The 55,347-nt window shown below is 37.1% G+C and overlaps 2 protein-coding genes and 1 long non-coding RNA gene across 3 annotated transcripts; 1 reads left to right on the top strand and 2 right to left on the bottom strand.

Annotated features, from left to right (window-relative positions):
• Positions 1–8,304: 8,304 nt before the first annotated feature.
• On the bottom strand, positions 8,305–12,471 carry LOC125220394 (uncharacterized). Its single transcript, XM_048122565.2, has 2 exons — positions 12,301–12,471; positions 8,305–9,846 (listed from the first exon to the last, which is right to left on the bottom strand). The coding sequence occupies exons 1-2, from the start codon at positions 12,469–12,471 to the stop codon at positions 8,305–8,307; spliced, it is 1,713 nt and encodes a 570-aa protein (XP_047978522.1).
• Positions 12,472–25,418: 12,947 nt separating this feature from the next.
• Positions 25,419–27,674, bottom strand: LOC148934115 (uncharacterized). The gene is made up of 2 exons (XR_016135588.1): positions 27,510–27,674; positions 25,419–26,032 (listed from the first exon to the last, which is right to left on the bottom strand). It is a non-coding gene; the product is annotated as an uncharacterized LOC148934115 (long non-coding RNA).
• Positions 27,675–41,874: 14,200 nt separating this feature from the next.
• LOC148934114 (uncharacterized) lies at positions 41,875–44,716 on the top strand. The gene is made up of 3 exons (XM_089062193.1): positions 41,875–42,585; positions 44,293–44,424; positions 44,702–44,716. The coding sequence occupies exons 1-3, from the start codon at positions 41,875–41,877 to the stop codon at positions 44,714–44,716; spliced, it is 858 nt and encodes a 285-aa protein (XP_088918319.1).
• Positions 44,717–55,347: the final 10,631 nt, after the last annotated feature.

Below are 55,347 nucleotides of genomic sequence, written 5' to 3'. Positions count from 1 at the left end.
GGAGGTAGTTGACTTCCTCTTATCTCTGTCATTAGCATAGTTGGAATCCACAAAACCAGTTAGTAAAACACCATCATCACATTTAGAGTAACACAGCCCATACTTGGTAGTGTGCTTAAGATATCTTAGAAGCCACTTCAAAGCCTCCCAATGAACAGAACCAGGATTTGCCATATATCTACTAAGGCAAGACACAGCATAGACAATGTCAGGCCTAGTGCTAACCATCAAGTACATTACTGATCCAATAGCATTAGCATAAGGGACTTTCTTCATGGCATCAATATCAAGCTGAGACTTAGGGCACATATCTTTACTCAACATAAAATGAGCAGCAAGGGGAACAGAAGCAGGCTTAGCATCAAACATGTTAAATTTCTTCAACACTTTATACACATAAGGTTCCTGATGCAGAACAAGAGAACACTGTTTCCTATCTCTCACAATGCATATGCCAAGAATTTTCTGAGCATCTCCCAAGTCTTTCATATCAAAGTTATCACTCAAAGAAGATTGCACAGCCTTAATAGTTTTCAAACAAGGTCCCATAATAAGCATATCATCCACATATAGCAAGAGAAACACAGGAACTGAAGCAAGATCTTTAATATACAAGCATGCATCAAAGGTACTTCTAACAAAGCCTAACTTATGCATACAATTATTGAACTTGATGTTCCACTGCCTGGGAGATTGCTTCAAACCATACAGGGCCTTCTTCAATAAACACACATGATTAGGAAACTTGGGGTCAACAAAGCCTTCAGGTTGTTTCATGTAAATAGGTTTATCTAACTCACCAGAAGGCAGTCTTCACATCTATCTGCTTTAATTCCCAATTAAAATGAGCACATAAGGCAAGCATTAATCTCACAGTGGTAAATTTAACAACAGGGGCAAAAATCTTTGTATAATCTACCCCCTCTTGTTGGGTAAAGCCTTTTGCCACTAGTCTAGCCTTGTACCTAAGGCCCTCCACCTCATTTTTCAATTTATAAAGCCACCTGCAGTCAACCACAGATGCACCAGGGGGCAAAGGTACAAGAACCCAAGTAAGGTTAATTTTTAAAGAGTGCATTTCCTCCACCATGGCTTTATGCCACTGACTCCAAAATTTAGATTTAGTAGCTTGCTTGTAAGTTTGGGGTTCATCCCCATCTGACTCGTGAACATTGAAAGCTAAGTTTATAAGAGAAACTAAACCAACAAAGCCATCAAACTTAACAGGTTTCTTAACATTAGTTCTTCTAGCTCTATCTCTAGCAAGCACATAATCCTGTAAGTTAGGAACCTCAATGGCGTTCTGAATACCGGCAGGGCTATTAATCACATTTTGAACAGGGGCAGGAGGAAAATTTCTAGCAGGACTATCATGCATATCAACCAGGTTGTCACAAACATTTTGAGCATTCACATCATTTTGAACACCATTTGGGTGTCCTTCATTAGGTGTCTCATCAGACATATAGGCTGGATAGGTGTTCCAGAGGGATTGCTCCACCTCACTTGAAGCATCATTGAGAGGCTCCACAGCAGTGAGTGAGTCTGTGGACTCCACCTCACTAAGAGGCTCATTGTCCACATCTATGGGATCTGGGGTACTTGTCAATCTTAAGTAGGGGAATTCATCTTCATTGAAGACTACATCTCTGCTTATGATGACCTTAAACCCAGGTTCATCCCTAAGCCAGACCATATAACCTTTAACACCCTCAGGGTACCCTAGGAAAACACCTTTCCTAGACCTAGGCTCAAGTTTATCAGACTTGTGATGCACAAAAGCAGAGCAACCAAAGACCCTTAGGTGAGAAAAATTAAGAGGTTTTCCATAGAACACATATTCAGGATACTGAAGGCACAGAAGGAGACATATTCACCAAATAAGTAGCAGTTAATAAAGCCTCACCCCATAATTTTTTAGACAAACCAGACTTAGATAGCATGCATCTCACTTTTTCAAGAAGAGTCCTGTTCATTCTTTCAGCAACCCCATTTTGCTGGGGAGAGTATATGGCACAGTTTTATGTCTTTTAATTCCAAAACCATCACATAAGTCATCCATCTGATTATTGCAGAACTGCAGACCATTATCAGTTCTAATAGCCTTAATTTTCTTACCAGATTGAGTTTCTATCAAGATTTTCCAAGTTTTAAGCTTTTCAAAAACATCAGACTTGTGTCTCATCAAAAAACACAAAACTTTTCTTAAAAAATCATCAATCATAGATAAGAAATATACACAACCAGAGTGAGAAGAAACAGAAGCAGGACCCCAAACATCCATATGCAAGTATTCCAGAATGCATTTACTCACATTAGCAGGTGCAGGAGTAGTAGGGAAAGAAACCCTATGCTGTTTACCCAGCACACAAGAATCACAGAAGGGCAACTCACTTTGGACATCATTATCAGACAGGATGGCATGCTTTTTCAGAATACTCAGACCTTTAGCACTCATGTGACCAAGCTTATTGTGCCACAGCATGGTTCTATCATTTTTAACAACATTGGCATAAGCTTTTTCACATGAAAGGGGCACAGCAGTACAGACATATAAACCACATTTTTTGTTAGCTTTGAACAGACACATAGACCCTTTGCAGATTTTCATGCAGCCTTCTCCCCACTTTCCCCCCAAACCCTCATTTTCAAGAGCAGTACAAGACATAAGGTTATAACACAGATCTGGAACATATCTCACATCCTTCAAGTTAAGCACATAACCATTTTCAAACTTCAAACACACAGTGCCAATACCAAGAATTTCACATTTCTTGTCATCAGCCATTGACACAAAGGTTTTAGTTACAAGTTTTAGCTCAGAAAACACTTCCTTGAAAGGACTCACATGATAAGTACACCCAGAGTCACATAACCAATCATTAGTAGTAAAGGGGCAGGCAGGGGAAGCATTCACAAGAGGCAGATTATGCACCATGAACACAGAATCATTCATGTTATCATAAGTAGCCACATTGACAAGAGGTTCAACCTGGGAATTATTATTCTGGAATTTATTATTTTTAGGTTTAGTGCACTCCTTTTTATAGTGCCCAACATCCCCACAGTTAAAACACTTCCTATAGGTCTTAGGATCCTTACTTCTGGACCTAGATCTATATTTTTTCTTGCCATTATTACCTGAGTTAGAGCCACTTCCTGATTCATTTCCCCCTCTAGTTTTAGACCTACCTCTAACATTAAGGACTTTGTTATAGGCATTCTTATCAGCAGCTCTTTCCCTAAGTTCAAGTTCCTTAGATTTTAGGGTGCTAACAATTAAATCCAGAGGAGCAGAGTCTCTGCCATACTTAATGGCAGCTTTAACATCACTATAAGAGTCAGGAATGGCATTCATTAGGGCAATACTAGTATAAGCATCTATGGTGGTGTCACCAGATCTTTTAATATCCTGAACAAGCTTCTGAAACCTATCAACATTATCATCTATGTCCTTAGTAAGATCAATCTTAAACTTAAACAATTTTTCAAGCAAATACATCCTTGAGGACATAGAGGTTTCAGTAAACAAAGTATCAAGCAATTTCCACATTTCAGAAGCAGATTCAACATGATCAACTTTTCTAATCACAGAATCAAACAAATTTAGCACAATAGTGGCCTTAGCCAACTCATTCATTTCATTTTTCCTATCCTGAGCAGTATCCTCAGGTAAGGAGTCATCAACAACTTTGAAAACTTTTTGTTGAATCAAAACACACTTCATTTTCTGTTTCCAAATAGCAAAATCATTTTTACCATTATAAGGAACCACACTGACAGGCTGAGACATTTTTACAACAAGTTTTGCAAGAACACAGGAGGCAAGGCTAAAACACTCAAACTTACACACCTGAGAACACACAGACATCCACCAGCAAGCACAAGAACAGGTACTAAGCTTTCACACAACAGAAAGGACCTCAAATCCTTGACTGTCACGAGCAACACTGGCCAAGGCTATCCCAGCTCGCAATCACTCACTTGTGGAGGACGCAGGGGGTCACTTGGGCAGTATAGGTGCTTGGTGGTCAAGTAAAATGAGATCACAAGATCACAGAGCACAAAAAACCAGCGGAAGCAACATAGAAAACGCAGAAAGCACAGAGAGACCTAAGTCTTTGCCAGAGACTATCTACCAGAAAACAAGATCCCAAGCCTATAGTGGCACTAAACAGAAAAAGGTAAAGAAACCAGGAGATAAAGCCAATTTACCAGAGCGAACCCTCACTCGAAGGAGGATTCCACTTGCCCACCTCCTTATGCGACTTGGCGTGCCGCCCTAATCCCCCCGTGGCTCTGATACCACTGTAGGGATCAGATTAGGGTTGGATTCACTAATTACCAAGACCTCTTTGTTCTTCATTAAGGGAGCTCAGTCAAACTCCAACCACGCGACTGATATGTATACAAGTTATAAAGAAGAAGCCCTCACAACTATTACAATTACCGTAACAATTTCTATCTAGGGTTCTTGAGCAACCTTGACTTCTTGGAGTACCTGCACGCTCAAGAAACTTGTTAGATTCACAATACAAGATCCTTTCGGATCAAATACAAGTAAATCACACAAAGAGCGAGACAATATAGAATAGATCACAACATATGGCTCAGAGCCCACCACATAGCCAAGATCTATTCTACTAGAAACCAAATCCAAGGGAGCAACGGTGAATCAACTGGAGTCTACCCTCACACCGTCGATACCTTCACCACACCACTCCTTTCCACCGGATTAGATCACTGGAAACGCCTTAGAACCAAAACCCTAGTTCTCACACAACAAGCAACCGAAGTAGTTGCCTTCCCACACCACAACACTTGTATATTCACTCAAGAAATGGTGAAGATCCTCAAGGAATCAATCGGCAAAGCAATCGAAGATCAAAGAGAGAAAGTCAGAGAGTTTCAGAGATTAGAGAGAGAGTGTGAAGAATAATGAGAGAAGACAAACCGGCTACTCTCACATAACACACAAACACACCAAACCCTCAATCCAACGGCCAGCAGACACAATCCGGGGGGAGGAGACACGTGGCAGCAATCCAGCGGTCCTCAATAAGTGATTGGGCTTCTGGGCTAAGTCCAATAAGAATAACAGCCCAGGCATCAATAAACCAAGCCCAAAGAATAGAGGCCACATTAATTCAACAGAAGTAGCATATGTAAACCATGATTTACCCAACAATATACCCACCAATACAGTCTCTACCCAAAGAGTAACCGATGGAATTTGCTGAAGATTAGTAGAAAATTTCCTACTAAGACCACCAATAAATGTGGAGGGAACCACTGAACTGACATGAGCCCGTCGCTGATATATTTTCCCATTTGTACTCATGATGCAATTTGTGATTACGAAACCACTCCTAGCATTTGGATCCTCTGTTTCATGTGCATCCGCAAAATCGTTACCGTGTTGTGCATGACCATGTGTCTGAATTGCCGCTGTATTCGATCTAATCAAAAGCTTCAATCCTCTTCCCATTACAATCAAAGCTAGGTGAGGTACTCTCTCTTGGATCGAACGCACAAGATCATTGCTTTGCACACAACCAACTAATCGAATGCAAAGCAACATTTCACAGGGAAGTGTCGTCCACCTTTTGGCCATCAATAAATCCAATATAAGTCCAAATCCAGTGATGTTTTGCTACAACATTGATAGCATCTTCATCTACTTCTTGTATGCTTATGATCCCAAGATTTATTAGTCGTCGACAATAAATCACAACTGCTACATCATAACTGTAGATCTTTTCATAGACATCTAGCCCAATTTGGATGCACCCTAATACCTCATTGTGAGCTCGAAAATAAAGGTTCTGAATACTCCTACACATTGAAGACAGTGATGAAGCTTTCAGAAATCCATCACTCTCTCATCGTCTAACAAAACCTCAACTCCAACTTGATCTCGGTTATGCAATCGATCAATTGCAGTACTCTAACAATATTTTACTGATTCATTTCTATCATCGGCAATTAATTCCATTGAATCATACCTAATATTGGAGTGACACGACAGAGTCATCATGGTTGGTGGAGGCGGGTCATCGTCTAACAATTGAACCTCATCTCCAATGATATTGGGGCTGCACGGAGCAGCTGGCGAGGGTTGATTCAAGGAATCTGCATAGCCTAGGGGACGTTCTTTTGCATCCACCCGGGATACCAATCGCTCGACATCAGTGGTTAAGCGCTCAAGCTGTGAAACCAAGGCAGCCATCGATAGGTTTGGTTCCTAATCCGGCATGTATCGTAGCGGTGGTGGCGGCAGGTGATCAAATTCTGAGTACTCGTGTAAATCACTCTGGGTGTAGGGCTGGTATGGATGCTTCCAATCTAGGGGGTCAAGTGGTTGATTGGGAGGTTGCTGACACGTGTGATAGCCAAATTGGTTTGTGTGCGGATGTCTGTATGACTCCGGGCTAACATAATTGGGCTGTTGCGGCTGTTGAGTCGGGCTGTTGGGCAGAGTGGGATTGATATAGCTGCTGCCACTCTACGTAATCGAGTGTGTGGGTGGTGTTGGAAATTTGACACACAAAATATAGAAACACTCAACAAAGATGAATATGGAGGATAAATATTTATAGACTTCTCACAAAAGGATTACAAAATACACACAAGTGCTTCAGCACTACAAAGCTTTCTTCTCTCTTTCTCACTTGAGCTACGGCTCTTTTAATTCTCACTCACAACTCTAACTTGATTGATTTTACAACAAACAACTACACCTCTATTTATAGGTGTATAAAGTCGGTTAAGCACCGATTCCTAAAACTAGAGACCTTCTAGTTAGCACTAATTAATTAAATAATACAAGTTGATAATCTGCAAACTAGATTATACATATATGCTATGTCTCCTAGCTGTCACTTTATACTTAATGAGGAAGTCTTCAAATGCCACCCACAAAATACTACCGCCTGATGTAGTGCAAATGTGGCTACCTTCTTAGCCATGAATTACTCACAAATTTACACCACCAAGCTAAGGTGGTGATGCAGCACCTTCATCACCACTTCTTAATTGTGAAGTAATTGAGTTAATAATTTCAACATCCTCCCTTAAGCTCAATTCTTCACGAGCATAAATTCCAATCTTCTGATTGTATCCTTTTGCCACCAACCTGGTCTTGTACCTTTGCACTTCACAATTGACATTTTTCTTTGTTTTGTACATACATTTCACACCAATTTCTTTTCGGCCTTCTGGTAGCATTGTTAACGACCAAGTATCATTTTTTCCGATTGCATTGATTTCTTCATTCATTGCATTCTTCCATTTCTTGTCTTGTGCAGCATCTGCATAAGTAATAGGATCAGCATTGATATGAAAACAAACAAGATTAACATTTTCTTCTTCAGCTCCATCAGCTTCTTCAGTAGCTTCATATATATCATTCAGGTTGCGCATTCTTCTTGGCCTTCCGACTGGACCTTGAGACGATGTTGGTGAATCCGGTTCTTCAATTTCACGTGCATCTTCTTGCTGATCAAGTACAATTCCTGGTGTGCTTTCAACTTTCTTATCCTCCCAGTTCCATGCTTGTTCTTCTTCAAACACCACATCGCGACTTATGATCACCTTCTTCGTGAGTGGATTATACAATTTGTAACCCATTACTCGATCTCCATAGCCCACGAAGATACATTTTTCACCTTTGTCATCAAACTTGATTCGTCGAGCTTCAGGAATTTTGGCATAAGCAATGCAACCAAAAACTCTCAGGTGCGCAATACTGGGCTTGAACGAACTCCATGCTTCTTCAGGCGTCATGTTGCGAACACTTTTGGTTGGACATCGATTCAAGAGATACACTGCTGTTGCGACAGCTTCAGCACAGAATTCTCGAGGTAAGTCTTTCCCTTTCATCATACTTCTCGCCATATCAAGAATTGTTCGGTTCTTCCTTTCAGCAACACCATTCAGTTGAGGAGTATATGGAGGAGTAAGCTGGTGAATGATTCCATGCTCCTTGCAAAACTTTTCGAACAGATCGGATGTGAACTCGCCACCTTGGTCGGATCTGAGAACTTTAATATAGTGCCCACTTTGTCTTTCAACAAGAATTTTGAACTCTTTGAAAATATCAAACACCTCAGATTTCCTTTTCAAGAAATATACCCAAGTCTTTCTGGAATAATCATCGATGAAAGTCAAAAAATACTGATTACCTCCGGTAGAAATAGGCTTCAGAGGACCACATACGTCTGTATGAACGATCTCCAACGGGCGTGATGCTCTCCATCTCATTTCTTTAGAAAAACTCGGTCTGCAATGTTTTCCCAATATGCATCATTCGCAAACTTCTTCATGATGATCAATATGCGGCAAGCCTTTCACCATATTCTTTGTAGACAACAGCTTCAAACCACCAAAATTCAGATGTCCAAGACGCAGATGCCATAACCATGACTCATCTTTAACAATGGCATTCATGCACTTCAACGTATCATGTTTCATATTCAATGGAAATAATCTGTTTTTGGACATCTTCACACCGGCAACCATATTACCCGTAGCATCATTGATAGCAAGATAAGAATTCTTGATACTAACATCAAATCCTTTCTCCAGCAATTGACCAAGACTCAAAATATTGCTTTTCATGGCAGGCACATAATAGACGTCATATATAAAACCATGATTTCCATTCTTCAGCTTAATCAAGATATTACCTTTTCCTTGCACCGCAACTTTTGAGGAATCTCCAAAGGTCACGTCCCCATAGGATGTCTCCTTTAGCTCCACGAAGAGTTCCTTGTTCCCGCACATGTGGTTACTCGCTCCAGTATCCAAGTACCACGTGCTACACTGATCACCTTCAAGTCCTTTGTGAATAAAAAGAGAGGTTGAAGTTACCTGCTCATTATCATCTCCACCATCAGCATAATTGACTTGTTGATTGGTCCTGGTATTTTCGGCTATTGGACACTCATAACTGTAATGCCCGAATTCGTGACAAGTATAGCACTCGATATTTGCTTTATCAAACCCTTGTCGATTGTAGGTTTGAGAATAACCACCTCTATACTGACCTCTTCCTCGTCCTCGTTGTCCATAAAAATTTCGACCTCTGCCTCGATAGGTGAAATTCTGTCGTCCTCCCTTGTTTTGATAATTCTGGCCTCGTCCTCCTTGGCTATGGTAATTCTGTCCACGTCCTCCGTCATACTGGTAATTTTGGCCGCGTCCTCCTCGACCACGATAACCTCGACCTCGGCCTCGGTTGTATCCACCACGTGATGTCCCAGGCGCAGACTTCTTATCTTCTTGGATTGACATCTTCGCTTGTAGCATATGCTCAAGTGCCGGAGTGGTCTTTTTCTTCATGCGTTGCTCGTGGACTTCCAAGCTGCTCTGCAACTGGTCGATGGACATGGTGTTGAGATCTTTTGATTCTTCAATAGCAGCAACAACGTGCTCAAATTTCGACGTCAAGGAACGAAGAATTTTCTCTATGACACGAACATCTTCAATGTTCTCCCCTTGCCTTTTCATTTGATTTACAATAACTAATGTTCTTGTGAAGTAGTCTGAAATGCTCTCCGTTTCAGACATGGCCAAACTTTCAAACTCACCACGTAGGATCTGCAGTCGAACTCGTATCGCCTTATCAACACCGGTGAAAGCATTCTTCAGAATCTCCCAGGCTTGTTTCGACGTGGTGGCTGCACTTACTTTCTCAAACGTTGTTTCATCAATACCTTGATAGATATTGAATAATGCCTTCTTGTCTCGTTTCCTTGCATCTCTGAGGGCGTTCTTCTGGTTGTTCGTCAGTGCATCTTCGGCTTCTTGGGAGGCAGGTTCGGTGTAGCCGTCTTGAACAATATCCTACAACTCTTGTGATTGCAACAAGACTCGCATCTGAATACTCCAATTTCCATAATTGTGTTTCTCCAATTTAGGAATCTGTGGTTGAATCATGTTCAACGTTGCTGCCATAGGTAGGATCGAGTGGCTCTAGATACCAGATTTGTTGGAAATTTGACACACAAAATATAGAAACACTCAACAAAGATGAATATGGAGGATAAATATTTATAGACTTCTCACAAAAGGATTACAAAATACACACAAACAAAAGTGTTTCAGCACTACAAAGCTTTCTTCTCTCTTTCTCACTTGAGCTACGGCTCTTTTAATTCTCACTCACAACTCTAACTTGATTGATTTTACAACAAACAACTACACCTCTATTTATAGGTGTATAAAGTCGGTTAAGCACCGATTCCTAAAACTAGAGACCTTCTAGTTAGCACTAATTAATTAAATAATACAAGTTGATAATCTGCAAACTAGATTATACATATATGCTACGTCTCCTAGCTGTCACTTTATACTTAATGAGGAAGTCTTCAAATGCCACCCACAAAATACTACCGCCTGATGTAGTGCAAATGTGGCTACCTTCTTAGCCATGAATTACTCACAAATTTACACCACCAAGATAAGGTGGTGATGCAGCACCTTCATCACCACTTCTTAATTGTGAAGTAATTGAGTTAATAATTTCAACAGGTGGTTGGTTGCTGCCAATCTGTATTAATGGGCTGGCTGAACTGTTGATTGGCATAGTTGCTTGACATCATGATGGTAATTGAAGGACGAGAACACGATGAAAGCACCAGATGATACGAGTCGGAGAATAATGGCGAAAAACTCGCCGGATAAAAGAGGTCTGTTCGCGGAAGGAATTCCTCAAGTAACAAACGGTAAAAGATAATTATATTTCTTCAATGAATGATTCCAAGTATAACAAAGACTCCTATTTTTAATACTAATCTAACTTAGTGATCAAGAAACAAATATATGGAAAGAGATGCAAAATCAATACTAAACTAAACAATAGGGCATGAGGAATATTCATAGAGATATGCTCGTATCAACCTGCACCATGCATGATAATGTTATGCCCTCTCTCCTATCTGTTCACATGAATGTAAGATGAGTTCTAAGTTAATTTTTTCCTCCCCGTCTAAAACATTGTTGAGCCATCTAAGATCAATAACTAATTTGAATTGAATATAACTATTGTTCGAACTTCGAAACTGAGAATCACCAAATGAAGAATTTTGGAACCATAAACGGTCACTCATATTCATAATCACAAAAGTTAATAGTAATCATAAAAGTAGTTATTAGACTGGCAAGAATTTATCCAAATTATATTACTCCCTCCATCCCACTCAAAATATTCACATTTTCTTTTTAGTTTGCCCACTCGAGATGTCAACTTTCTAGATTTGGAAACAAATCTCTCTCTTCTCTCCTTTTTTCTCTCTACTTACTTCACCTAACAATTTTTCCTAAAATCTCGTGTCACTTAAGAATATGTATATCATGAATGGGACGAGTACTTAAATTACTATTCCTAATCATATATCACATAAAGATTAATCGTCCAAATCAAATTTATCATAGCACATTAGAGTCTCTACTTCCTCATGCATTGAAATAGTAGCAACAACTAATCCACGTAATTTAAAAAACAAGCTATTCAAATCATCTGACTCCTAATATAGAACCTTCCACGTCCTCTATAAACTGTAGTTCAATTGTAATAAATATTACTCCAACTTGTCCTTTAAAATGAGAACTATTTTTATTTTAGTATGTTCTTTAAAAATAAGAAACTTTTCTTCTCTTTAACGAAATTGGACATAATAATCTACATTAACAATATTCCAATCGTATTTTAAATATTTCTCTATCTTACTTTACCATTTGTACATTAAATTCTGTGCCCCTTCAAAAGTTTATATTTTTAAGGGACGGGGGGAGTACAAAAAACCCACAAACCTTTATAAACCAAAACAATACCTAAAACTCAAATATTAGCAAGTTCAATGCTTTAACAAAAATGCTTATCATGTTTGTGGTCTTTCTCAGCCATGCGAGATAACCAGCTTCTCAAGGCGAAGAATGGCTTCAGCCACCTCGGCATTAGGCATCCGTTTTGCTTTTTTTTTTTTTTTTTGCGGTTGCAGACTTGATGACTTTGTATCCGTATGGTCTAGCTAGGTTGCTGCTAGAGATCAACTTCTTTTATTTTTCCTGCTCCGGGTTGCCTGGATTGAGGCCGTTTGAGATGACAGGACATGACACTTCTTCTAGTCTCTATGATGAAAACCAAATAACAATTAGATTGAAAACCTAAAAATACCAAAATATATTACTAATATCTTTTCGCGGATCGTTTTGTTGTTTATTTTCCCATACTCCTCTTAGTTTCCAATTACTTCGGGGCTGGGGATTAACAGTGAGCTATAGAAATCAGATACATACCTCGACATAGAAATCATATAATTGACAAATTTTATTTTCCAACACGTTGTTGAAACTGTGTTTGTGTTTCTTTCCCGCAGCCCGTGATTTAACCATTTCAGCAACTTCTTGTTTCATCTTCTGGATTTGATCATACTTCTCTTGTTTAGCGGATAATCCCGCATTAGTCATGGCTCGAAGATTTCTTTGCCAATAAATATGCTTAATGAATCAGTAATCAGCGAGGTAATACCACTTGAGAACACATTATATTCGAAGCTAATAACGCCAAACAATAATAATAAAAACAACAATAAATGTAACATAATCAAGAAGCACAAAAAGGTTGAAAGTATTTACTGAAAAAGAGGTTGTAATTGTTACTCCATAGCATATCAAAGAAGGTAATAAAACTATATTGAGAAAAAGTAAAACACACAAACATCATAAAAAGAACGGAGAAAGGAGATAAAGAATGGCACATTTGGGGATGGAGTGTTGGAAAATTTGTATTTCGACGGAAACAAGGGACGACAAATTACCATTAAGAGGTTTGGTTTGATGAGAAAAAGGAGCAAGAATAATGATAAAAATAAAGATATTGGAAATATATGCCCCTAAATAACCAGGCTTATACTAAAGTAGCCTCATCAAGGTATCACCTTCTTTTCCGTAAATGATTTTATGTTATTGTTCAGATGATGGTCTTAAATATGTTAGGTATATCGCCACAAATTTTTGCAAATAGACTAGCACAATTATGCGTCAAAGCAAATAAAGCACCCTGTATAGTCCACCACATGTCGCATTGAATAGCGCTTCAGAGGCAAAAAAATGTAGAATCCTACTCAATTTGGGCGATTCCACATTAAATGGTACCCCAGTGACGTAAATTCCATAAATTACCATATATTTATTTTTCACATATGTATACCGGCTTACAACTATTGACTTACACATATACCCATGTAGGTGTGTGATCAAATACTAACTATTTTATAGTAATAACTAATAACTAATATCAATATTGTATGTTAAAAATATCAAGACATAAATTTATCAATATTCCTGTGTTGATAAACTTATGTCTTTGTGTTGATATTTATATTTACATGTTGTGTTGATATAATTATGTCTTTGTGTTGATAATTTTAATACCCAGAATTAAAAGTTATTAGTTATTACACTAAATTAGTTAGCACACTAACGCAACCCCGTGTAATCTAAAGCATATAAAATATATAGCCAGTCCATCACGTGTGACATGGAATAGGCCTTCCGATGTCAAAAAAGATGTGAACATGCTAGAATCTTAGCCGTGATCGCTACAACTCACTTTTAGAATTCTTTAGGGCAAGTTTTAATATTACATATCTTAGATACAAAAGTTGTTTACAAAAGCTGTAGAAACTGCTTTGATAAACCTACCAACTTAGGCATCTTAGAAACTTAACAATGAGAGTGGGAAACTAATAAAAGTTTATTGTTATGTTCTAGGTATGTACAGATATAAAGAGTGAACAGAGTGAACAGACAACTTACTTCCCTAACCATACTTGGATATATATCTCCAATGTAGTTTTCCATTATAGAATTGTTTTCCTTTTCGAACATTCTACGTAGTACTGATGCTTGACAATATTCTATTACTCAACATGAGATTCCTGATTTTATTAACATAGTACTAAATTAATGTATAAATGTTTTAACATCTATCTGACAGTAGCATGGATGGATAAAGAAAAACGTTAATCAGATTTCAATGGATGATTTTGATCCCCAAAGGCTTGAAAAAAGAGAATGAATTTCACACTACAGAAAACAATATTTCGCAAAACTCCATCAGGTTGATCTTTCAAGATTGCTTAAATAAAGTCTTCAACCCGCAAACATAGACATCTGACTTTAGATAGACCATTATTAACTTCACAATTCTCTTCGTTTGTTACTTGAGGAATTAGTCTATGCTGATAAGAAAACGTACCTTTAGATAACGATATAAATTTAAGGTTTGGGAAAAAATTATTACCAAAGTTAAAGTGCTTCAATTGTTGTTACTAAAGAAGATAGTTACACAACAAATATCTTTTTCTAAGCCATGTAACTCAGACGAGGAGTTCATTTGGAATGCATGTGTTTAGCATTTTGGATTTGTCTCAGCCAATAGCGCCCCACCTCGACATACTTATGTAATGTCATCACACAAAAAAAAGTTATCGATAGCCAAATATCCAAATGGAGTATAATAAAATGAGGTGACAGGTCCAAAACCATCCGACAAGTAAAGACAACTAGCAACAAAATGAAAGACGATTTTCATGTTGTTGGTGTAATCGTTCGGAGCAATTGAGCGACGAGGTGAAGAAACGCGAATAAGAGAATGTAGGTGAAAGAGGAATCTTGTTTATTGCTGGGAAAACATTTCTCAATAGTGCTGGATACAATGAATATTGAATTAGGGATTCAAACCCCTTTTTCTATTCACTTAGCGTAAATCAGCTAAGAAGAGGGAAAAACAATTAACAGTTGTGATCTAATCTATCTTACTTGCATAGATCTAACGGCTAACAATTAGCCTACACATTTGAACTAAAATCGCATTTTATAGTAGCAACTTTACCCTGCTTGAGTCAGCCTCTTCCTCAGCTCAAAACTGAGCTCAAACCAGCAGTCAACAAAGTCCACAAATCTCCACCTTGACTGCTTGGCTTCAAGTTCAGTAACCTTTCTTTCTCATGCCGATTAACTCTCTGCACAACTCAAACTTCTCTCTGGTCAGCGGCTTGGTGAGCATGTCGGCCGGATTGTCTGCTGTGTTCACCTTGAACACAACTATGTTCCCCTTTTCAATCTCCTCCCTCACAAAGTGGTAACGCACATCAATGTGCTTACTTCGTTCATGAAAAACTTGGTGCTTAGCCAAACTAATTGCACCACTGTTGTCACAACCAATTGGAATAGTCCTCTGCTCCACCCCAAACTCTCCAGCAATGCCCCTCAACCAAAAACTTTCTTTCACCGCAGCAGTGATGCCCCTCAGTGGTGGACAAGGCCACCACACTCTGCAATGTCGATTTCCAGCTAATAGCTCCACCAAACAGAGTGAACACATATCCGGTTTGTGACTTTCTATTGTCATGTTACCTGCATAATCACTGTCACAGTAACCCTTTAAAGCCTCACCTTTTAGCTCCTCATCTCCCTTGTACAAGATGCCATACTCCTTAGCACCCTTCAAGTATCTTAGAGTCCATTTGAGTGCCAGCCAATGTTGCTTGCCATGGGCTCCCATAAACCGACTTGTCACACTAATAGCTAGTGCTACATCAGGCCTTGTGCTAATCATGGCATACATAATGCTGCCAACAATATTAGCATAGGGAATCAACTGCATTTCTTCCCTCTCTCTTTCACCTTCTGGTGCTTGTTGTTTTGAGAGTCTAAAGTGTTGGGCCATTGGAGTCCCAACTCCTTTAATTTCCTCCATCTTGAATCTTTCAATCACCCTGCTTACATAGTCAGTTTGATTGAGCCAGACCTCCTTCTTCTATTTCTCACAATGTTCATGCCAGGAATTCTTCTAGCAGAGCCTAAGTCTTTCATATCAAAAGCCCTGCTCAGATCATTTTTCACTATCTGAACGTCCTTCTTGCAATTCTCCTGCCACTAGCATATCGTCCACATAAAGTAACAAGTATGCAACCACAGCTCCACCTCTCTTCTTGATATACACACATTCATCATATCTAGATCTTTTGAAACCATTTCTGAGATTATGCTCATCAAACCTTTTATGCCACTGCCGACTAGCTTGTTTGAGCACATAAATGCTCTTCTTGAGCAGACACGCCTTATTCTCATCACCTGGTTTGACAAAACCGGGTGGCTGTTGCATATAAATTGTTTCTTCCAGATCCCCATGCAAGAAGGCAGTTTTGACATCCAACTGCTCTAGCTCCCAGTCCTTCTTAGCCACAACCGCAAGTAAAATCCTTATTGATGTGTGCTTCACAACAGGAGAGAGGACTTCATTGTAGTCAACACCTTCTTCCTGTGTAAAACCCCTTGCCACCAATCTTGCCTTGAACCTAACTGATTCATTTTCTGCAGATTCCAATTTTCTTCTTAAAAATCCACTTGCAGCTAGCAACTTTTTTGCCCTCAATCCTGTCAACAAGAATCCATGTTTTATTCTTGATAAGTGAATCAACTTCTTCTATCATAGCTTGCAACCACTTATCCTTCTCTATGCAACTGATTGCTAACTGATAGCTTTCTAGTTCTGAGAATACCACCTGCTCAGCTACACAAAGTGCAAAATATAACATCTTTGAGTCAACATATCTAGCTGGAGGCCTCATATTTGTTCTCCTGACTTTGTCTCTTGCTAGCTGGTAGTTCCTTAAGTCTGCTTGAGGATCTGCCAGAGAATCTGCCTGTTGAGAATCATCATCAATTGTCTGAGAACCTGATTGAGTGTCATTTTCATCCTCGCTACTACTCAGTTCAATGATCTCAAAATCCTTTCCTCCACCAAATTCTGTCTGTTTCTCCACCTCAACTCCAGAGTCATCATAAGCCAGCAATTTCTCTTTACTGACTTGAGTCTCAGTTGCAGGTTTAAAATACATCTATGACTCAGAGAAAACCACATCTCTGCTGAAATTATCTTGTGGTTTCCAGGCTCAACACACCAGAGCCTATAGCCCTTTACTCTAGGCTGGTATCCCAGCATAACACATCTCAAAGCTCTTGCATCAAGTTTGGATTTCTTTAGGTGTGAATATGCTTTGCAGCCAAAAATTCTGAGGTGAGAGTAATTTCCAAACTCCCCATACCATTTAAAATATGGAGTATCACCTCCTATGCTGGAAGAAGGGCACATAGTCATCAATTTGCAGCAGTAGTAGCAGCCTCTGCCAATAATTTCTTTTCCATTCCTGATGCAAGAAGCATGGATCTGACTCTTTCAAGGATTGTTCTATTTGCTCTCTCAGCAACTCCATTCTGTTGGGGGTTCAAGGGCACTATTCTATGCCTCTTGATCCCTTTCTCCAGACAAAAAGCATCAAAATCTCTTGAGCAAAACTCCAAACCATTGTCCGTTCTCAGGCACTTAGACAACATCCTTTCTCAGTCTCCATCAACTTACACCAATCTTTGAATTTTGTAAAAGCTTCACTTTTCTCTTTCAAGATATAAAGCCAGATTTTCCTTGAGTAATCATCTATGATACTCATGTAATACCTCCCTCCTCCCACTGAATTCACTGGAGCTGGTCCCCATAAATCAGAATGAGCATATTCTAGAAGAGCAGAGGAAGTATGTCTACCTTAGGGATAGGGTAATTTCTCTGATTTTGCCAGAATGCAATCCTCACAGGTCTGGTCATCCTTTTCACCATCACTAGCAATACTTGTTTCTTTATCAGCTGGTTGATGCTCCCAAAAGGAGGATGCCCGAGCCTTTCATGCCATAATCTAACTGACTCAGCTTTTGTGGAGTTCACCTCTCCATGCTTGACTACTTTGGCACTCAGATAGTACAAGCTGTCTTTTTTCTCAGCCTTCAATATGGTTTCTCCACCATTTCCCACCACCATCACACCAGCAGAGCGGCAAAAAGAATAGCCCTTCCTTTCTAGAAAACTGAGTGAGATCAAATTTCTCTTCACCTCTGGAATAAACCTGACCTCATACCTCAGTTAGGATCTTGACTGATTCATCAGCCAATCTCAGTCGAATGCTGCCAATTCCTTCAACTTTGCAGACCTGGTTGTTGCCAGAACTACTGATCCTGATGCCTCTGAGATAGAATCAAACCAGTGCAACCTAGATCATATATGAAAAATACAGCCTGAGTGCAAGATCCATGAACTTTCCTCCACCTGTTCCATTATGTTCAGTGCATGAGCATCTTCCAATTCTTGCACACAATCAGTGGTCTGTTTGTTGCCAACAGCTTCCTCAGCCTGCTTCATCTTCCATGCGAAGCAGTCTTTCTTCAAGTGTCCAGGCTTCTTGCACCAGTGGCAAGACCTGGTTTCCTTTTGATCTTTCGAATTTGGCTTAGTGGCCTCCTTTTTTCCTCCCTTCTTAGCCTTGAACCTTTTAATGTTCAAGCTCTCAGGGACCGACCTGAGAATCTTGGTTCCTTGAATCTTGATGCCTGCCCATTCCCTTTTGTAACTCCTTTGCCATCAAGGCTGAATGCACCTCTGCAAAAGTAATCTCCTTATCACGGCCATACAAGATCACATCTCTAAGCTGATCATAGGAATCAGGCAGCACATTGAGGGCCAAAATAGCTCTATCCTCATCGCTTACCCTAACATCACAGGCAACCAGATCATCTACAGCCTTATTAAATCCCTCCAGTTGCTCAAGAATTGATTTATCACTAGAGAAACAATAGGAATATACCCTTCTTTTCATGTATAATCGGTTAGCTAGAGACTTACTACAATAGATCTCATCTAACCTCTCAAGAATCTCAGCAGAGGTCTTTTGTTCTTGAATTTCTCTCAAAACCTTATCGCCAAGGTTCAAGATTACTGCACCATAGGCCTTGAGTTGCATCTCCACAAGTCTCGCTTGTGCCTTTTCATCAAGAGCAGGTGCCTTCCCCTTATCCTCGGGATTAGGCTTCTCCAAGACTGTTGCGCACCCTTTCTCAATCAGAATCGCCTTAATCTTCATCTTCCATAGGCCGTAATCGTTTTTGCCATTGAACTTGTCTGATTCAAGACGCATCGCCATTATCGATCAAAAAACTCGGCGCCCCTATGTGTTAGGTTAGGTATACTGAAATGCATGTTTCGAGCAAGTTTCGCTCGAATAGAATCTTGATTGTATACGTAAAACTCTATAATCCACTTTTAACCCGATTCAGTATTATTCGAGCACTTTCGCACGAATAGAATCAGTATATTATTACATTGTGTTTGCTTGTGTATTTATAAGATGTTTTATAAACATTTAAATGTATAAGAAGCAAACAAAGTCTAAGTCTTTTGCTTAGTAGACTAGTTGTGGGCGTCGTTCACTTTAAGGTAACACAGTCGGTTCTATGCAATGCTTTGCAAAAGAAAAAGAAGAATTTCACAACCCATATAGGCTTAGACTACCTATCGTGAAAGGTTGCAATGTCAGTATGATTATTTCTAAGCCTTACTGGAATAAGATGACGTTGGTATGGTATAACACTGAATGGATCTAATAGCAAGACCTGTCTTTATGCTATCTACTGAAAGACTAGGTCTTAATAAATAACTATTTCTTAATCTACATACGTTAGCATTGAGCATACGGTATTGATTATGCACTACTTTGACTTATCAAATGGTGCGGGTTTTTCGCAACCCAATAATCCTGATATATTGGGTAGTGGTGATTAATATCTAGCGGTGCTAGGATTGCTATTATGTTGAATCGTGCGCGAGGTGAGTCTCGTTTGATAATGTCCTCAAGAGGAGCTCGAACAAGGTTTTATTATTAAGAAAACTGGTCAGTTGGAGTTTTATCAATCTATGAATAATAAATAAGTATTTCTTGCTAAGTCCACTCTTGGAATTAATAAGATGTTAATTAATTAAGTCCATAGCAGACATTAATTAATTAATGGACATTTATATCTTAAGCGCGAGAAATAAATAATATAAATAACGGAATCCCGGATTACTTGTAATTTCGGATTTGGATGGGGAGTGCAATATTACTTCTGTAGTGGCTGCTCGTAATATTCCAATATAAGCTTATATTAAATTGGGGTTCAATTTAATTAGTAAAAAGCTAATTGGAGGAGCCCATATCCAAACCTTCCATAGATCTCTGACTGGGCCCAATATGAACTAAATATAAATAGGAGAATAAATAAGATAGAAATCACTTTTCCAAAAAGATGAAAAATAGCGTAAACTCCATATATGAGAGAGGAACGATTTTTTTTATGAATTTCTCCTCCGTGAGATTTTCAGCTCCTCTGTGAGGAATTTTCTGTTTTCTTTATTCGAGTCCCAGTATTTTGTTAAGATCAGCCCACCCTGATATCGAGATAAAGTTCGGGAACAAGTCAAAAGATCCGTGGTCTAGTATTGAAGATCATCATCGTGGAGAAGGCGCGAGCAATCGTCGATTCTTTGGAGAATCAAAATCGGTAACCCAAAACTGTAGAAATTCATGTTTTAGGATTTATATTCTTTGAGCATGAATTATTTGCATTCTAGCATGCAATTATCTGTTTAACATGTGAATTGATTAATAGCATAATCGGTCAAATAGATTTGTGTCTGATTTATTTGTTTTGGACAAGTCTTTCGCTGTTTAAGGGGCACCAAACCCCAGCAATTGGTATCAGAGCCAAGTTTTGGCTCTGATAATGTGGATTAATTTCATGTTATGTGAATTGCTTGAATGCATGATCATTGTTTATATGTTTTGTACGTGTAAACAAAGTTTGAATATGTGACGAAGTCCTTGTTTTGACCATTCCCATTGGCGTGTTTTTGATGGCGTGTGGCTTTGCAATCTGGTTCCAATTTTGCAATGATTTCTTGTCATGATTACATGATAGTTCATACTTTTCAATTACTAGCTTAATTGGGAATCGTATTGCATGTTTTGTTATAAAACGTGAGTTAGGATACACATATTAAGGGATCAATACGTGATTTGCTTCTCAATTTGTATTGATTGTTCGTGAACTGAATCAAATCGTGATTCATTCATGGCGGCGGACCCAACAAATTTGAATCAATTCGCGGTGCGTGAATTTTGAATTTGTCCGCTGTGTTGGCGCGCTGGAGGAAAATCGCGACAGTAGCAGCGATCCGGCAAGGCGGCGTTGCTGTTGGCAAAGCAGCGATAGGTGCGGCGACGCAGAGACAACAACGTCGGCATCGTGCAGTGCAGCGCCGGCAGCGCAACGTCGACCATGCAGCAGCGGCGAGCGGGCAGCGGTGGGTGCGGCGACTCTGCGACAGTAGCAACGGCATCCCACAGCGCAACGCCGGTGGAGTTACGGACAGCAGCGGTTGCGTTTCAGTGGGAGTACGACGACGCAAGATTAGGGTTTCCCTATGTGTGACGTCGCGACGCCTTGTCCCGTGACTTCGCTTTCCAAAATTGAATTAGGGTTTCTAACCCTTGGAATTAATTTTGGAAATAATTCAATATTAATTTAGAATTAAGATTTGAATATATCTTGTGGATTTTTTATATTATACTATAAGATTTGATTTTGTATTAAATCATGGATTAATTATAGATTTTATCCTTATTTTATGGATTTGTAGGGATATAATTTCTAGATGAATCCTAGTTAAATTTGGATAATGACAATCTAATTTTTATCTTTATCCTATGGATTAATATGGATTTATCCTAGAAAAATCTTAGTTGGATATAGATAATGATAATATTATTTTATTCTTATCCTATGAATTTATATGAATTTATTCATAGATAAATTCTGGAGATGGATTTGGATAGTGGTAATATAGTATTTTATTCTTATCTTATAGATTTATATGGATTTGTTCCTAGATAAATTTTGGATAGATTTGAATAATTATAATATAATATTATCTTATTCTATGGATTTATATGGATTTATTCCAAGATAAATCCTAGATGAATTAGGATAAACAATTATATTAATTTATTTTATCCTATGGAATTGAATATATTTAATTCTATTAAGACAAATCTTAGATGAATTAAAATAATTATTAATCCAAGTTATCCTTATCTTTTGGATTTATGTCCTAGATAGATTAGGATGTTAACGATACATAAGAAAATCCTTATGTAGTTGGATTTGGATAAATTTATTTATCTAAGAATCCTAAGTAATGTTTGATATATTCTGGATGTCTATTCTAAATATAATTAAGATTTGTATAAATCTTGGTTGATAGGATTTTATATTTATCTTATGGATTATGATGGAACTGTTTCTATCTAGTAATATCCTAGTACGATTTAAATAATGATAATCCTAGATCAACGTTATCTTGAATTGTATGATTTGATTTTATCGAAATAAAATCTAGAATAATCCTAAGTGGATTTAGATAGTTGATTCTATCTTGATAAATCCTAATAAATGTATTTGGATAATTATTATCCAAGATAAAACTTAATTATTTAATTGATTCTCCCTTGACTAGATTAAATAATTTTCGATAATTATCCTGTGTGTTTAAATGTCTTGCATTAAATGGATTTATCTATTTATTTGGTGTTTATCTATTTTAAGTGGATTATCTGTTTTATCTGCTTATGTGATAATTATGCAGAAACCATATAAAAAATATCTAAGTGATGATTACAACAAGTCCATTGTATATGGTCTCAGTCGGTTGGTTTGCAAATTTATGAAGCTAGTTTCTAATATTATCGTCATCTATGCTGTGGGGACAATAATCCTAAGAATTAGCAAGTTCATAAGGGCAGACTTCTCAAATATAAATAGTATGAACTAGAAAGTAGTTTCTAATATTATCGCCACCCATGCTGTGGGGACAATAATCCTAAGAAATTACAAGTTTCAGAAGTTCAAATAGAATTTATGAGATAGTTTGGTTTTGTTATCAGCACATGAGCATTGTTATGGGAGTGTGTTGTAGAAACAAGATTCTGTAATGCTAAATCTGATGGTCGTGCTTAGGCAACATTTGGCGGCCATGCCGTGCTGCGGTCTCTGGACTATTCGTCTGTGTTGTGACCAGTAAAATTGCTAAAATTTTAATGCGTATTGACCTCTGCTTGAGGGTACACAATTTTAATTTTACAGTTGCAAGATACATAATTGTTTTGTGGTTATTTGCGATTATGTATTGAGCATGAGTATGTGATAATAAGTTTATTTGACATTATGTCATTTAATATTTTTCTGCGATCTTTAAAGAATGTAAACTCGAATATCTAAATTATGTACACCGGAAACGAAAATGGATAAGATTCTTATCGCTAAAAGCTTGGAGTTTATACTCAATGATTCATGAATGCATAATGCATGTACTTGACAAGCTCTTTGAGGAATAAGGCCAAGCTATTTTCCTTTAAGTAGCTCGACAAGTATTGGTTAATGACGATGAAAGATGGATATAAATAGAATCTGTCAAGATGATTCGATTGGAATATCCTAGAGTGACAGAATGTTTTGAGGATCTTTTGATCACTCAAATAGTTTCTGACACACAAGCCATCGCCTAAAGTAATAAGAAATGACTACAAGAAGGTTTAACTGAAAAGTAGAAAATCTTCAGACTAATAGTCGTTATATTACTGTTAGAGGAAAGTAACATGATAGATGACGAATTCATAAAGGCTGCATTTTTCTTTACGTCCTAGTTCATTTGAACAAAAGAATAGACAAGGAAATGGGAGAGCCTGAATTGTCATTAAAGTTTGTTTAAAGCGAGAAAAGATGCTTTGTGAGTTGGATTGACCTATTTTATAGAAGGACGATGACTTACATGACAATGCAACTTCTAAGTAAGAGATCTTGATCCAGTTAGGTTTTTGTTGCAGTGGGAGCTATTAATGCTCAACTATTATTTTATGGTTGATGCTTAAGGCATCATAGTATTAAAATAATATGAGTGCGACAAGGTTGAGTATTCAACAACACATCAACTTCTTAATCATTGAATGATAAAGTATTTATGGCTCTTAGTCTTAAGGCCAAGAAAATACTTAGCAATTGTTCGAACTGATCTAGACTATCAAGATTTTAACATTTCGTTAAATAGCTTGAGAGTTGAGAAAGTCTGTTTGTTGCACTATGAGATAGAATCATTTGATTTTTCAAGAGATTCAGTATACTTATAGAAGTGCAACATAGAAAGACTAGCAAGTTTCAATGGTTTACACCATAAGGAGACGAACAAAGGGTTATGATCAGTAGTGGGAGTCTAATCTCCATTAACGAATCCAAGCATTCATCTAATGAATGGAATAGTTATGTAAGAAGGAATCGAAGTCTTTCTAAGACAAGTTTGATTATGTGATGAGTTGTACTCATTAAAATCTTATCATTGATGGGATAAACATTAAAGAAACTACCAACATCAGTACCTTCTACAAAACACGAGTTGTGGAGTAGAGCGTCTCTAGTCTAGCACATCTCATTGTTCCAACATGTGTTGGAAAAGTGTCCAAGCAATTGGAGTTGTGTACTGGGGCATGTTTTAAGGTTTGTCCCAAATGATGTAAGGTTATAAGTTCTGTAATCTTCAAAGATATAATTCTTGTATGAAGATCAAGAGATGAACTACAAGCCTAACAGCGTGATAACTCTCAAAATAAACAGAGAGATATCAGATTTTCCACATTACCAAGAAGTCATACCATTAGAAACTTTTGCACTAATAAAATCAATTTCAGTACCTAAGATTGTAAGAACTATGTCGTAGTGGGAGCGTTCCACTGGAACACAACAAGTTCATGGGTCTAAGAGTGTCGTAAGACTCAGTCTTAGATTAACTTGAACATAATCCTTTCAAGTACAATGTAGTATTGGTTAATTTGGTTAATCATCTTTGAAAAGGTGATAGATTCCATATTACAATCTAAGATAGACAACATATTTTACAAGACTTGCAATACTACCTACAGGCTGTGTTAGTCAGTGGGAGGATCTCAAATGGCTAGACAATGACAATGGGTTATGCCCAAAGAGAATTATCTTCTCGCTATCGTTGTGCCAGGATTTAATCGATCGTATGGTCTATTAGAACTTACATAAACTAGAATGTATGTATTATGATTGTCATCTACAGCCTTATTAAATCCCTCCAGCTGCTCAAGAATTGATTTATCACTAGAGAAACAATAGGAATATACCCTTCTTTTCATGTATAATCGGTTAGCTAGAGACTTACTGTAACGCCCCGAACTCTTTAAAACGGGTGACGCTACCAAAATACTAAAATGCTAATTTATTTTATTTTTAAAATTCAGAATTTAAATGGAAATAAGAAAAACGGAAACAATTTTATAAACTTAAAAGGAAAATCATCATTGACATATTTTTTTTTTTTATATATATAAAACAATTTAAAGAACACTAATAAGAATATTTTTCCAACATCTGAAACATGTGTATATAGATATCTAAACCAAAATGTATCACTATGTTAAAAATATAGATACTTCATCCAGTATTCCAACCAAAATAAAATATCCTGCTTAATCGGATTGAAACCTACATCATTCAAAATATAGTAGCATAAAAGTTATCAAGTTTACTCTCCAAACAATTCACTTTTACCCAAATACCAAAGGGTCTACTAGTCAAACATAGCGGCTGGGAGATTGTGGACCACGTTGAAAGCTGCCCCGTCATCGACTCCTTAACCCGAAAAACATTAAATAACGGGGGTGTGAGTATGCAAGCACACTCAGTGGGGAATACGTTGCAAGCAGTTATAACCAATTGTGTAATGAATCACAACATAATGAACCATCTCAATTTTGCTGACATCTATATGAGACTAGTCTCGGTCCCTCGTGGACCTGACCCCTCGTGGGCTGTTGGTGGGCTGTCAGCGACCCATATGATCCCTCGTGGATCTGACCCCTCGTGGGCCCATAAGCTCATATGAATGACGCACGACACAACAATGATTAAAACCATGTAACCACCACGCTTACAGATAAAGTAAACCCCACCTCGAAAGCAGAAATTCGAAATAACCTCCTGAAGCTTGGTTTAGGTTGTCCATCCTCGAGCCTTGGATGCGCCACCCCTAGCACTTAAGCATTTAAACTTAGTCTTTAAACTCTCAAACTTAGACTTGACAAATTAAACTCATTTTAAACTTGGAACAACTTAATCTTCTATTTTAAAACACATAACCGATCAAGCATAGCAAAATAACTTCCAAATAAAACAAGGAATCATAATCCACTTTTAAGCAATTCTTTTATCCAACAAAAAAATTAACATAAGCTTTAACACCTACACAATTTCATTCAACTCACAACACACTCCATTTTAATAAACTACAACAATAAATCCAAACAAACCATCAAGTATAAAAGCTGTCAACTACTCGTACGATCAACTGAAATAAACCACAAAACAATACAAAATGGTATTAGACAATTCCAAGAAAAATCACACATCCTCCCTACATCATTATTTAAAGCATATCTCAAGTTCATAATCATCTCACTCCAATAGATTACTCAAAAAGGAAATAACAAAATCATGTTTTTACGATTTTCAGTTACTAAACGTGGCAGGAAGCACTAACTTAGAAATATCATTCCAATTGACTCGTAAGTCAAAAATCAACAAAACCAATTGCAAAAGCAACATATTACAGTTAGGTTTATGAGGATAAATTTTGAGCTTGAAATTCATTTTCGTTTAGGATATATGAATAATTTTCAAGAACCTGCCAGAAACAGGGCAATCCTTTTAGAAAATTCATAATAAATCCATATGAACTTGGTTGAAGCTGAATTTTGGTGACATTGTAGAAGACATCTAAGGATAACTTCTGGTAAAATATGAGCCGAAAATGAACTCTTTTGGTCTGTCAAATAATCCCCGAAACCTATTGTTTAAACAGTGTACTTATTGACAATCAAAAGCTTTACTCCAAAGTTCAATTCTTTAGTTCTAAAATAAAAGTATAGTTTCAAATGGACCAACAAAATCAAATTTAAGCACCCACTTTGTTCTAGGGTTTCAATAAATCATACTACTAACTAAAACAAAGTTCTAACTCAAGCTATCAATTTATACAATTCCACCTCAACAATCAAACAGAAAAAAATAGCTAAACTAATCAAAATAACTAAAATCCCCAATTTAGAGCAGTAGATGGCGGTCTTGGGGAAATCCATCTTCTTCGATTGCTGCTATATGTGGGAGTTTAGTAGGTGAAATGTGTGTACAGAGAGGGTAGAGCTTGAGAGAGATATTTAGTGTGTGTATGTCGGTGCTAGAGTTGTGTAGCATAAGTGTGTGTAGAGTCTTCTAGATGAAACGTGTGATTGGGTTTAGGAAAAGGATTTAGTTTCTCATTCCATTTTCTTTCTTTCTTTTTTTTTTCATCAAGGCATAATACACACACAATTATATAATTTAAACATAATTAACACACACACATAGAAGCAATATTAAATTATGAGAGACATTAATCAAACTCTCTATTTTTCTACTTTCCTTTCAAATCTCATAAATCAATTAAATAAAAAAATAAACACTTAAACCTTAATAAATTTGCTAGGGCGCATCCTCGGTCTTAGTCGGACAACCTGTAAAACATTTTGAAAACAAACTCATTAGTTCAAAACCTTTACAATAATCAATTGACAAATTAAAATTCAAAAATCCTTTTGAAAATTCCAAACATATAATATTTTTATTTTTAAAAAGATACGAGGTATTACACTTACTACAATAGATCTCATCTAACCTCTCAAGAATATCAGCAGCGGTCTTTTGTTCTTGAATTTCTCTCAAAACCTTATCGCCAAGGTTCAAGATTACTGCACCATAGGCCTTGAGCTGCATCTCCACAAGTCTCGCCTGTGCCTTTTCATTAAGAGCAGGTGCCTTCCCCTTATCCTCGGGATCAGGCTTCTCCAAGACTGCTGCGCACCCTTTCTCAATCAGAATCGCCTTAATCTTCATCTTCCACAGGCCGTAATCATTTTTGCCATTGAACTTGTCTGATTCAAGACGCATCGCCATTATCGATCAAAAAACTCGTCGGCCCTATGTTCCCACGGACGGCGCCACTTGTTGGTGTAATCGTTCGGAGCAATTGAGCAACGAGGTGAAGAAACGCGAATAAGAGAATGTAGGTGAAAGAGGAATCTTGTTTATTGCTGGGAAAACATTTCTCAAGAGTGCCTGATACAATGAATATTGAATTAGGGATTCAAACCCCTTTTTCTATTCAGTTGGTGTAAATCAACTAAGAAGAGGGAAAACCAATTAACAGTTGTGATCTAATCTATCTTACTTGCACAGATCTAACGGCTGACAATTAGCCTACACATTTGAATTAAAATCGCATTTTATAGTAGCAACTTTACCCTGCTTGAGTCAGCCTCTGCTCAAAACTGAGCTCAAACCAGCAGTCAACAAAGTCAACACATGTGAAAGCCGAATAGCAAGAACAACAAAACATAGTAGCCTTAAAAGTAAAAAAAACTTTGTCTTAAAGTGGGAAAATACCTCCAGTGTTGTAATCTTCATCAAGGGCCCAAAATGCTCATCAGACGGCTGCACATTCTCTCGAATCCGTCTATAGCAAGAGCCCTACAACAATAATAAAGAACATGGTTTTGACTTATACTAATAGGCTGGCCAATTAAGCACAAGCATAAATGATAGTAGTATAAGTTAGTTCTATAATAAGGATGAATAATTCAATTGCTTTTGATATTGTAGCCACTTTTGCAAGCTCTAGTTCTATTTCTGAAGACAATCTCTTTTTGCGCGAGTGAGATCCTGAGGATCTATAGAAGGTGGTCTACTGTTTATGCACAAACACAAAACAATAAATATGGCATTAACCACATTAAAATAATACTTCCTCCGTCGGCCATTAGGAGAGCCATTGACTTTTAAGCACTTTTCTCTATATTATACTCCCTCTTACTTTACCATTTCTCCACTTTAACTATTTATTACTCCCTCTGTCCCCCATGTCCACTTTAGTTACGGCACGGTATTTAAGAAATGTAAAGAAAAGTGATTTAAAAAGGTTAGTGGAATATGAGTCCCATTTTTATATATTAGTTTATAGAGTAAATGTCAATTTTGGGCCTAAACATATGAGCGATATACGAATTTGGTCCAAAACATTCACTTTTTGAAAAATGGATCCATAACAAATGTAGTTTGTGTTGATCCGGTCCATTTTTAACGATTCCGTTAATTTTGACGGTCAATCGTCGATTAACAAAAATTGTGATCCGATTAGGCTTAATCTCGGATTATTAGCCATTAATTATTGCAAATGTTCAGGACGTATTTGATATTGATAGTGAATATGTTGGACTAGTTTGACGGTATTTTGTTCTATTTTTCTACTTCATCTTCGACGACATTGTAGTCCATAATGCTATGTGGATGTTTCAAATCCAGTTTCAAAACCTTAATATGCATTTCAACATTGTCGAAATTCAGGAGCATAGATTCAGGGGCTTACATTCAAGATACAAAATTCAAATGTCTAAATACAAAATAGAAATTCAATTGCTTCGTCGGAAACAACAACTGAGGTTGACGATGACGGCTTCGTCTCATTGATGGGCCGCCGCTGTCGCCGAACCTCTTGCAACAGTGCGACCTCTCCATATCCGACAAGTCGACGGGTTTTGGACCAAGTTGCAGAGAAAGAAAATTAGGTTCTTGGTGGTATGGGAAAGAAGAAATGAAAGAGAGGGATAATAAAAAAACAGATGAATTTGATTCATGTTGTTCATGTTTTTATTGAAGGGTTTTCTATTATTCAAATATTTCAGAAATTTTTTTAAAAAATAAAAAATTAGCTACAGTAATAAAAAATGGATACTCTGGTCAACAAAACACTAATTAATGGTTGACCATCGGAAATTGACGGAACCGTCAAAAATAAGGACAGGATCGACACAAATTTCATTTGATATGGACTCCTTTTTCAAAAAGTGAATGTTTTGCACCAAATTCATATATCGGTCATATGTTTAGGACCAAAATTGACCTTTTCTATTTTCAATAACTATGATTTAGTAGTACTATAATTCATAGTTTAGATATAAACAAATTTTAATCAACGTTGTGCCGACCTAATGAGCATGTCTCGATAGTTTGACAACTTTAGATACAAAAAAATTTTAATCAACTACAACTTACACTAAATTACACTCCTTTGGCACTCATTAAATGTCTCTATCTCCTTATTTGGACAGTTCTCGATAAATATCTCATTTTATTTTTATCATTTTTTGTAATGGTTCTTACATTCCACTGACTCATTCTTACTCACATTTCATTACAAAATTAATATATAGGGATGTTAGTGTAGCCTGCAACCCGTGGCCTGGCCCGAATAGCCCGCCAAATTTATATAGTTAGGGCTGGAAATTTCTAGCCCGATACAATTAAAACTCGATTAGCACGCAACTCGTTAGGGGCAGACTGATACGCTCGGATTTTGCACTGTTTTAAGGCCAGTATTTGGTCCGTTTTTATTGTCAAAGTTGTATTACATGTCCATTATTTGCATATTTAATCTATTTTGGTATTTTAACATATTTTGTGAGAAATGTGCATATTTGAGCCTAAAAAGGGAGTTAAAACGCGAAGTAGGAAATCTGGAGAGCTTCAGGTAGCGTCCGGCAACCGCCGCAACACTTCCGGCGACCGCCGGCGCTTAGTGGAGACAAAGACACACCCGGCGACCGCCGGGAAGTGTGTGGTGACCGCCAAAAGGAGTCAGAAGCTTCTGGAAATCCTGAAGTCCGATCAGGGCGTTCTACACGCCATTCTCTTAGTCTTGAAAAGAGCTTCAAGATGGTACCAAGATCACCTCAATCAGAATTCTGTGGAGAGAGTTATGGCCGTTCTACCAAAAGTCGCGCAAAGCTGCCAGCTGCAGTCTAGGCGGAAATTTAAAGAAGGAAAGAAGATATTACCTTGTGAATCCAAATCTTTTCCTTCTACTATGGGGAACGAAAATTCCATCTTTCCTATTGCTTGGAGGAGACTTTTTACCAAATTTAAATCCTTCTCAAGCCTATAAATACCCTATAACCTAATTCATATTATTCACCAATCTTAGAGCCTTAATTCCATCCCCTACCTTACACATAAATTCCTCCATCTTCTACAAGGAGCATAGAATTCAAGGGAGATCAAGCAAGAGAAAGATTAATTCTTCCGGGTTTTATCTAGTTTTTGTTAGATTGAACATGTCTTATTTTGCTTATATTTACTTAGATTATATGTCTATGGATAGCTAAATTTATAGAATCCTAGGGATGAAAGTAATTGACTCTATGTAGTTCTTTTTATTTTGTTTAATGTTCAGAACTCGTTTTACTTTAATTATTCCTAGGTTTATATTTAATTGCTTGGTTGTTACTTTGATTTTTGTTAATCTCTTATCAGTGATGACTTTGAATGGTTTATATTTTATGTGTCAATGCAATATTTGTGACATGAGTGTTGATACACGATAGGAATAACACCTAGTAGAGCTTGAGTCGGATGAACATAGAACTACATAATTAGAATTACTAATGAGTTGATAAAATCACTACCCTAGGATTCCCTTGTCTCATCCGTTTTCTCAAACCAAGTTACCTGCAAACTGCGAAGTTGTTTACTGTTTTCATTTAATTGCTTTCTTTACTTGCTTTTATTTTCTGTTTTTCTTAGTTTAATTAAATTTCAACTTTGTGTCCAAATAGTATTTGAGACTGAGTATGTGGTAGACAGTTTGTAAATTTATTCCATGTGTTCGATATCCCGGTATTGACCTTTGGCTATACTAGATCTACCCTGTATACTTGCAGGTATTTTTAGTGCTAATCAAAAGTGCATCACAGACCCGAAAACCGGATGGGCTGGCCCGAAAACCCGATAAAATTTCTATTATTCAATTTTTCTTACTCCTAATTTGACACTTTATTGATTAATTTTATAAATATAGATAACTAAAAAAATAACTTTCAATTTTATATTAAATATAAAAATTATATATTGAATTTTTATTAATATAAAAATTGATAAATAAATTACAAACTTCAAATTCACCAAAAAAAAAATATTTATATTTCTAAAACATGCATTAAAATTTCACGAAATATCTCATATATTAGCATTTTGATCATGTATATGATTGTGTTTAAGCATATATCCAGATTTCTCATGATTAAATATTTTACATTTTATTAATATAACTAATTTTCATCATTATTTATTGGACTCATCGCATGTTAATCTTATCAGTGGCAATCCGATTAACCCGCTGGGCTAGCCCGAAACCCGAGCTTTTAGGGTTAGGGTTGAACTTTTGTAACCCGAAAGAATTCACAACCCGATTAGCTCGCACCCGATTGACCTGCTACCCAAAGGGTTGGCCTGAAACCCGATGCGCCGACCTGATTGACATCCCTACTAATATATAAAAGTACGACTCCTATTTCACAAAATTTTTCTACCTACTTCTATTCAGAAAGTATAACAATTTCTTATATCCCGCACGAGTCAAATATGAGACATTCACGCGATCAAATACCAGATATTTAATGGAGACCGGAGGGAGTACGTAATATAAAACATCTTAAACATAGCTTGAAAATACTAAATATATTATATACCTTGATTCAATGTAGTTATGTGTATAGGAAAAAGAAGGGATAACTTTTTTCCCACGATGAAGCGCAGTTTAGTTAGTAGAATGCTTTCCCTCTAACCAATATGAAAAAAAAAGGATGTCGTGTGCACATGTCCTTATAATTTAATTTATAAGTTAAGGTGTTAAATCCACGAGGAATGGTAGTATCTGTTATATATTGTTGCACCTAAAATAGTTGGTGATGTCTTCACGCTGTTAATTATGGTCTTATGGATTAGAAATTTAAATACAGGATATATAAAGACTGAACATAAAATAAGCAATATAATTAGGTAAACTGAACTATAGAATGGGCAATTTAATAGGCTGGACGACATGGACCAAAACAGAATAGTGACAAGAAACTACAACACTTAGTGAAAATAAGAAACTTTTGGGAATAATGCCTTAAAACATGCTTATAATTCAACAATGGTGATGAAATGACTTAAATACGAAATCAACTAAAACATGCAAAAATAAGAGCAACTAGACAATGAGAAATGACTTACTATTTGCTACTTGCAACACACGAAAGATTTTTTTCCCTATTTAAAATTCGAAATCAACAATATGAAAATGAGGAGCTTATAATTAACTTTAACACTTGGAAAGATCAAGAAAACAAGTTGCAAAAAGCCAAAAATGAAATCTAAAGAAGCTATATGCTACAAGCTAGTACTAAAAATACTAGCAACAAGTCAACAACTACAAATTTTAAACTTCCTTTTTTCTCAAAGGTCTTTAAATAGCTCCAATGTTCCTTAGGTAGAGAGTTAAGAGGTTGTGAAATAGTTCCAAAAACAAGTGATACAAAGAAGCTAAGCATTAAAGGCAATAAATACTACTACAAGCTTCACCCCATGATGAGCAAAAGATCATGCAACCTAAAGCTTGAGTTCGACTCCCTACTTAAAGATCATGGCCGATCCAACAGCTTAACAACTTAGTCTGTTAAAGCTTCTCCCTTCACATTCTTTGAATTCTAGTTCAATTTGCTTCCTTTTCGCATGTCGTCACCGGTCCGCATGTACCCTTTTTCTCCAACATTCGGGACCGATGCTCCATCCCCTGCCAAATAAGTAGGATGTGTGCATACGACACACATGGGAAAACTCTACTTTTATTTTCCTTTACAACAAAAGCACAAATAAACAATGAATGTGTAGTGTTATGCAAGTGGAATACATGAACACAACATGTTAAGGAACTTGGAAATCTATATACACTGCATTCTATGACCATAAGTAAGAAGAATGCCAAGTACTTTCGGTATGTAGATGCTGAATCAATTTGTAACAAAGCATATGAGAATTTCACCAATAGTCTCCACAATTACATTCACCACCCTCAATGTGGTGAAAACGATTACTATCACGTGATGGGCCAGCTTAACATTGCCACTGGAAAAGCAGCCAGATATCATAGTGCCGTAGGTGACCTCAGATTTGCGAGGCATGGAGTTGAATAAACACAATGCGGTGTCACATCGGCCATCGCGCAAATGGTTTCTGATAGCAATCGTGCATTTCACCATGTCTGAGTCCGCAAATTTGTTGATTTTGGCCTTCGCGGGGGCGTTTCTGGGCATCGCCGGTGTCGTACGATGGTGGTGTGGAGATATCTGGAACGCATAGCCACGAAACAACCTGATTTTGAGAAGAAATTGATCTAAGGATTTTGAATCGGAAATTGAAATGGAAGTGATTCAAGTGAATGAATATTCAATTTAGTTCACTTTAATCTAAATTCTAAACTCATGAGCTATGCATGAGCATTTTTATTTACTTTATTTTTCAGATGCATAGAGAAAAAAATATTGAGTTATACAAATAATAATATTAATAAGTACTCCCTCCGTCTGGCATTAGGAGTCCCGGTTTACCATTTTAGTCCGTCCGTCATTAGGAGTCCCGATTCACTCTCACTTTCCACTAATTCATTCTACTCACATTCCATATAAAACTAATATACTCCCTCCGTTCCATAGTAATAGAGTCATTTCGCCATTTTGGTACGTTCATAGTAATAGAGTCATTTCTCTTTTTAGTAAAAGTCAACATATTTTTCTACGCCTAGTTTACTCTCTCTTACTTTTTCCTCTCTTCATCTCTCTACTTTTTTTCATTTTCCACTTTATTCTCTCTTTACTTAACTCACCTAACACAATTTTTCTTAATCTCCGTGTCGAAAAGAAATGCCTCCATTACTATGGAACGGAGGAAGTATAAAAAGGCCTCACATTTCACTATCTTTTCTCACCCACTTTTCTCTATATTTCTTACAACCCGTGCCGAGCTCAAATGGGATTCCTAATGGCGGACGGAGGGAGTATGATACAAATATGCCACCATAGGTGTGTACTTAAAAAATAACTCAAAAATCACAACATCATTCCAACCATATGCTGCCACATGGCACTTGAGTATCGCCATCCATGGCAAGAGCATGGATGTGGGCCCGGGACCCATTTTTATTAATTTTTTACTCTCTGCTCTTCCCCAAGAGCACATCACCCACATCCACTGGCGGACACACATTATGGTGGGGGAGGGCTTAAGCCCTTCCCCAATTTTTTTTTTTTACTTTTTTAGTTATAAAATCTTATAATTTTATTATTAATTTGTGTGAATTAATGTGTAAAAGCCCCTACCAAAATAGAAAAGTATAAGAAAATTATTATCCCATACAAAATTTGAATATATAGCCCTTACTCTAACAAATTTCTGCGTCCGCCACTGCCCACATCCATGCTCTTCCGCAGGGACATGCTCAAGGGTCCCACCATTACATTATTTAATTTAAATACTTCAATTACTAAATAAATTAAAAATACTCGCTATTACAAATGTAAAAAATATAAAAATTACATAATTAAATCCTAAAATATAAAAATTACAAACTTAATATCCTAAAAAATAAAAATTACATAATTTAATCCTGAAAAAATAAAAATTACGTAATTAAAATCCTAAAAAATAAAAAATACATAATTAAAATCCTTCAAATTAAATATTACATAATTAAAGGCGAAAAAATACCCCCATGGAAGATTAGTTCTCCGGCCCTATTCCCAATGTTTGTCGGATACCTCAAGTTGCTCTGGAGACATGTAAGACGTCTCGACCATATTAAGTTGAGCCCATGGGCGAATCTAGTAAGAACACTAGAGGGGCATTTGCCCCACCTCAAATTTTTTACTTCATATATATATTGCCTATGATAAAATTTATTTCTTTTAATTTTTCACTAAATGCCCCTCCTCAAATCCTTAAATTTTCTTCATAGGTAAATTTGCCCCACTTCATATAAATTTCTGGCTCCGCCCCTGGTTGAGCCAAGAGGGTCCACAACGAGTTGGTGGGGGGTTGAGGTGGCACAAAGGGTGCGGGAGCAGGAGCGGCGCGACGACGCTTGGGCGCCGCGCGGCCGATGTTGGGAACTGATCGGGCCAGCTCTGGCTAGCCACTTCATCCTCGTCGGTACCGGATAGGGATATCGATCTCGACCATTTGCTGGAGGAGTGGGAGGAGGATGATACTCCTCCCTTATACTTCGGATGCACACGCACCTCCTGCCAAGCGTTGAGGTACTTGAATGGTTTGTAATGTTGGGATTGGTAGGTCGCCAAAGCGGCACTGATGATGTCAAGCTCGCACCTGCCGCTCTCCGCCGACCGCTCTTCCTGTAGGTAGTACCCTGGAACTTTTGGATTTCTTCGTTGGCTTCGAAGATGGCATTGCGCATCATACTCTCATTGCGCTCGATGGTTCCATCCGGTCGGTTTTCATTGTACCTGGGCGAGACGCACTACCGAAACCTATCTCCGCTTTGGTTCGTGTCAACCTCCGGATCTTCGGAGATTGCCAAATAGGCTTTATATAACTGATCCATCTCCCCCGGAGTGTACGGGGTGCGGACATGAGAGTCACCGCCACGACCCTGCTAGGGTTTGGTGCCCCTTGCACAGCGGAAGACTTGTACAAAACAAATAAATCAGACACGGATCAATTTGACCGATTATGCGATTAATCAATTCACATGTTACACAGATAATTGCATGCTAGAACGCAAATAATTCATGCTCAAAGAATATAAATCCTAAACATGATTTCAACGGTTTAGGGTTACCGATTTTGATTCTCCACGATGATCTTCAGTACTAGACCACGGATCTTCTAACTGGTTCTCGAACTGTATCTCGAGATTAGGGTGGGTTGATCTTATCAAAATACTAGGACTCGAATAAAAGAAGACAGAAATTCCTCACGGTGGAGAGCTGAAGAGAATTTTCAAGCTCCCCTAAAAATAGAGGGGGACGAAAATTTCTACGACTAATTAATTGTGTTCTGTCTCTCCTTTATTCTCCTATTTATATTAAGTTCATATTGGTCCCAGACAGGGATCTATAGAAGGTTTTGGATATGGGCTCCCCCAATTAGCTTTTTACTAATTAAATTGAACCCACAATTTAATACAAGCTTATATTGGAATATTACGAGCAACCACTATTCCATTATTTATATTAATTATTTTCCGCGCTTAAGATATAAATGTCCATTAATTAATTAATGTCTGCTATGGACTTAATTAATTAACATCTTATTAATTCCAAGAGTGGACTTAGCAAGAAACACTTATTTATTATTCATAGAGTAATAAAACTCCAACTCGTCAGTTTCCCGAATAATAAAACATTGTTCGAGCTCCTCTTGAGGACATTATCAAACGAGACTTATGTCACGCCTGCATTTTCTAAGGATAGAAAATACGATGAATCGCGACTAGGGGGTGATTAAAGAAGCGGGAAAGAAAGGGGAAAACAACGAAACTCGACCATAGCTCGAAATAAATGGGAATAACTCGATTAAAATTCATAGTATCTCAACTATCAACAACTCAAAGCAATAAAATATCTCATCAATAAATGAACTCAAAAGAATCAACAATCAGCGGAAGCATTCGAGAGAAGAATAATATTATGTATAAAGACATAATATATATTCGGAACATTTAAAAAAAACAAACACAAAACTTCATCAGCTTTGCTCAACACCCACCGCGCTCGTCACAGCTCAACCTGCACATTTTAAAAAAAATGCAGGGCTGAGTACTTGATGCACTCAGTGGACTCATGCCGAAAACATTTTATAAAAAGTATTTATCATGCCACCATTGAGTGACCTTGGGTTTTAACTTTAAAAAAAATACCCAAGACACTAAAATCATTTCCATCGTAAAATTTGACTGCAGTCATTTTCCCATAGATGTCTACCATATCTGATCTATTGATGACAAGGAATGTTGCACATTCCAAGTCACTAGACCGGCCGACCCAAAAGACGGCTCACGATCCCCATTGGTGTACACTAGCCCGAGTAGGGACTCACTCCCTAGTCAGACCCGAATTCGATTATCCATAGATGGCTAAAGCCACATCAGATAAGTTCCATAGATAAAATAAAACACGGCATGACAAATATTCACATCATTTTTACATAAAAGTATACTTAGGGCATTGCCCTTATTTAAAAAGAAAGCCCACCTCATTCACTTAGTTCATCAATCACTTTCTGCTCCAACCACCAACAATGTGCAAAGTTCACCCTTTGAAATAATATGATATGCTAAAATTAGACTTTGCAAAATACCAATTTTAAAAACAATGCATGCATCCTAAGTGTGTGACGCAAATTATCTTTCAGAAACTTCATACTAATAAAACAAACTCATCAATTAAACGCTAAAGTCCACAAACATACTTAAACTTTCGTTCATCACTAAACCAAAATAATCGCATTATTTAAATTCTCAATACACCAGAATTTCGATTCCTTAAAAATTAGAGCAGCTCAGTACCCAAACCTGCATCCACTAATTGAGTTTATATGGATCCAAACTTACAATTAAATAAATTAGGCCCAAGCATTTCCAATTAACTAGCCATGGCATTTAATCCACAAGAGAAGAAATTATACTCCCATCTGACTACACGTATCTCCCTCCTTAAGAAAACGAACCTTCTCCCTCCTTCTATTTCAAACATATCAGATTCTCTCTCTGCCTCTCGCCATTCTTCTCCAATTCACCGCCAATAAATTTCACTCTCTCCCTCTCCCTCACAAAACCCGAATTAGGAGACACCAAACTCTCTCCCTCAAATTCTCGTCTCCTTCTACCTCACTACAACACAGCTCCTCCGTCGCTGTCGCCGTGGAGTCCATCGCTGGCCTGAACAACTACAAACACCATCGTCTCCGTCGCTACTCTTTTCTCCCGGCAGGTCCGTCCCTCTCACCTTTTTTTCCCACTCAAAACTTATCTTTTTTTTATTTCACAGTTTTATTAAATTTCAGAGCTGATTGGCAAATGGCAAACGATTTGATTCAAAGAGGGCTAAAGCACTTCAAAGATAGGAATTAAAGATTGAAACATTATCAAGAAGAATCATTCCACAGTTCAGAAATTCAATTTGGTGGACTACCGTGAATGTATGGAACTATAACATGGAATTGAAGAAAAGATGACACCTTTGGGAGGAAGAAGATTTGCACAAGCAGAAGATATTAAAGATCACAACCCTCTCGGTTTCAAACTTTTGTGGAAGAGAAAAGCTGCACAAAAATTTTGGAACGGCGTCGATAAATGACTGGGATTATGTATATAGATATAGGGGTGCACTATAATGATAACCCCAATTTGTGTGATAACCCTATAACTAAATCTCCACCACACATTTTTAAAATGTGTGGTCTAGATTTAATCTAACAAAACTATCATTTTATCAAATAAAACTATCATTTTTGGATATATTAAGGGCAAAATTGTCATTTCGTTCTAAAATTTGGTGGGAAAGAAGGAAACTTGACAAAAACGCTCCATTCAATTTCTCTCATGCTCAAAACCCTGCATTCAATTTCTCTCACAATCAAACCCTCTGAATCGCGTTTCAAAGCATTCGAATCGAAGGAAAAATCATCCGATTCTGGAATATGTCGAAGGAAAACGCTCAAGCATCATCGAAGAAAGGTTGGATGAAGTTTATTACTTATTTCACTTTTGATTTTGCTCGATTTATCATTTTGCTGGAGATTTTCTCGATTTTTTTTAGATTCTGTAGTTTTTTAGTGTAGATATTTCTTATATTTATACAATATCGTTCATGCATGACAATATTGAGAACAATCTATATATTTAGATTTACATTTTGCTGTGTATGCTGCTGGTGTGTGTTTTTCTGTGTTTGTGTGTGTGTTTTGCTGTTTATGTGTGTTTTGTTGTGTGTGTGTTGCTATGTGTTTGGATGATCTGTTTAAATGTAGAAATTGTGTTTTTGCTTGATAAAATGATAGTTTCTGAAAATGATAAAATGATACTTTGTGAATAGTGTTTTGTTCTACTTAAGTGACAAGTTATGCCCTCTCTGCTTTTTTGAACTCATTGAAATTTAGAAAATGATAGTTTCAGAAGATAAAATGATAATTGCCCTTGATAAAATGATAGTTTCAGATTATAAAATGATGGTTTTACATTATAAAATGATAGTTTCATGGGATAAAATGATAGTTTCATGGGATAAAATGATACTTTATGTTTGTTTGTGTGTGTCCTGATGTTACTGCTGCTGTGTTTTTGTATGTGTGTTTGTGTTGCTATGTGTTTGGTTAATCTGTTTAAATATAGAAATTGTGCCTTTGCTTGATAAAATGATACTTTGGGTGCATAAAATGATAGTTTCTGAAAATGATAAAATGATACTTTGTGAATAGTGTTTTGTTCTACTTAAGTGACAAGTTATGCCCTCTCTGCTTTTTTGAACTCATTGAAATTTAGAAAATGATAGTTTCAGAAGATAAAATGATAATTGCCCTTGATAAAATGATAGTTTCAGATTATAAAATGATGATTTTACATTATAAAATGATAGTTTCTTGGGATAAAATGATAGTTTACATTATAAAATGATAGTTTCATGGGATAAAATGATACTTTATGTTTGTTTGTGTGTGTGTCCTGATGCTACTGCTGCTGTGTTTATTTGTGTTGTTGTGTGTGTCTCTGTGTTTTTGTATGTGTGTTTGTGTTGCTATGTGTTTGGTTAATCTGTTTAAATGTAGAAATTGTGCCTTTGCTTGATAAAATGATACTTTGGGTGCATAAAATGATAGTTTCTGAAAATGATAAAATGATACTTTGTGAATAGTGTTTTGTTCTACTTAAGTGACAAGTTATGCCTTCTCTGCTTTTTTAAACTCATTGAAATTTAGAAAATGATAGTTTCAGAAGATAAAATGATAGTTTCATGGGATAAAATGATACTTTGACTTTATATAATGACATAAACTGTTTAACACACTGAAATCTTTTGTTTATTAGGAAAGAACATTCGTGATGATGATGATGATGAACATAGAACATTAGCAGAAGAAGTAGAACATATAAAAAATAAGAAGAAAAGAAAGAATGATGATGCAACTGATGGTAAGACAGCTTCAAAGAAGGGCAAGAAAAAAGTTGTTGAAGATAGTACAGTCATTAAGACAGCAACTTTGGCAGGAAGAAGGAATACTGACTTCTTCGTTGACATGCTTGAATCTCTAAACGAGAATCAAAGAAGAGCTGTTCGAGAGATTGGGTTTGGCGCACTCCTAAACTTCAATATTAGAAGTTTCCCAAGAGCACTGGCGTATTATCTGATCTACAACTTTAACCGTAAAACTTCATCAATTGAGTTGAACAGTGGGGAATCACTTTTTTTAGATGATGAAGATGTTCACATAACTCTTGGGTTCCCGATTGGATCTTTACCTATCAATAAAAGCAAATTTCAGAAAAATACCCACATCGAAACTGAAATTGCTAGATTCTGTAAAGGTGGAGAGAAAAAAAATGGTGCCAAAGGATGTTGTAGAGCAGATGGAGAGAGACAAAGAAGGTGGTGAGTTGTTTAAATGGACTTTTATGGTTCTCATGGAGTATGCCTTGATTAACACTCCTGCTGATGGAAATTTGAGGCCAAAAATTTTAGATTACATAGCTGATGTTAAGAATATCAAACAATACAATTGGTGTAGCTATGTCATATCTAGATCGAAGATATTTACCGGGCCAGTTATCTTTGTAGTGGTAAGAATATATTTGTTTTCCATTGTCTATGAATCTATTTACAGAAAAACTAATATTTAGTTTTTGTTTAATGAAGGCTTGTTACGTGGACAGGATTGTCTTTGAAAAAAAAAATGGTGCCAAGATGTTTTCCAACAGTGAAAGGATGGACTGCCGAACTGTTGAAAGAAAGACAAAGAGCAGAAATAGAGAATTCAACATTTGGTCTGGTTCATAAGTATGACCGATATAAAAAGCAGCCACATGAAGAAAATGACGAAGATGACGAAGATGATGAATCTCAAGATGTAGAAGGTAGTGAATGGGAGAATTTCATAAATGAATGGAACGGAGCTGCAAAGGATGTTAAAGCCTCAATGTTGAAGATGGTTGATGTCCTTGAAGCAGAGCCGAATAAACTCAGGAATCTCAATAGCTTTAAGATAATCTGTGATACAACGAGAAATGCAATGGGATTGAGAGAGGAAGGTGTGCAGCATGTTATAGAAAGTCAGGATACAATGACACAGGCTATAAACAATGATGAAACTGATGATCCTGAATGGATTGATATCATGATTGAGTTAACTAAAGCTGCTGAGAGGACATATATACTGAAAAATAGGAAGGAGTTCCCTACCTTCACTCTGATACTTGAATGTGATGACAGTCCTAATGAGAATCAAGAATTTAATCGGGAAAAGGATATGGAGCAGGAGAAAGATGGTGAGGTGGAAAACGAGCAAGAGAAACAGAATGAAAGCGAAAAGGAAATGGCTAATAAAGCAGCTGGAAAAGAAAAGGAAAAAGTTTCAGAGAAAGAAGTTCAGAATGAAGAATATGAGGTAACTTTTAAAAATGATAGTTTAAGTACATAAAATGATTGTTTATATGGTTAAAATGATAAAGGTTTGATGATGTTTTTTGGTGGTTCTGTTTTATTTGAAAACTGATACTTTTGCATCATAAAATGATAGTTTAAGCGGATAAAATGATACTTTTGCATGATAAAATGATAAAATGATAGTTTCGGGGAATAAAATGATAGGTTCTGTGAATAAAATGATACTTTTGTTTCATAATGATAGTTTTAGATTTTTGGCTGATAATGTGATAGTTCCTGTAGGTAAAATAGTATCCCTTCTGTCAATAACAATTTATATTTTTTTTAAATGAAAGCATGACAGAGTTGATACCATAATATCCACTGTCATGAAGGATATCCACAGAAATGATGGAGTTTTAAAACAGAGAGAAGAAAATTTGAATAAGGAGAAAGTGGTTTCTGAAGAAGATGATGAAGTTTTAAAACAAAGAGAAGAAAATTTAAATAAGGACAAAGGGAAGAAGATGGTTTTTCAAGATCCTCCAGTTGAAAAGGAGAAAGTGGTCAGAACAACAAAGAAAATTGTTGAAGCAATGTGCTCTCCCTACAATGTCAGAGCAGTAAATCTGAAAGGAAAGCTGAATAAAGAAGAGAGAGAAATAATGTACTGGTTGATGGCAGATGAAGAAAGTGAACAGTAAGTTTTGAATTACATAATTATATTCTTATTCAGTTCTTTTAACTAACATTAAATATGAATTTGAAATCAGTTATGAGGTAGTTTATGAGAACGACAAGATCACATTGTTCAAGATTGACTTCCACAGCCTTGCTCCACGTACATACGTCAGGATCAACATCATAGATGCATGGGTTGTGTTCCTCAACCACAATGAAAAATTCAAATCAAAGGCATCACCGAGTCGTCTTTTCATCAACACCACACCTACGGTACAGTAAACGATTAAATAAATAATAGTATTACATTAAAAGTTAAAATATATTTACAAAAATGTAAACATGACAGATTTACAACATTACTGCAAGGAGATCTGGTTGGACTGAAGCAGAGAGTCGAGAAAGATTTTGCTCAAACTTGAATGAATTTGTGTCAAAGATTGAAAATTTCAAATGGGAAAATTATGACCTGGTAAGTAATAATTAGATATACATTACAGAACAGGGGTGCGTTATAATGATAACCCATATTTATGTGATAAGCTAATAACCCTATCATTTTATGGGTCAAAAGTATCATTTTTACTAAAAATGATATTTATACATGATAAAATGATATTTTTCGTCCATAAAATGATATTCTGTTCTATAAAATGATACTTTTCTTCCATAAAATGAGGGTTATTAGGTTATCATCATAAATATGCGTTATGATATGATCACATCCCTTACAGAACAACATACCTATATTTTTGAAAATGACATTTATATATAATGTTTTGAAAATTAGATATTCTTTCCGATCTGGGCGTATGAACATTATTATATCATCTGCTTCAATCTCAAAATGCAAATGATGGATGTGATTGACAATTCTCTGGTTAGTGAAGATTTACTTGAGAAGAAATATGAAGATGCACCAAGTACTCTGGTATGTTTAGTTAAATGCATTCAATATTTACTAGTTAAAATGCATTGAATATAATTCAGTATGGAACATAATATAATTTTTAATCAACCTCATGTATGTTTTGTGTTATTTGAATAGAGAAATTTCTTTCGAACTTATCTTGGAAATGGAGTCAATCCATCAATGGGAAGAACTGTCAAACTGTCAAAAACCAGATACATGAATATGCCATGGCAGAACGATACAAATAAAGTTGACTGTGGAATTTATGTGATGCGCCATTTGGAGACTTACATGGGTGGTCCTGTTCGTAACTGGAGGTTTAACGAAGAAGGGAACAGAGTCTTTCATAAAACTCCGTGCCAGATATACTGAAGCATTGCTTATTGGAGATACTAACAAGAAGGCTTTTGAGACACTTACAATGATAAAGAAGAAGTTTGAGAATGACAGCAAAAAAGGAGAAATTGATGTTGAAAAGATGATCAGAGAATTTAAACCCCTTGTATACTAACTTATATGACTTGATAATAGCGTTTTGTAATAGTGGTTTCGAATATAATCACCCAAAATTATCATTTTATCTGCTGCAAGTATGATTTTGTCATTTTATCAGTCAGAAGTATCATTTTATCATTTTATCTGCTCCAAGTATCATTTTTTCAGGTTAAAGTATCATTTTATCAGTTTATAAACAAAAGAATGATGTTATAAGCCAAAATGTCATTTTATGAGCCCAAAGTATCATTTTATCTACTGCAAGTATCATTTTGTCATTTTATTAGTCAGAAGTATCATTTTATCATTTTATAAGCCCAAAGTATCATTTTATTAAACAAAAATGTCATTTTATCAGTCAGAAGTATCATTTTATCATTTTATCTACTGAAAGTATCATTTTATCAACTGCGAGTATCATTTTATAATTTTATAAGTCAGAAGTATCATTTTATCAGCTTATATATCATTTTGTCAGATTAAAATATCATTTTATCCGTTGAGAGTATCATTTTATCAGCTTATATATCATTTTTCCAGCTTATACATCATTTTATAAGGTTATTGTCATTTTATTTGCTGCGAGTATCATTTTTTCAGGTTATAGTATCATTTTATCAGTTTATAAACAAAAGAATGATGTTATCAGCCAAAATGTCATTTTATACACCAAAAATACCTAAACTATATCAAATGGCTTCAATCTGTCTTCTCATTGACTCTACCACAATTTCTTGAATCATGACGACCCATCTCATGACATTTACCACACCGTCGTAGAGGCTTATTTGCTTTCCTTATTGCACTCTGCCTCTTTGCTACTTTTCCACTAGCTGATCCTTTGGTACTAACAACGTCTGGAGGATGTACATCAATTACATCAGGTACTGCCATTCCATAAAAATCCTCAACCATCTTCTTCTTTTCAATGACTGAAGGTGCTGCACAATTTCCAAATATATGCTGTTCCAAATCATCAAGACCAGCACTTAACAAAGACAAATGATCAATACTTCCTTCAGACTTTTGGACTAATCGATAAAAGTTGGAGAACAACTTTTTCTTAACTTCCTGCTTTTCATCCAAATCTGCAAGATAAAAGATAACATTATTGCAATAAGTACTATCATTTCTCTGACTGAAAAATAGAATTTTTACAAATAAGGTTAAAAATGGAACACACGTTCAAATGGTTGTTGTTCCTCAGATGGTAGACCATGTGCTGCCTTTAGTAAAGAGTTCTTCAACCACCTTCGACCAAAATATTTCTCAGGAATGAGATTAGCAGACTTATTCTTCAACAAACAAAATATATGACAGCATAACAAACCAATTCTAGAAAACTTCTTGCAACTACAGTCGAATGTGTCTTCCTTACAATCATACTTAACATCCAATGTTCTACCATATTGGTCCTTGACCTGATGCATCTTGATGTTATCCTCAACACTAGTTATAGAAACAATCTCACATACCATACTTATTTCCTGTTGTACATGTTTGAAAATAGAATCAGTGTAGATTGTAGATGCATGCTTCTCAATAGGCAATTGGGTTGACAAATCAGGAATAGTTGAGTAATCCAAGTAGTTCAATCGTGAATTGGCATTCCTTTGATCTCCCACAGCATAATTAAAGAAATTGATGAACTGTACAAGATTTGCACGTGGCTTTGTGTAGTTTTTAAAAAAGCTATTCTCCGATTCAGACATCGATGTAGTCCTAAGAAGCGACCCCATGGGAAAATCTCGAAAATAAGCAGGAACCCAGAAGTCTCTATCTTCAAACATTGATCCAAACCAGTGCACGTCTTCTAATCCATACCGTTCCATTATATCATTCCATATTATATCAAACTCATCAGGCTCTAACAAATCAGACCAAACACATGCATTCAACTCTTTTTGAAATCTTCATTACCAAGTAAAGATTTGGGCAACTTATCTGACACCTTAACCATGATATGCCACATAGACCATCGGTGCCTTGTTTGTAAAAGTACTTGTTGAACAACAAGTTTGATCCCCCAATCTTGATCAGTGATAATCAATTTGGGTGCTACCCCCATGCATCGAACAAAACAGCCAAACAACCAAGAATAGGATTCTCTACCTTCACTTGATAACAAGCCAGCTCCAAATGTAACTGGTCTAGAATGGTTATCTTTTCTAGTGAATGGAGAAAAAATCATGCAATACCTTCAGAATATAACATAAAAATGAATTATATTTATCATAAAATGGTTAAAATGATATAGGTTTGATGATGTTTTTTGGTGGTTCTGTTTTATTTGAAAACTGATACTTTTGCATCATAAAATGATAGTTTGAGCAGATAAAATGATACTTTTGCATGATAAAATGATAAAATGATAGTTTCGGGGAATAAAATGATAGGTTCTGTGAATAAAATGAGTATATTCTGAGTATCATTTTATCAGCCAAAAGTATCATTTTATTAGTAAGAAGTATCATTTTATCTACTGCAAGTATCATTTTGTCATTATATAATTCAGAAGTACCATTTTATAGCATAAAAATGAATTATATTTTCATGCATATAGAAAAGTATCATTTTATCAGCTATAACTATCATTTTATCAGCCAAAAGTATCATTTTATTAGTAAGAAATATCATTTTATCTACTGCAAGTATCATTTTGTCATTGTATAATTCAGAAGTATCATTTTATAACATAAAAAGTATCATTTTATCAGCTATGACTATCATTTTATCAGCAAAAAGTATCATTTTATCAACTGAAATATAATTTAATCAGCAAAAAGTATCATTTTATATCTATTAGCAACAAAAGTAATATACCTGTTAGTGTTGTATGTTGAATCAAATGAAATTACATCTCCAAACATATGATAATTTCGTCTTGAAATAGCATCAGCCCAGAAGAGTCTAGTTAACTTTCCATGAGATCCTATCTCAATTTCATAATAGAAGGCATCAGATGATTCCTTTTGAGAACGCATATAATCAAAAATCATTTGAGCATCTGAACCATCAATATTGGACATAATATCACGATAACCATTTCTAATATCAATAATATCACATCCAACATTTTCAGGTCCACCCATTATCTCCTTCAAAAGTTTGAATGTGAGAGTGGGACCAATATTACACCTGCCACAATCCTCCATAAACCTCCGATGGATAGGATCCAGATTGCGATTGGCCATCATAAAATGCCTATGCTCATCCGCAACCATTAAATGATTATGATACTCAACAAACTGATAAACCTCATATCATCTGCTCTTGCCATCTGAATAATATCTCAAATTGAGCTTAGCAAAATATTCACGCCTAAATGACCGACACCTACGCTTCTTAAAAGACACTTCAGTTGATTGGGATGCATGACCAGGTATAAAATTCTTAGAGCCTTGTCTGCTGCAAGCCAAATACTGCCACTTAGTAATACATTGAACTGATTTGTTACCCATTTTACGAATGCCAAAACCAACTGAACGAGCATAATGTTCATAGAAACCAACTGCTTCTACTAATGTATTGAATTTCATACCAATCATTGGCTTCAAAGCATCATCACAAACAGGAACGTACATACCTACAAATCAGTAAAAGTATTATTTTATCAACTAAAGTATAATTGGCAAAGTATCATTTTAATAGCCAAAACTATCATTTATCATCTGAAAATATCATTTTATCATTCAAAACATTTATTAATTGATCCATTCAATAAACTTGAGGTATAACACATAATCAGCAATACATAATATTAATCTAAAATCAAATTGAATACATGAAGCAAAACAATCAATAAACTAAAATATGAACGCAATCAATAAGCTAAATAATAGAGACTGATTGTTACCTTCGGTATTTCCTACAAACTCCATCGCAAAAATTTGTGACGGCAATTGAACAAGTAATCAATGAAAATAATGAATTATGCAAGAATTATGGAAACAAAATCTGAAGACTATGGAAAATGAATCAAATCGGAAGAAAATCTGGAGCCTATGGAAACAAAATAAGCGAGAAATATGGAAACAAAATCTGGAGCATATGGAAACAAAATCGCAGAGAAGAGGAGAGAATCGAAAATCGATGAGAAGAGCGTGAAATCTGGAGTGAATCTGGAGCGAAATTCAAAAATTAAATGAGCGAAATGACATATTTACCCTGTGCGCCTTTTTTTATTAAGTAAATCTAAGTTTGAATCTCAACCATAAGATTATAAAATATGTGTGGTCCAGATTTGGTTATAGAGTTATCATGTGATTTGAGGGTTATGATATGATCACATCTCTCTCTCTCTCTCTCTTTATATATATATATATATGGGTGCGTTAAAATGACAATACTCTTAAAATGACACTGTGACACCACGCTAGACTGCAATATTATATATGCTAGACTCACAATAGTATAAACGCTAGACATCAATCTACAACAATCTATAGATTGCAGTATAGCATATTGGATATTGCAGGTCGTGTTACCTTGCAGTCTAGAGTATTGGATATTTCAGTCTAGAATATTGGATGTTGCAGTCCGCGTAAATTTACCCTTGCGATTTTTTTATGATTGTCACATGGCAGCTGATTATTCGTCCACGTGTACAAATGATTGGCTAAGAATGGTGGTAGGTGTTATTTTAAGAGGGGTTGTCATTTTAACACATCCATATATATATATATATATAGGGATGTATTCAAATCCTTTTCATATCTTTTTTCCTTTTTCCTTCTTAATCCTAGCCCCACGATTTTGTTATCTGAGGGTTAGATTAATGCCACGTGTCATTTAATAATACACATTTTCATTCTAATAATGCACATCGGCTAATAATGCAACATTATAGACTAATAATGCACATTTTCATTCTAATAATGCACAACGGCCAATAATGCAACATTATAGACTAATAATGCATTGATCACAACCATCCAATTCAAGGATCCAAGGGCTGAGATTAAGAAGGAAATAGGACACTTAGGGTGTGCAAAGGATTCTAACGCACCCCTATATATATATATATATATATATATATATATATATATGGGAGCACTAGGGTGCCCCCTTATTTAGAGTCACAACGTACATCCAATCTGGTGCTGCCATGTGGCACAAAACATGCAATATTTTAAACACAAAAATGCAATCTAGTTGTATATGCATTTTCGAAGATTGCATTTTAGTTGTAGGTAAATTGCATTTTATAGTATTGAGTTTTGCATTTTCACATATATAAATGCAATCCTTTTATATATAAAATGCAAATTAAACAGTCAATATCTAAAATGCAAAACTTAACAATAAAAAATGCAATCTGCATATAACAAAAATGCAATCTGCCGAAATTTATTTATAGCTTCTACAAATATATATTGCATTTTAGTGTTTACAATATTGCATTTTTTTTGTCACGTTGCAGCACCAGATTGAATGTACGTTGTAACTTTAAAATTAGTTTTTATACTAGTACATCCCTATATATATATATTTTTTTTTTCCCCCGAACTTCGTCCAGCTTATACCTCCAAAAGATAGTAAATTCTTTTTTTTATTTTATTCCCTCCCCTGGACTTCTTCCAGCTTATTCCTTTATATATATATATATATAATATATATATATATATATATATATATATATATATATTTCTCCCTGATCATGAGATGGCAGCTCCTGTTTACACGTTAGCACTCAATGTTTAAGCTTATAGCTCACTTATATTATGGGGCTTCACAACTAGGTCAGCTAAGGCATTTTCTATCGTTCTTACGTCTTCCAAACCGATTTCAGCTTATTAAGGAAAGAGGCCTCAAAGTTGTAGTGCATCCTATCTTCAATTACTCTCAATAAGGGAATCTTGCCTTATTATTTTTACTAGTTCATGCTAAAACACATAAATCCTAAAAACTAACTAACTCCTAGACCTAGTGACTCTTACGCATGCTGAGCACAGATTGCACTACCTTCCCCCTCCCCGTCCCACTTCACCCCAGCTTGTCTCCAAGCTGTCCTAGTGAAGGGGGAAAAAAGGGAAGTTGGTGCACACAACAAAACAAAAACACAGAAACTAAAACAAATACCAACATATTAAAGAAACTTCTCAAACTTAGACCAGACACCGGGCTAAGTGGGAGAAGACACAATTACAAACGGAAAACAATCATGCTTAAATAAATAAAACTTTTCACACTTAGACCAAGGATTGGGCTATGTGGGAGAGTGCACAAATCAACAACTAAACACATGCTCAGCAATAAAAAATACACACAACAAAAGTTAGAAAAGAAAGAAAATAAAAACTGAAATGTAAATTTACTTGGTCATTGGGGGGTATCAATTATGAGTCTGGCCCCCTCGGGAGCCAGACTTGGGTGGTACGTTGGGGCGGTTCATCTTCACTTTCTTCTTTCCTGGCGACACAGGTTTCTCTTCAGCTATCACAGGTTGCTTTGACAAGGGCTTATTCACAGACACAGACGCTAGGGACGGCGATGCAGACGGGGCTACCACAGGCTTAGACGGGGGCGGGGTCGCTGGAGAGATGAACTGACTTGACCGGGCTGCCTGGCCGCATTACCGGGTCCAGGAGGCAACCTTTGCTGGGTCTGGGAGAAATTCCCCTCAAGCCACTCCGCCATTCTCTTCATTAGCTTGACCGCATCAAACATCCTTTCATTCTGGGCTGATGATCTCTCGGCCAGGATATCAATACTTCCCTTGATGGCCTGCAACTCCATTCTGGCCCCGCCTAGCTCCTCTCGCATCACTGCCATCTCCTTCCTCAGCTCTTCAACATCTGCACTCACCACGGCCTCTATGTATAAGAGCCCCTTGTTGAAGAAATACACCTCCTGGCCCTCCATGTATAAGAGCCCCTTGTTGAAGAAATACTCCAGGTTGAACAGCTCTGGGGGCTCGCACATCGTCACATCGGGTTCCGCCTTCCCTATCTTCATTATAAAATTGCGTTGAACATAGGCGCCCAGTAGATGGCATGTATACATTTGGCGGGAGGGGTTGGCAGTCATTTGGTGGCAGGCTTGGGCTAACCAGTAGCCGAGGTGGACCTTAATTCTCTTCGACATACACCAGGTGAAGTAGAGTTCGGTAGTAGTAAGGGTTGAACTTGCAGTACCCATGAGTTTGTAACCGACAAATTCTTGCGCCAATTGGAGGAGGTGGTTTGAGATATGGATCCCCTTTGACACAGTGGTCTTGAAGTTTCCACTTCTGCCATGTGTTATAGCCTCCCATGCCGATTGCGGTGTGAACCCCGGAGTGTTCCTCGGTGGGCCGAATATCCTGTCATTCCAAATCCCTTCATCGTCCTCTGCATTCGTAAACAATCCCATACGGAGGGACCACTCTCTAACACTCATCACATGCTCGATGTTGAACAGGCGGAAGGAGATGAAGTCAGCATCTGGGTCTGTAGTAGCTTTGAATCGGAAGGTGGAGAAGAACTCCCTTGCTGCTACCAGAGGCACCTCGTGCTCACTATGATTCAGCAACCACTCAAATCCGATGTCCTGAATATGTGAGAGGAACTCCTCCTCCGACTCAATGTGCTTCAAGGACTCTGAATCATATCTCTTGCCCGACTTTGCTAACTTCCCAACTGCGCTCCTTTCCTTGTAAGTCTGTGCTCTCCTAGAGTCATCAAACTTTGCCATGGATCCAAGTAGCTTCTTGGTGATCCATATTTCAGTACGCTCATAGTTGGGTATCTCTTCCTCCTCTAATTTCCTGGGCTGGGAAGTGGCCGCATGCTTTCCTTTGCGCTTGCGCTCCATAGCCACGCGATGTTCTTCCGCAGTATCTACTTCCTCGTCAGATCCAAGAGCGTCCTCCTCCTGTGCACTTCTCGCCCCTGGGGCAGGGAATCCCGATCCTCTGGACTGGTCGAGCTCATCTACCTTGTCCAGTGTGCTTCTTCGTGCCCTTCTCCTGGATCTACAATCCACCAGATCTACAATCTCCTGTAGCCCTCCTTCCTCGGGCTCCTGTACTACAGCTAAAACGGTAGTTCCTCTCCCACAGACATTCCTGGGGTTTCACCCTCAACAAAAAATAACGGGGTTTCCCCCTTTGAATTTTTCGGGGTTTCCCCCTCAGTAACTTGACCAGGGGTTTCCCCGATATAGATGTAAACGGGGTCCCCCTTTCAACATACTGAAACAGGGTTTCCCCCTAATAATTTCTTGGGGTTTCCCCCACAACAGAATTTAATACAGGGGTTTCCCCCTCCACACTCTTCTCCACAAGGGTTCCCCATCATTCACATCCTCTTTCCTCATATCATCCACCGCCATCTTGTCCAACTCCGCCGCCAGATCTCCACCGTTTCTCTGTCCACTGACCTCCTCCTCCTCTGCATGCGATTGATCATGAGCAGGTTCCCTGATTGAGGCTTGAGACTCGTCGGGATGTGTAATTGAGGGTTGGGCCGTCGGTTCTTCAGGAATAGCCGGCGGCGGTGGTACTTCGGTTGTGGCTCCGGTAGATTTCTCTTGGTGCATTGCCGAAAAGAGGGCAAAGATTCATCTGGCCTCCTCCTTGCTGCCAAATTTTTGCTCTAGTTCCCTCAAGAACACTGCCTCTTTAGGATCTTCGGCGGTTGCCACTCGGTTCGTATATCGTGGACAGGAAAGGTTGTTTGCGCAACAACTAGTGGTTTTGCAACCAGTTCTGCCGGCGCCTTGGATGAATCGCCGACTGGTGGCTTTATGGTATGGTTCCTCTTCTTTGTGTTGGTCGTCGGTGCTTTCTTCATGGCTTAATCTGCAGAAAATCACGAAAACTAGGGTAAAATTTCGGTTAGGGTTAGAGAGAATTTGGGTATTGTGAGAGAGTATTTGAGAGAGATTAGAGAGAGAAAGTCGGTTGAAATTTTGATTTGAAAGGAAAAGGAATTATTATTTTGTTTTTTTAGATAAAGGAGAGGAACGGTTGCAGAGTGATGTAAGCAACCGTACGCCTCCTCGAAAAGTAGAATTTGAATTTAAAAAATCATTCTACTTTTCTCTGAAAATTTATGATCCAAGATTCTTGCCTCCCCTATGCACCTCACAATACCACGCAAAAACAAAGGTGAGACGCCTAGTTCCCAGGTCGAGGATCATGAATGAGACAGAACAATTTCCCTGAGGAGCTTGGTGTTTCGAAAATATATTTGGAAGATTAAGAATTGTTTTCTTTGTTTGGATTTATTTAGTTTTTCAAAAAGCAATTAAACTATTTACACTTGCAGCTGAGTATTCTCAAGATCCCCTAGGTCAGTGTATAGATAAAATTTATTCCCATTTTACCTGACCTAGGAATTCGTCGAGAACACTCACTTGCCTGACCAGTTAGGCAATAAATAAGGGTGCATGTAGTGGCACTTTTTCCACTACACACAACTCCGAATTATCCCTAAAGATTTTTACTCGATGACCATTAACAAGGAAAGGGACAGAGTTAGGGGAGCTTTCCTGGATTTCCACCGCTCCATTCGCTCGAAGGCCAACAATGGTGTATGGGCCTATCCATTTGGAATTCAGTTTCCAGGCATTAGCTTGAGCCAAGATTGAAAAAGAAGTACTTTCTGCCCCACTTGCAGTTCCTTGACCCGGAGGTTCTTGTCATGCCAGAGTTTTGTTCTTTCCTTATACCACATTGCTGAATCAAATGCTTTCAGCCATAGTTCCTCCAGCTCCTGTAGTTGCAACTTCCTTTCTTCTTCACAGGCCAACGCCTTCATATTCATCTCCTTGATTGCCCAATAGGCCTTGTGTTCTATTTCCACTGGTAAATGGCACATTTTTCCAAAGACTAGCCTGTAAGGCGACATCCCAATATGAGTTTTAAATGCAGTCCTGTAGGCCCATGATGCATCACCGAGCCTCCTACTCCAATCCTTCCTTGACGGGTTAACAGTTTTTTCCAATATTGCCTTGATTTCCCTATTAGAAATCTCCGCCTGACGATTAGACTGAGGGTGGGAAGGTGTAGATAACCTATGGTGGACACCATATTTTCTCATCAATGCTTCAATGGTGCGATTACGGAAGTGCGTTCCTTGGTCTGAGACTATAGCTCGAGGTACTCCATACCTGTTGAAAATATTTGCCTTCAGAAATTTTGCTACTTCTTTCGATTCACAGGTAGGTGTAGCCTTAGCCTCTATCCATTTGGACACATAATCCACCGCTACCAATATATAAGTGTTTCCATAAGAAGTTGGGAAGGGTCCCATAAAATCCATTCCCCACACGTCAAAGATTTCGCAGACGATCAAAGGTACTTGAGGCATTTCATCCCTCCTTGAAATTCCTCTTGTTTGCTGGCATCTCTCGCAGCATTGACAGAATTCGAAGGAATCCTTGTTCAGCGTTGGCCATTAGAATCCACTGTCTAAAACTTTCCTAGCAGTCTTCCTAGGTCCAAAGTGACCTCCACACGCTAGGGCATGGCAGTGGTTAAGCACGTCCTTTTGTTCCCATTCTAGAATACACCGTCTAATTATTTGATCTAAGCACATCTTCCAGAGGTAAGGATCGTCCCAAAAGTAGTATTTGGCCTCGCTCTTCAACTTCATCCTCTGGGCCTGGGAAATTTCTTGTGAATTCGGTATCTCTCCTGTGACTAAGTAGTTAGCCAGGTATTCATTGGATATTTCCCTCTATCAGATTTTCCTGGACCGGTTATCATCA

This window comes from Salvia hispanica, chromosome 1, assembly GCF_029641045.1.
Source record: "Salvia hispanica isolate PSC_SH4W2 chromosome 1, Shi_PSC_v1, whole genome shotgun sequence".
In the NCBI taxonomy this organism is placed as follows: domain Eukaryota; kingdom Viridiplantae; phylum Streptophyta; class Magnoliopsida; order Lamiales; family Lamiaceae; genus Salvia; species Salvia hispanica.
This window is presented reverse-complemented; position numbering and strand designations above follow the sequence as displayed.

Excerpts from the sequence above, each read along its gene's own strand:
- LOC125220394 (XM_048122565.2), bottom strand. The coding sequence starts at position 12,471 with ATGACTAATGCGGGATTATCCGCTAAACAAGAGAAGTATGATCAAATC. Across the intron at positions 9,847-12,300 it reads TATATGATTTCTATGTCGAG|GATATTGTTCAAGACGGCTA; the intron begins GTATGTATCTGA and ends CAAGAGTTGTAG.
- LOC148934114 (XM_089062193.1), top strand. The coding sequence starts at position 41,875 with ATGGTGCCAAGATGTTTTCCAACAGTGAAAGGATGGACTGCCGAACTG. Across the intron at positions 42,586-44,292 it reads TTCAGAATGAAGAATATGAG|AGAAATTTCTTTCGAACTTA; the intron begins GTAACTTTTAAA and ends TTATTTGAATAG.